General features: G+C 37.5%; 3 protein-coding genes and 2 pseudogenes across 3 annotated transcripts; 4 read left to right on the forward strand and 1 right to left on the reverse strand.

Moving 5' to 3' along the window:
* Positions 1-24,517: 24,517 nt before the first annotated feature.
* Positions 24,518-25,478, forward strand: LOC129679869 (taste receptor type 2 member 125-like; annotated as a pseudogene).
* Positions 25,479-26,746: 1,268 nt separating this feature from the next.
* Positions 26,747-35,662, forward strand: LOC129679876 (taste receptor type 2 member 140-like). Its single transcript, XM_055611367.1, has 3 exons — positions 26,747-26,798; positions 34,907-35,055; positions 35,540-35,662. Exons 1-3 carry the CDS (start codon positions 26,747-26,749, stop codon positions 35,660-35,662), a joined length of 324 nt encoding a protein of 107 aa, XP_055467342.1.
* A 4,971-nt stretch (positions 35,663-40,633) lies between these two features.
* On the forward strand, positions 40,634-41,317 carry LOC129679886 (taste receptor type 2 member 14-like; annotated as a pseudogene).
* A 13,963-nt stretch (positions 41,318-55,280) lies between these two features.
* On the forward strand, positions 55,281-56,198 carry Tas2r13 (taste 2 receptor member 13). The gene has a single exon (XM_055610129.1). The coding sequence runs from the start codon at positions 55,281-55,283 to the stop codon at positions 56,196-56,198; it is 918 nt and encodes a 305-aa protein (XP_055466104.1).
* Positions 56,199-68,070: 11,872 nt separating this feature from the next.
* LOC129679714 (taste receptor type 2 member 120-like) lies at positions 68,071-68,958 on the reverse strand. The gene has a single exon (XM_055611096.1). It carries the CDS (start codon positions 68,956-68,958, stop codon positions 68,071-68,073), a length of 888 nt encoding a protein of 295 aa, XP_055467071.1.
* Positions 68,959-72,089: the final 3,131 nt, after the last annotated feature.

A 72,089-nucleotide genomic window follows, 5' to 3' on the forward strand; every position in this document is an offset into this window, starting at 1 on the left:
TGTACAACAACAGATCATCTGGAGGTATCTCCATCCCCGATCTCAAGTTGTACTGCAAAGCAATAGTAATAAAAACTGCATGGTATTGGCATAAAAACAGAAAGGAGGATCAATGGAACCGCATAGAAGATCCAGAAATAAACCCACACACCTATGAATACTCGATATTTGACAAAGAAGCCAAAACCATTCAATGGAAAAAAGACAGCATCTTCAACAAATGGTGCTGGTCCAACTGGATGTCCACATGCAGAAAAATGAAAATAGATCTATAGTTATCACCCTGCACAAAACTAAAGTCCAAGTGGATCAAAGACTTCAACATAAAACCAGATACTCTAAATCTGTTAGAAGAAAAAGTGGGGAACAGCCTAGAACTCATTGGCACAGGAGACAACTTCCTGAACAGAACACCAACAGCACAGGCTCTAAGAGCAACAATCAATAAATTGGACCTCATGAAACTGAACAGCTTCTGTAAAGCAAAGGACACTATCATCAAAACAAAACGCCTGCCTACAGATTGGGAAAGAATCTTTACTAACCCTTTATCTGACAGAGGACTAATATCGAGTATATACAAAGAACTAAAGAAGCTGAAAAGCAGCAAACCAAGTAATCCAATTAAAAAATGGGGAACAGAGCTAAACAGAGAATTCTCGACAGAGGAATATCGAATGGCAGAGAAACACTTAAAGAAATGCTCATCCTCATTAGCCATCAGGGAAATGCAAATCAAAACGACCCTGAGATATCACCTTACACCCATCAGAATGGCCAAAATGAAAAACTCAAGGGACAACACATGCTGGAGAGGTTGTGGAGAAAGGGGAACCCTCCTCCACTGCTGGTGGGAATGTAAACTGATACAACCACTCTGGAAATCTATCTGGCGCTTTCTAAGACAATTAGGAATAGTGCTTCCTCAAGACCCAGCTATACCACTGCTAGGTATATACCCAAAGTTTGCTCAAGTACACAAAAGGGATATTTGCTCAACCATGTTTATAGCAGCTTTATTTGTAATAGCCAGAAGTTGGAAACAACCCAGATGTCCATCAACGGAGGAATGGATACAGAAATTGTGGTATTTTTACACAATGGAATACTACTCAGCAATCAAAAAGGAGGAAATCATGAAATTTGCAGGCAAATGGTGGGATCTAGAAAAGATTATCTTGAGTGAAGTATCCCAGAAGGAGAAAGACAAACACGGTATATATTCACTTATATAGACCTATAAGATATAATAAACATAATGAAATCTATACACCTAAAAAAGATAATCAAGAGAGCGGACATGGGGTAAGATGATCAATCCTCGTTTAGAAAGACAGATGGGATGTGCATTGAACATTGACAAGAGTTTACTGAGCGCATTGGAAAGACTCTAACTAGCAGTGTTTTCAAAGCAAAGACTCATGACCAAACCTCTGGCAGAGTACAGGGAATCATAAGAAAGAAGGGGAGTTAGACTGATGAGGAAAGGATAGGAGCTCCACAAGGACCAAAGATATCTGGGCACAGGGTCTTTTCTGAGACTGACATGCAACCAAGGACCATGTATGAATGTAACCTAGAACCTCTGCTCAGATGTAGCCTGTGGTAGCTCAGTAACCAATTGGTTTCCCATAGTGAGGGGAACAAGGACTATTTCTAACAGGAACTCAATGGTTGGCTCTTTGGCCTCCACACCCCCCAAGGGAGGAGCAGTCCTGTTAGGCCACAGAGGAGAGCTTTGCAGCCAGTCCTGAAGATACCTGATAAAACAGGATCAGATGAATGCGGAGGAGTTCCCCCTTATCAGTGGACTTGGCAAGGGGCAGGGTGGAGATGAGGGAGGGAGGGAGGGACTGGGAGGGAATGAGGGATCGGGACACGGCTGGGATACAGAGTTAATAAAATGTAACTGATAAGAAAAAAATAAAATACAAAAAAAATTATTTTTGTAAAACCAATGCAATAATTCAAAAAATGATCCAAGTTTTTCAATTATGAAGCTAGGCACAGCTAACATAAATGGTTAATAATCATATTAAGTTTAAGACCCATTTTATGTACTTTCTTAAACTGTTATCTTTATAAATTATATATGTGTGTGTGTGTGTGTGTATGTGTGTCTTACAATGTATTCACTTTATATCCCTGCTGCAGCCTCCTCCCTCATTTCTTCTCTGTCCCACACATCCTTCCTCTTCTCCCCCTATGCCCTTTCCCTAGTCCCCTGATAGGGGAGGACCACCTCCCCTTCTATCTGACCCCTGTTTATCATGTCTCATCAATGCTGGCTGCACTATCTTCCTCTGTGGTCTGGGAAGGTGCACCCCCCAGGGGGAGGTGATCTAAGAGCCAGCCACTGAGTTCATGTCAAAGACAGCCCCTGTACACCTTACAAGAAAACCCACTTGGGAACTGAGCAGCCTGTGAGCTCCCTTTGAACAAGGGGTCTAGTTCCTTACCATGCATGGTCCTTGATTGGAGTATTGGTCCCTGCAGGCCCCCATGGGCCCTGGTATTTTGGTTCTTTTGTTCTCCTTTTGGAGTTCCTGATTCCTCCACGTCTTTCTCTCTCCCTTTTCTTCTATAAGTATTCCAGAATTGTCTCAACAAATCACTGCTCTTCCCATTGTTTTTTTGTATCCATACATGTACTTGATATGGATGTCTCAAATCTTTTTAGTTTTTTGATAATTTATCAAATACTGTTCAGCCCTAAAAATGTGCGTAAAACTAAATGGACTCAGTATGTTATTTTGGGTGAGTGTATGTGAGTATGTGTCTTGAATTTATGAATGAGTGAGAGGAGGAATTAGAAAAACAGACAGAGGGCGAAAATGTTATAAATACAGTACTCATGTATAGAATTCTTAAAAACAATGAAATAGTTAAATGTAAAAACCATATTTATTATGCTGGTATGCTTGGTTTAAAAGTGGTAAATTTAAGGACATTTTATCAGAAAATATCCAATATCATTTTATGAATGAAAATAGAAAATGTTGTTAAATATTCTAAATAAACTTATCTGTTATGCAATATTATGACAGTTTTCCATTCATGCTGTCTTAATACTCTAAAGAAACGATCATTAGTATTCATAAAGTATGTTATAATACTTGCTTCTTGTCACTTCTGACCCACAATAGCTCTTTTTTATCTAGAAGACCAGATTGAATATGAAAAGAGAGGGTGGGAATACTGGGGAGAAAAATCTAAGTAGATAAATAATGAGCAGACGGAGAAGTAGAGGAGTAAGGAATGTATAAGCCAAACTAAGCATATGGAGATTTCAGTGATGGATCACCTCCTCTTTGGGATGTCATGTAAATTCAATTTTAAATCACATATTGAAGATTTATTTAAGGGAGACTTTATTATTCAGGAAATATTTTTTGAATATTCTTATTTATTCCAAGAATAAACAGAATTGTTATTAGAAAAGTGCACACAATATATTCCTGCACAAAATTACCTGTAATAAATTTACCATATTGCTGCTATAAGAAGTGCAGATGAGTTTCAGAGTGAGCACAGAGAGTGGTAAGTTTAGAAACATACTTAAGTTGTAACTATGGCTTGAACTCAGTGCTGATGAATCTTTCCAGACACAGCTAAGAAAACCATTTATTGCACTTCCTGAAACAACAAAGACCAATTTGGAAGTTGAAATGAGAGTTTAAATTTTTTTTCAGGGTTTTCCTGACCAATGCATGGTTTCTAAGTAGACAGTCATTTCCTTTACTTTTCATTCTTAAATGGCATTTGTAATTTAGTATATAAAAACATAGTATAGCATAAACATACTAAAATCTGTGCACCTCATGAAGCTAAGTAAGAAGGAGGACTTTGGGTAGAATGATCAGTCCTCATTCAGAAAGGAAAATGGGATGGACATAAGAAGAGGGAGAAAACAGGGAACAGGACTAGAGCCTACTACAGAGGGTCTCTGAAAGACTCTACCCAGTAGGGTATCAAAGCAGATACTGAGACTAGCCAAACTTTGGACAGAGTACAGGGAATATTATGAAAGAAGGAGGAGCTAGAAAGACCTGGAGGGGACAGGAGCTCCACAAAGAGAACAACAGAACCAAAAAATCGGTTCACAGGCTTCTTTTCTGAGACTGATACTCCATCCAAGGACCATGCATGAAGATAACCTAGAACCCCTGCATAGATGTAGCCCTTGGCAACTCAGTCTCCAAGTGGGTGTCCTAGTAAGGGGAATAGGGACTGTCTCTGACATGAAGTCAGTGGCTGGCTCTTTGATCACCACACCCTGATGGGGGAGCAACCTCACCAGGCCACAGAGGATAACAATGCATCCAGTCCTGATGAGACTTGATAGGCTAGGGCCAGATCGAAGAGGAGGAGAATCTCCCCTATCATTGGAATGGGGAAGGGGCATGGGAGGAGAAAAGGGAGGAAAGGGTGGGAAGGCACAGAAGGGGAGCTATACCTGGGATACAAAGTTTTAAATTGTAATAAATAAAATTTAACTAAAAAATAAAAATAAAAATACCATACATTAAATACATTCACACTATGACAGGAAAACATACATATTAATCTATGAATCTCCTTGCACCTATGAAAATGGACTGAGTTATACATAGTACACAGGGAATGATCAGAGCTTTTGCAAGGATCTGGTAGCTGTGTGTAAAATGTGGAAATGAGAGATAATGTGCTGATATAATCATTGAAGAAACTTCAGTTGGAAAAAGAAAATATACAAACCTATGCAATAGCTAAATTCTATATAACTGTGCTTGACTTGACATTGTGGAACTTTAGCACTGCTAACCAAAAGCTCCCCCCCCCCAAAAAAAAAGATATACAGCTGACTTTATTAATCACTCATCTCCCTCAGGAGCATTTATCTATTTTTTTTTTAAATGAAAATAGACTTTTTATATAAAGCAGAATTCCTCCAAGATCCCTACTTCTAGTCCATTCACAATCCATACCGTTTCTGTCGACAGCTGAAGAACATTAATAAAATAAAATAAGAGAAAAACAAACTGGAATACAAACAAATAAACAAGATAACAGAAGAAAGGGCCAAAGAAATTGCATCAGGAACACCTGTAGACACAGAGAAACACACGTTCATTCACACATAAATATCATAAAAATCCCAAAACCAGAAACCAAAATATATGCCTAAGATGGAATAGTAATTTTTATTCACCTGTTTCAGCAATCTTTTCTAATTTTCTGGGTCCTGTGTCTAACCTCTCTCTGTAAAACTCTTCTGGTAAAATGGCCCCATCTCTCTGCGTTGGCCCTTAAGTAGCTTCCCTTACCTGTCTCTTCTCATGAGAGTTGGATGTATGCTGTTCTGTCAAATCTTTTTCTGTCATCTTTTTTTCTGTGCTTAAATATCATTTTCAAACATGGGTGTTTCCTTCTACAAAACTAAACTAACATTCATTGTTTGGGATTATAGACATGTACCATCAAGCCTGGACTTAAGCTTTTCTTTACCTAAAACTTGCTCAATACCAAGCTGACCTTGAACTCATATCTAGTTACATCTGCCTCCTAGATTAAAGGCTGGCTTATATTCTAGCTGGATCACACAGACCTAGCCGGTCTTTTGATATGATCTTTTGCCAGATTAGCTATATTCTAAATTAAAATTATTCTACATAACAAAACTGTAAATTTTTTTTTAAACAACTTGGCAAAAGCAGGTGCTTCCTTTTTCATGAACTCCATTGCCTGTTCTTTGGTCACTTGTCTCTGGTAAATTGCCCTAGCCTGGCCACAGAGGAAGAGGATCCAGGAATTCCTGATGAAACTGGAGAAGCTATGGGTAGATGACAAAGGAGGAGAACTCCCTCTTTCAGTGGATTATGGGAAGAGGATAGGCAGGAAGAGAAAGGGAGGGTAGGACTTGGAGGAACTGAGGGAGGGGGATTTAATCAGGTTATATAATAAATAAATTGTGAAATAAATAAAAATTTAATTAAAAAAGTACTGAAAAACATTATGAAACAAAGAACCGATGCACAAATTTTCTATAGAGTTTGTTTTACTTTGGCCTTCTTTGTTGGTCATGGAGACTGCCTGCCCTTAAGAGTGGTTTGTATCTGTAATGAGACTTGATTTCAGATTTATTTTGACCCTATAATAATGTAAGAAAGCAATATAAAATGTTACAAATAAATCTTTTTCATTAATACATTCAGTATTACATAAGTAACTAAAAAAACAACCAACCGAATTGGGATCCAAGATGGTGACGCCGGAAGGACACTCTTTCTGACCATCAGCACAGCAGGATCTGCACAGTGATCAGCAGATAGAACTATGGACCCTAAAACAATACTTATTGTGTTTCCCAAGTGAAAAGAAACCACACAGTGTGGGATTCAATTGGCATCAGATCACCCAGCTAAACGGCAGAACAGTTCTAGGGTCTTGCCAGGTGCTCAGGCACCAGCCCAGAGCCATATACCACCAGCATGCTCTGATCACTGTCCCAGACTGAAAAGTAGGCCCCACAAAACCAGAGACTGGGATTTCTAGTCGAGCGAAAACCCACAGTGCAGGAAGAAATCAGGACCAACCTTAGGTCACCCAGACAATCTCTGGAAAAAGACCTGGCACTTTGCAGCAACTCATGGAACCTTCTCCAAAATAGACCATATAGTTGGTCACAAAGAATTGACCTTCTTCGCAGCAACTCACGGAACCTTCTCCAAAATAGACCATATAGTTGGTCACAAAGCCAACCTCAACAGATACAAAATGATTGAAATAATCCCTTATATCCTATCTGAACAACATGGACTAAAGCTGGACCTCAAAAACAACAGAAAGAGCAAAAAGCCTACACACACATGAAAACTGAGCAACTCACTACTCAATGACAGCTGGGTTAAGGAAGAAGTAAAGAAAGAAATAAAAGTCTTCCTAAAATTCAATGAAAATGAAGGCACAACATAGCCAAATTTATGGGACACAATGAAAGCAGTGCTAAGAGGAAAGTTCATAGCACTAAGTGCCTTCAAGGGACAACACATGCTGGAGAGGTTGTGGAGAAAGGGGAACCCTTCTCCACTGCTGGTGGGAATGTAAACTTGTGCAACCACTCTGGAAATCAATCTGGTGCTTTCTCAGACAACTAGGAATAGCGCTTCCTCAAGATCCAGCCATACCACTCCTAGGCATATACCCAAAAGAGGCACAAGTACACAAAAAGGACATTTGCTCAACCATGTTTGTAGCAGCTTTATTTGTAATAGCCAGAAACTGGAAACAGCCCAGATGCCCCTCAACTGAAGAATGGATGCAGAAACTGTGGTACATCTATACAATGGAGTATTACTCAGCAATGAAAAATAAGAAAATCATGAAATTTTCAGGTAAATGGTGGGACCTGGAAAGGATCATCCTGAGTGAGTTGTCCCAGAAAAAAAGACACGCATGGTATATACTCATTCATATAAACATACAACATAGAATAAACCCACTAAAATCTGTACATCTAAACAAACTAAGCAAAGGAGAGGACCCTAACTAAAATGTTCAATCCCCATCCTGAAAGGCAAAGAGGATGGACATCAGAAGAAAAAGAAAATAGGAAACAACCTCAGAACCTGCTACAGAGGGCCTCTGAAAGCCAGAAGAAAACAGGAAACAACCTTGGAACCTGCCACAGAGGGCCTCTGAAAGCCTCTGCAGTATAGACTGTCAAAGCAGATGCTGAGCCTGATGGACAACTGATGGGCAGAGTGAATGGAATTTTATGTAAGAAGTGGGGAATAGTAAGAGCTGGAGGGGACAGGAACTCCACAAGGAGAGCAACAGAACAAGAAAATTTGAACACAGGGAACTTCCCAGAGACTCATACTCCAACCAAGGACTATTTGTGGAGATAACCTAGAACCCCTGCACAGATGTAGCCCATGGCAGTTCAGTGTCCAAGTGGGTTACCTAGTAATGGGAAGAGGGACTGTCTCTGATATAATCTGATTGGCCTGCTCTTTGATCACCTCCCCCTGAGGGAGGAGCAGCCTTACCAGGCCACAGTAGAGGACAATGCATCCACTTTTGATGAGAACTGATAGACTAAGATCAGAAAGGATAGGAGAACCTCCCCTATCAGTGGACTTGGGGAGTGGCATGCATGCAGAAAGGGGAGGGAGGGTGGGATCTGGAGGGGAGGAGGGAGGGGCTTATGGGGGGATACAAAATGAATAAAGTGTAATTAATAAAAAATTTAAAAAAGAAATATTCGAAACATCTCATTCAAGCAAATGAATAGCTTAACTAAAAACCTTAGAGAAAAGAGAAGCAGACAGACCAACGAGGAGTAGACAGCTAGAAATAATCAAACTCAGGGCTGAAATCATAAATAAATTAGAAACAAATAAAAAAATTCAAAGACTCAATGAAACCAAGAGCTGGTTCTTTGAGAAAATCAACAAGATAGGCAAACCCTTAGCCAAACTAAAAGGCAGAGAGACTATCCAAATTAACAAAATCAGAAATGAAAAAGGGGATATAACAACAGATACTGAGGCAATCCAAACAATCGTTAGGACTTCTTCAAAAGTCTATATGCCACAAAATTTGAAAATCTAAATGAAATAGACAATTTTCTTGATCAATTCCACTTACCAAAGCTGAATCAAGACCACGTAAATCAATTAAATAGTCCTATATCTCCTAAGGAAATAGAAGCTGTCATCAAAAATCTTCCATCCAAATAAAGCGCAGGGCCAAATGATTTCAGTGCAGAATTCTATCAGACCCTCAAAGAAGAGTTAACTCCAATTCTTTTCAAACTATTCCACAAAATAGAAACAAAAGGAAAACTACCAAACTCATTCTATGAAGCCACAGTCACCTTGGTACCTAAACCTCATATAGACCCAACAAAGAAAGAGAATTTCAGGCCAATCTGCCTTATGAATGTTGATGCAAAAACACTCAACAAAATTCTTGCAAACCAAATACAAGAACACATCAAAGATATCATCCACTATGACCAAGTAGGCTTCATCCCCGGTATGCACGGGTGTACAATATACAGAAATCCATCAATGTGATCCACCATATAAACAAACTGAAAGAAAAAAACCACATGATATTCTCCTTAGATGCTGAAAACGTATTTGACAAAATCCAACATCTATTCATGTTTAAAGTTTTGGAGAGATCAGGGATACAAGGCACATACTTGAACATTGTAAAGGCAATATACAGCAAGCCTATAGGCAACATCAAACTAAATGGAGAGAAACTTAAAGCAATCCCACTGAAATCAGGGACAAGGCAAGGTTGCCCACTCTCTCCATATCTTTTCAACATAGTTCTGGAAGTCCTTGCTAGAGCAATACGACAAATGAAGGAGATCAGGGGATAGAAATCGGAAAGGAAGAGGTCAAAATATCACTATTTGCAGATGATATGATAGTATACGTGAGTGACTCCATAAATTCTACCGGGAAACTCCTACAGCTGATAAACACCTTCACCAAAGTGGCTGGATACAAAATTAACTCAAAAAATCAGTAGCCTTCCTGTATACAAAAGACAAAAGGGCTGAGAAAGAAATTAGGGAAACAACACCCTTCACAATAGCCATAAAGTACCTTGGTGTGACCCTAACCAAGGAAGTCAAAGACTTATATGAAAAAAATTTCAAGTTTCTGCTGAAAGAATTAGAAGAAGATATCAGAAGATGAAAGACCTCCCATGCTCATGGCTTGGCAGGATTAACATAGCAAAAATGGCCATCTTACCAAAAGCAATCTACAGATTCGATGCAATTCCCATCAAATTAACAACACAATTCTTTACAGACCTTGAAAGAAAAATTCGCAACTTCATATGGAATAACAAGAAACTCAGAATCGTTAAAACAAACCTGTACAATAAAAGATCCTCTGGAGGTATCTCCATCTCTGATCTCAAGCTGTACTATAGAGCAACAATATTAAAAACTGCATGGTACTGGCATAGAAAAAAAAAAACTGGTGGATCAATGGAATTGAATAGAAGACCCAGAAATAAACCCGCACACTTATGGACACCTGCCAAAACCATACAATGGAAAAAAGACAGCATCTTTAACAAATGGTCCTGGTCTAACTTGATGTCTACAATGTAGAAAAATGCAAATAGGTCCATATTTATCACCCTTCAGAAAACTAAAGTCCAAGTGGATCAAAAACTGCAATATAAAACCAGACATACTAAACCTGTTAAAAGAAAAATTGGGGAAGAGCCTTTAACTCATTGGCACAGGAGACAACTTCCTGAACAGAACGCCAACAGCACAGGCTCTAAGAGCAACAATCAATAAATGGGACCTCATGAAACTGAAAAGCTTCTGTAAAGCAAAGGACACTGTCATCAGAACAAAACAACAGCCTACAGATTGGGAAAGGATCTTCACCAACCCTATATCTGACAGAGGGTTAATGTCCAGTATATATAAAGAACTCAAGAAGTTAAACAGCAACATATCAAATAATCTAATTAAAAAATGGGGTACAGAGCTAAACAAGAATTCTCAACAGAGGAATACTGAATGGCTGAAAAACACTTAAAGAAATGCTCAACATCCTTAGTCATCAGGGAAATGCAAATCAAAATGACCCTGAGATTTCACCTGACACCCATCAGAATGGCTAAGATCAAACACTTCAGTGACAACACATGCTGGAGAGGATGTGGAGAAAGGGGAACCCTCCTCCACTGCTGGTGGGAATGTAAACTTGTACAACCACTTTGGAAGTCAATCTGATGCTTTCTCAGACAATTAGGAAAACCGCTTCCTCAAGATCCATCTATAACACTCCTAGACATATATTTAAAAGACACTCAAGTATACAACAAGCACATTTACTCAACCACGTTTGTAGCAGCTTTATTTGTAATAGTCAGAAGCTGGAAACAACCCAGATGCTCCTCAGTTGAGGAATCGATACAGAAATTGTGGTACATTGACACAATGGAATATTACTCAGCAATAAAAAAACAAGGAAATCATGAAATTTGCAGGTAAATGGTGAGAACTGGAAAAGATTATTCTGAGTGACATATCCCAGAAGCAGAAAGACACACAGGGTATATAATCACTCATAAGTGGATATTAGACATATAATATAGGATAAACATACTAAAATCTGTACACCTAATGAAGGTAATCAGGAAGGAGTACTGTCATTAGGATGCGCAATCCCCATTCTAAAATGCAAAGAGGATGGACATTGGAGCAGGGAGAAAACAGGGAACAGGACATGAGCCTACTACATAGGGCCTCTGAAAGGCTCTAACCTAGCAAGGTACCAAGGCAGATGCTGAGACTCATAGCCAAACTTTGGGCAGAGAGCAGGGAATCTTTGAAAGAAGTGGGAGATAGTAAGACCTGGAGATGACAAGAGCTCCACAAGGAGAGCAACAAATCCAAAAAGTCTGGGCACAGGGGTCTTTTCTGAGACCAAAGACCACTCATAGAGGTGGCCTTGAACCCCTGCACAAAGGTAGCCCATGGCAGTTGAGAGTGTACAAGTGGGTTCCACAGTAATGGGGACAGGGACTGTCTCTGACATGAACTGATTGGCCTGCTCTTTGATCACCTCCTCCTGAGGGGAGAGCAGGCTTACCAGGCCACAAGGGAGGACAAAGCAGCCACTCCTGATGAGTCCTGATAGACTAGGATCAGAGGAAAGGGGAGGAGGACCTCCCTTATCAGTGGACTGTGGGAGGGGCACAGGTGAGGAAGAGGAATGGAGGGTAGGATTGGGAGGGGAGGAGGGCGGGAGATACAGGGGGTATACAAAGTGAATAAACTGTAATTAATAAAAATAAAAATAATTAAAAAAATACAACCAAACGAAAACTTCCTTGTGATGGACATGAATCACAGTTTCAGTGATCATCTGACATCAGAAGTTTCCACTCTTGTAATAAGACACAAAGCATCATTTGGTCCTCACACAATATGGTCAATGCCAATTGCATACATGAAAGTCCTTGGGAATGTGGTCTTGTGTCTTCTCCCAGACACATTTTGTTGTCAAATATCTACAAAATTTGGATAACCACATGGCTAATATCTTGAATTTTCGGGATATAGTATCAAGAAGGTCCTGAATCTCCCTAATTGCCTGGGATGTTTCTCCAAATTAGGTCCATGTTAAGAAACAAACATGTCAGGAAGTTGACATTCAATATTAATGAATAACTTCCAAAACATTTTTGAAGCTCTTCCATCATCTCTACAGACTATTTGGACTCTTTCATGAAAACCTCTTGTCCTTTTACCCCTCCTCTGATTTTACCAAGCCATCATGAGTAACGCGGAAAGGAGAATGCTTTATGTGATCACACACCTAGACATGGAACTACAAACAACTAATGACAGGTAGGAGAAGAACTAACCTCTTCCAGGTCTGAACCTTCATGTTGATTCTCTAATGAAGAGAGGTCAGCTCTGAAATTAAATTCAAACAACAAAAATAGACTCACAGGGTTGTATTTGTATATTTGTGCATACAAATATGTATTTATTTACATGCGTATTTATAATAGTAACAAAAAAAAGAGGCTTTAGAATGGGAAGTCATGGAAGGGATTGGAGGGAGGGTACCTAGCAAGTGCTGGGCGAAGAATAAAAATGGGAAAATGGTTTAATTCTATTTCAACTAAAAGTATTTGTATGTAAAAATATCATACTCTGACCTAGATGATTTCCTCTGAGAACTGTGTTTATATAGTCTTACCTTCAGTTACTTTCTACCCTTTATATATTCCCACATCTTACACAAGAACATAAAGAACTAAGAGTTTGAAGGGAACAATGGATCAAATCCCAAATGTTTCTCACAATTCTATCCTGTTCTCCTTATGCTGAGAATGACAAACAAGCCTATCGCCATCATCATGTACCTCAGAGGGTTGTATTATTGTGATGAAATCATTGTGTGGCTATGACATCAAGCATCTTGTAGTTCACCACAACAGCCATGAGAGCTATGGCTGGCAACTGCTTTACACCAAGGAAGACTAATTGTAAAGCACCCTGAGACAGTGTCTTCACTAGTATTACTGGTAAGAGATAACCTCAATAAACGTTTACAAAAGTGAAAAATCTGAATTATTGGGGAGAGGAAAAAATAGAACGGCTTTGATAAGTTTGTGTATAGGCCTTTATATGTATGTAAATACATCTCTGTGCAATGTAAAACGATAACTAAATATTATATACAGTGCCTGGCTCTGTTGTACCATTGATACTAATCACACCTGAGGTGAAGATTGTACCAGACTTTCTTATTGACTAGAACTTTATGATCGTAGAGAGTTGGAACGTTATGGACACAAAACCAAATTATCTTTGTCAATTATGAGTCTTCTTAGTAGCAATCTTCTGCCTACTGGGCATCTGACAACCTATCCCTTATTTATGAGTAAAAACCTTGGGAATTTACTAACAGACCACTTGCTTCCACCCAAAATCTGAGAATAACATCAGATCCAAAAACTTGAGCAGAATTTGACCTGCTTTTCTGTAACTCTCTTAGCTGCCGTCCATACCACTGTTATATATGTAAGAAAGGCCTTGAGTTATGGTTTGGTATTTTCTGTCACAGGAAAAATTTCATGAAACCACTTGGATGTTGACTTGCTTTCAGGTGCAACAAGAATTTGTGTTCCTGGGCCCAAACACTTGTTCAGACCAATTCTGATTAACCATTTTGAAGATTGCTTTCTGAAACGTTAGCACCTGACACTTAGACATTTCTTAGTGAATGTTCTGTAGGGCTGAGTTACTTCACTTGTTGGCCAAGTTGTTTGCTGATGTCTCCTTTTCCCATTTTTTCTGCTCTTCAGAATTCATGACTTTATTTGTGTCTCTGGCTCTTTTGTTCTTGAAGATTATACTTTTGAGCACACATGTTGATGTCTGGATTGAGAGATCTAAAAGAAACACTGCTAATGTAAGAAGCCACCCACAATTTTCCAAACTCTTTTTGTTTCCCAGTATAATGTTCACACTCATCTCCTTTACTGTGCATCTGGCCACTTCTGTCCTGCCCATCTTCTCTCTGTGGTGACATGTGCAGGACATGCACTATAGTGACCAAGGACGCAGAGACCTCAGCACCGTGGCCCACATTAAGGCAGATGGTGGTTGCCTTTCTCTTTTTGTAAGCAATTTTCCTTCTGTCAATTTTGATACAAGGTTGGCTGTTTAGATTTCTGTATAAAAACATGGTCATTCATTTTGAACAGGTCTCCATGCTAGCCTTTCTGTCTGTCCACTCATGCATGCTCATTGTAGGAGACAGGATGCCATGGTAGGCCATCCTCTCTATGCTCTTGTGGCTGAGATGCTAATTTCTTATGGATCACTTTGCATATTCTAAACGGAACTTATTTTACAAGATATTCTTATGTCTATAAATGTGTAATTTCTAATTATTTTGTATAAACTTTTTGAATTTTAAGAAAGTGTTTAAAATAGAAACAGTGTTAAACATGGGAAATCCTTTGGTTTTGTTTCTTAGGAAACTTCTTCCAAGAAAGACATCAATGTAGAACCCTGGAGTGTGAACTTTCATAGGAACTAACAGTGGTAAAATGTTAAATATTAGCCTGTTGCAAGTTTTAAAATAGGTAATTGGAAATGTATAAAATAAGTGTATTTCTAATTTTGTGAGACATAATTAATAAGAACACCTTGCAATTTATAATAAGTTAAATGTAGAAAAAACTTCTAAAGTAGATGAGGAACAAGCTAAATATTGACTATGTACTAAATTGATCACATAATAATGAATTGGAATTGGGGGTCATTGTGGACACAGCATAGAAACCCAGTGTTGTGGAAACTTCCTGGAATCTATGAGGGTGAACCTAGTGATGATTCTCAGTAATGAAGCAAATGCAACAGGCCATCTTTTGTAGACAGGCAAGGGTTCCAGTGGTGGGACTGCGTTGCATTCCCTTGAGTTGTTAGCCAAGAGGGTCTCAGAGGAATCCCTAAACAACTCACGCTTATACTAGGACAGAAAGATGTTCTCTGAAAAATGACAGCAGGCCACATTGCAGAGGACAACAATCACACAGCTCATTGAACTTAGGGAGGTTGAGCTGGTGCCTGTATGGAGCCTTCAAACATGTTCTACTTTCTTTGGCATAGGAACATACTATGTAGGCTACAGAAAGAGAAACACAGACATCAAAGAACCTACAAGACCCTTGACCTACAATGTGTCTTGCCTAAAAGATATCCTGGGACAATGTTGGTGTAGAACTTGGGGGAGTAGTCATCCAATGTCTGGTTTAACTTGAGGCCCATTCCATGAGAGGGAGCCAGTTCTACAGTGCCTGCATGGCAAGGAACCAGAGAACAGATAACACAGAAAATTTGGGGAGACTCAAACAGGACTTCTAAAAATTAATCAATCAGTGAACTAAGTCCTAATGATATTCTGTTATAATTATTAATGGAGCTTTTTACAGTCTTCATCAGAAAGGCTTCAGCAGGAAATTGGAGTGGGTGCAGAGACCGACAGCCAGGCATTATAGAGAGAGAATCTAAATTGGTGGTCTCAATCAGGTCTCTTCCTTCATTGTTTGACAAACCCTGCAAAAGTGGGGGAGGAAAGATTGAAGATGTCAGAGGAGATCAAGGACACCAGAAGAACATGGCCCACTCAGTCAACTAAACAGGCGAGACTGAAGTGTCTAGCACAGAGCCTGCATGGTTCTCCACCAGAGAGAGATGTTTGCTATAGCAGTTACCTTGGTGTATTTGTGGAACTTCTAACAAAAGGGAGTGAGTCTGACTCCTTTGCTTGCTCTTGGGCCGCTTCTTCATATTGGGTTTTTTTGTCCAGTCTCTATATAAGTTTTGTATTGTTGGACCTTGTTGTGTTATGTGTGCCTGTTGTCCTTTAGTGACCTGCTTTGCTCTGAAGAGGAAAGAGGAGAGTGGATCTGAGGGAGATGGTAGGTAAGGGAGAGTTGGAAATAGTAGAGGTGGAGAAAACAGTAGTCAGAACATATTGCATGATAGAAAAAAAATCTATTTTCAATATAAAAGGAGACCCAATACTAATTCAAAAATCATCACACGTGAGTGTACCATTGTCATTTATAATTTTAATGCTTTTCACTTGAATGTTCATTTTATGTGAAGTTCTCAAATGTACACAAGAGTCCATTTATTTTAATGTAAAAGGACACAAAACCATTCCTATTATTATTTTTTTTTAGAGGAAATAGAACTTGAAGTTAAAGGGTAAGGAGATTGGAAAGATCTTGGAGGAGTTTGGAAGAGGAAAAATATAATAAAAATACATTCTGAGAAAAATACTCTTAATAAAATATATGTAAAACTCAGTGATGCATATTTAACATTCACTTTTTTGTCATGTGTACTGGGTATAAGTTTTAGCATAAAAAAGAAAATATAACATCATGTAATAAACGTAGAAAAAGAATTTGAACATGTAATGCTGTACACAATAAAGAACTCGGAGGCTTGGAGTGATTCAGTCTCAGAGAGCTAGCCCAACAGAGATGAGGCATTACATTTCATAGCAAAATAAACAAAAATTAAACTATGCAGAAACAATGTAAAGCAGAAGCAAATCTCAACAAAGAAATAATATAGACAACAATGTAGCCAAATAGTCAACAAATGAAAAACCAACTGAATTTCTTCAGGAATCAGGAAACAAGGCACCATCCCTCATCTGCTTATTATTTAAATATTTAACCACGTCTATTGACATGATGAAGAAACAGTAAAAGGTATAAAAGGAAGAAATCAAATACCCTGCTTTGCAAGTCTGATTCTATTTTCAGAAGACTCTAAATGCCTTCTCAGGAGACACTCAGATATGATTAGTTAATTCCTCACACCTGCAGTATACAAAGCAGTTTACCAAAAAAAGAAAAAGAAGGCAGCTTTCCATATCCAAAACCACACTCACCTAGAGCTTCAGCAAGGCAATTCCATTTACACAGGTCTCAAAACTAAAACATCTATACATAGAATTATCTAATAGGTGAGAAGAAGTCCACAGTAAAAATTGTGAAACACCAAAGAAAGAAATTAAAGAAAACCATAAAGGATCAAAGGCATCATGATCACTGGTGAAACAGAAATTTCTTTGTGGGAATAGATATCTTTTCAAGTGCTGGCTATAGACTGAGTGTGCTCACATCTGAATGCTAATGACTTTTTCCCCCTGAACTGGAAAGGGAAGCTTAAAACTCTTGTTAATGAACAAAATATTGCATCCATTCCTCAACTGAGGGGCATCTGGGCTGTTTCCAACTTCTGGCTATTACAAATAAAGCTGCTACAAATATGGTTGAGCAAATGTCCTTATTGTGTACTTGAGCAAATTTTGGGTATATGCCTAGCAGTGGTATAGCTGGGTCTTGAGGAAGCACTATTCCTAATTGTCTGAGAAAGTGCCATATTGATTTCCAAAGTGGTTGTATAAGTTTACATTCCCATCAGCAGTGGAGGAGGATTCCCCTTTCTTCACAACCTCTCCAGCATGTTTCCTCCCTTGAGTTTTTGCTCTTAGTCATTCTGATGGGTATAAGGCGAAATCTCAGGGCCATTTTGATTTGCATTTTCCAGATGACTAATGATACACCAAGATACTTTTCTAAAACAGATAAAGGAGATACAAATAAGAACAGAAGAAGTCAAAGTGTCACTATTTGCAGATGATATGATAGTATACATAAGTGACCCCTAAAATTCTACCAGAGAACTCCTTCAGCTGATAAAAACCTCCAGCAAAGTGGCTGGATACAAAATTATCTCAAAAAAAAAAATCTTAAGTCCTCCTGTATACAAAAGACAAACAGGCTGAGGAAAAATTAGGGCGACAATACCTTTCACAGTAACTAAAAATAACATAAAGTACCTTGGTGTGACCCTAACCAAACAAGTGAAAGACCTGTTCCAAAAAAACTTCAAGTCTCTGAAGAAAGAATTTGAAGAAGATAGCAGAAGATGGCAAGATCTCCCATGCTCGTGGATCGGTAGGATTAACAGTGAAAATTGCCATCCTACGAAAAGCAATCTACAGATTCAATGCAATTGCCATCAAAATACCAACACAATTCGTAATTACTATTTAAAATAAGCATTAATTATTAAATGAAACTATGTAACCATTCATCAGTCTGTAACCAATCATTTTGATATTGTTGGTGATTTCAAAAGCTCTTTATGAAAAATATACCTACATGATTTCGCAGGTGTTATTCAGGTTGGTAATTTAAATATACCTTTTAACCTCTTGGTCTCCCATTGGAAAACATATTATTTAAACTATTGAAATATAAGTAATTGTATTAAACATTTTTTTAAAAAAGCTAGTGTTTACAATGATTTTGTTTGCATTTCTATTGAGTCTTAGTAAGAGTGACCCAAACATTTGCCTGCTTTTATTTAAAATAAATGTAGACATTGCTAGAGCAATAGGCAGAAGATTGTCATCACGTGTTAAGTGATCTAAATAGAAGTGTGGGAAACTGTTGATTCTACATTTGAATTCTCCATGAACTCATCTTTTCTAATTGGTGTAAGTTACTTCTAGGGGAACTTCATTCCACAACATTCTGTTTGTGCTTCCAATCTTGGGAATTTTCCATTAAAACTCCCTTGTTATTATTAGTTACATTTTATTAACTTTGTATCCCAACTATATCCCACTCCCTCATTCCCACCCAATTCCACCCTCCCTTCCTCATCTCTTCCCTGCCGGTTTCCAAGTCCACTGATAGCGGAGGACCTCCTCCCCTTTCATCTGACCTTGTTTTATCAGGTATCTTCAGGACTGGCTGCAAAGTCCTCCTCTGTGGCCTAGCAGGGCTGCTCCTCCTTCAGGGGAGAGGGGGCCAAAGAGTCCACCATTGAGTTCATGTCAGAAACAGTCCCTGTTCCCCTTACTAGGGTACCCACTTGGATACCGAGCTACCGTGGGCTACATCCGAGCAGGGGTTCTAGGTTATATCCATACATTTTTCTTGGTCAGAGAAACAGTTTCATAGAAGACCCCTGTGCCCAGATGCACTTCATCCTTGTGGGGCTCCTGTCTTCTCCAGGTCATATTAACTCCCCCTTCTTTGATATGATTCCCTGCACTCTGCTGAAGGTTTGGTGATTAGTCTCAGTATCTGCTTTGATACACTGCTAGGTAAATGTAACTAATAATAATAATAAAATAATAAAAAAGAAAAAAAAACTATAGAAAGTGAGGATTTTCTAAGTGTCTGGACTGGGTTGGCATTCAGAAATCTGAGATCCTCCTCCCTTTCCCACAAAAATTAGTAGGTATTTACTGTGGTATGTAATATTTTTATAATTCTTTTTTTTTTTTCAAATCTCTCTCTGTCAGGCTTAAGTTCAAATTGGTTTCCAAGAACTTGCCTAACCTCTGCTGTTTGTGTGTGATTGTGAAATAATATGAAACTTTAACCTAATTATTTTCCTTTTTTTTCTAAAGAACTCCCCATTGACCAAGTGTTCTCAGGTTTTATAAGCTTACCATGAGTTAGAATTATCTGGGAAGTTTTACCAGTTCATCCTATCTGGTCTCAGCCCCAAATGGAACCCATCAGTGTTTCTGGGTCTTGGGCTTGGCCGAGCATCTTGTTTGTGCGCAATTCTTGTGCAAAGGAATAAAAAAAAAAGTCAAAGAATAATTTAAAAAAAAAAAAAACTCCCTTCTACTGCCCTGTGAAACTTCTGTATGTAAAGAGAGCTATGGTGATAACTTTCAAGATACATTGTGTTTATTTCCTTTGGTCAGAATTATTTCAGGTAACTGAGAGTAAAACAGCAATTTACCTGGAATACTCTGTGTCTTCCTGTTCAGTGTCTAAAGTTTCTGGTACATCCACTTAGGCCTTCTTTCGTAGCTACTATTGTATTCCTTTTATTGGAAAAGGAACTTTAGTGTTTTGCTCTTCCTTTGCCATCATGACTCAATAGCATATTATCATTCACCTTGCTATCTGCGACGACTGTCCTGGAGCAGAGGTTTCTGACAAATGAGGAGAGGATAACTCTGAGTATCTTTCATGCTGAGAGGAGAAGGTATCTTCTGGCAATATGGTGGAAGAGTGACAAGGATGCTTACAGCATGATGAACTCATCCACTTCAGTTTTTGTTTCTTCCTGCTTTCATGGCACAGATAAAAATAACTCAAGTTCTTTTATTTATTATTCTATAATATGTATCTCCATGCACTTTAAAACTAACAAATCATTAACCATAAAGTAAATGTATAATAAGAGTTGAATAAGAGACTAACTTGAATCAATAAGAGCACAATAGGGAAACATGATTCAAACAAAAGGACATTTAAAGGTGATTGTGGGCATAAGCACCTCTTTGTCTTTATTTTTGTGTGAGATGCATGTCTTCATACACATTAAAATCCAAAACATGAATCATTTATATTATTAAGAATTTGGGAAACAACACAATATTATTAGGTGACACAGTTTGTTGGAATGACATTGAGTGACATATGCACACTCAACATTATAAACCTAGCTTTCAAGTATTAAAAGAACTTCCAAGATTAGAAAAGACCACATTAAACAAAAAATTATCTTATACACAATTCATTTAATAATGTTTTATGCAAGAAGAAAAGAGATTATTTAGACAAGGGAAAATTCCAAATGAAGTAGGGTTTATTTGCATGCCAGGGCATTAAAACTCAATGTTTACTTCCTTTATGACTGCAGACGCATAACACCTCTGCATGCAGTACACCTTGTGAATGAGGTTCAGCCAAGTGGTGAGGGAAGATACACGATTTTCATGACAGAACTGAGAAGTAAATTAAAAGCAAATGTTGGTTTTGCTAGCTTGATATTGCACGGGTTAGTTTTCAGTTTGGAGAAAGTAACCGGGTTTTGAAGAATCAGATTCAATTCACATTTAGATGAATTCATTAAGAAATATTCGTCTGGGATGACTGATGTAGAGACAGTGTCCTATGGAGAGTGAGCACCATCTTTCAGGGCATACTCATAGTCATTTTCATTTTGGAATTCAGAACTGGAAGTTTGGCAAATGGATTCATAGCATTTATGAACTGCATAACATAGGCGAAAGGAGAAAACTCTGTTGGGTGGATCAGCTGCTCATTGCTCTGGCCATCTCCAGAACCACTGACCTATGGGTACTACTTCTAAATTGTTGGCTGTACATAATCAACACAACTTTATTGATGAGTAAAATTATTTTCAAAATGGCATTTTTTTTTTGCTTGGATTGTGATCAATCATTTTAGTATTTAGCTAGCTACCAGCCTCACATCTTTTATTTTCTCATAACTATATTCTCCAACCTCCTTTTCCTTTACCTGAAGTGGAGATTTAAAAGCGTGATTACCGGTACATTGCTTCTACATCTGGTTTTCTTGTTTTTAAATATCTTGACAGCATGGATCCTGATTGATGTCTGGATTAATGGATCCAAAAGAAATATGTCTTACCATTTTAAGTCAAGTGATTTTGAAGTCTTTCCCAGGATCCTTTCATTACAAAATGTTATCTTCACACTCATACCTTTTACCGTGTCCTTAGCAACTTTCCTTCTGCTCATTTTCTCACTCTGGAAGCATCTGAAAAAAATACAGCACAGTGCTTGAGAATCCAGAGAGACCAGCACCATAGCCCACATAAAGGCCCTGAAAACTATAGTCAGCTTCCTGATATTCTATGTCAATTTTATTTGTTCCCTATTTTTGCAAGTGTGGATATTTGAAGAAGAGATGCCTCTGATTATTTTCACTGCTAAGACTATTTTGGCATTTTTTTCTTTTGTCCATTCATTTTTCCTGATTCTGGGAAATAGTAAATTAATTCAGGCTTTGCCTTCTGTAATACAGAGGTTGAGGTTCTGATCTAGAAAGGGTGAGCCCCATGGTTCAAGAACACTCTAAGAAACATCTTACACCTCCTAGGGAAAAAAAAAACAACTCAAGTGATAACACATGCTGCAGAGGTTGTGGAGAAAGGGGAACCCTCCTCCATTGCTGGTGGGAGTGCAAACTTGTACAACCACTTTGGAAATCAATGTGGCACTTTCTCAGAAAACTGGGAATAGCCATATCTCAGGATTCAGCTATACTACTCCTGGGAATACACTCAAAAGATGCTCCACCATACAACAAGGACATTTGCTCAACTATGTTCATAGCAGCTTTATTTGTAATAGCCAGAAACTGGAAATAACCTAGATGTCCCTTAACCGAAGAATGGATAAATAAACTTTGGTACATTTACACAATGGAATACTACTAGGTCATTAAAAACAAGGAAGTCATGAAATTTGAAGGCAAATGATAGAACTAGAAAAGTGATGTAATACAGACCCAGAAAGACACACATGGTATATACTCACTTATAAATGTTTTTTTTTTTTGTCATATAATACAGGATAGACATACTACAATGCACAAAGCCAAAGAAGATAAGCCCAATGGGCATCTTAGATGTCATGTGGCTCCACTTGAGTGTGGGGGATATCTCTGATATGGACTATGCTGCTTACTTTTTGATCAATTCCCCCTGATGGGACTTACTAACCAGGTCACAGGGGAGGAAGATGAAATTCATATATTTGTTTCTTTATTACCTATCTATTCTAACACAGCACAGACACCATGAAAACAGAGATGTCTGGAATTTTCAGTGTGGACGTCTGGTACATACAACAGCTCATATGACAGTTGACCAAAATGACATTTTTAAATGAATAAATGACTAAATAGTTATTAGCCTGTGAAGAAGCTCATCTTATCAAAAGAAATAATGCAGCTAACAGACAGAGACCATTTAAGCCTATGTCTACTCAGACAACAGATAGAACACTTCAGAGAATGGTTAGAGTGCGCTGACCCGAGTAGACCTTGCAAAGCATTGTGTACTTTGTACTGGAATCTTTAGAAGATTTGAGATCAATATGAGATAAATAGACATGAATCAGGATAAACTTCTCTGACCTCCAGATTATAGTGCACTGTATCTCCCTTTCAGCATTTGTTTCCATTTTCCTCTTGAAAAGCCCTAAAAGGGAATCAAGCAGTAAAGGATGTTACAATACCTCATGTCATTTGAGAACACAGACCTTTCTTTAGTGTATGTATTTGGTAGTTGAAAAAGTTTCTCAGCACTTAGACCCTTTTTTTGTGTGTGTGTGTGGGGGGGCGGAAGAGCTAACCAAAACTTCTGGAATATGTAACCACAACCTAACATTCTAGCTGTCATGGGACAGAGCGACCAACTGTTTTACTTGCATATCAGGTTTCATTTGGGTTGATATAAAAAATCTCCACAGCTTCCAGTTCTGTGTTTAAACACTATCTGTTTTCATTAGATGTTTAGTTGCTCTAAAACGTAAGAAGAAAAACAATTATGTCATGGTATAAGATCCAGCCCATAGTTAACTGACTCCATTTCTGTGGACTTAAAATAATGATGAATTTATGAAAGGAAATGTGTTGGTGACAAACAGCTCACTTCATGAAGGACAGAGAGTAGGAACAGAAATGAAAAGTGTTGGGAAGCAAGATAAGTGCTCCCTCAGGTATAGCATCAGTGATCTTTGTCCTCCCGTACAGCCCAAGCTCTCAAAATTTCTACCTCTTCCCAAAATAATGACTGGCACAGTATTTAAAACACATGAACTGTAAGGTGCATATTCAAGATATAATTTTCTACAGATAAACAAAAGTCTCACCACCATCTCCTTCCCTGAAAAAGCATTTCTTCCATCTTCAAGAACCTTCATTAAAGACTGTAGCATATATCTAAATGTTTTTTATGCAATCACTTAATCAGTGCTAAGAAAGAGGCCAAAGCATGTGTGTTGAAAAGCACAATTAGCAGAATTAGCAAAATCAGGGACTTTGTTCAAAGTAAGCTATGGTTAGTAAGCAGTGTGTGTGTGTGTGTGTGTATGACTGTATGTGTGTGACTGTGTGTGTTTGGAATTGTAAACTGAATATGCATATCTTTTATACACATGAAAATCGAATATATATAGATATTTCCCATTATTCAGTATTTGTAAATAATTTGATATTATTATACAGCATAGTTTGTAGGAAAAGTTCCAAATAATTATGATTTTCTAATGCCGATTTCCTAAAATCAAGTAAGTGATTTACCTTCAGGGACAAAGGAAGAGATGGCAAAATTTACAAATGAGCAATTCTTTATTTGCATATCAGTACATTGAAATTCAGTATTTCCTTCATCACTTATGGAATGATGTGTTATGCCACAGAACTAGGAAGAATTTAAGCCAAGCTGGAGGGAAAATGCAAGATTTTCATGCTAACACTGAGAGGTAAGTCACAAGTAATCTTTTTTTTTTCTATTTTAACATTGTACGTATACATTTTTTAATGCAGAATATTTCTGAGTTTTAGAAAAATCCACTAAGAAATATTCATCAATGGAAACCGACTTTGAGATCACCTAAGAATGCATGCTGCTCTACAGAACATACTGACAATCATTTTCATTGTGGAGTTCTCCATTGGAAACCTGGGAAATGGATTCATAGCTCTGGTAAATTGCATGGATTTTGTTAAGAGAAAAAAGGTCCCTTCAGTGGATCAGATCCTCACTGCGCTGGCCATCTCCAGACTCACCCTGGTGTGGATTTTATTTCTAGATTCATTTGTTTTTACACAGTCTTCCCCCGTTCTGATGACCTGAAATACATTAAGACTGATCCAGATTGCTTGGAATATATGCAATCATTTCAGCATGTGGTTTGCTACTAGCCTCAGTATCTTTTATTTTCTCAAAATAGCAATGTTTTTATAGTCTCTTTTCCTCTACCTAAAGTGGAGAGCTAATAGGGTGGTTTTGGTGGCACTGGTGCTGTCACTGGTCCTTTTGTTTGTTTTAATATTCTTCTAGTAACCAAACATATTGATGCTTGGGTGGATGGAGCCAAAAGAAACACATCTAACAATCTGAGTTCAAGCAGTTTTGGAGAGTTTTCCAAGCTTCTTTTATTGCCAAGTTTAATGTTCATATTGGTACCCTTTGGCGTATCCTTGATACTTTCCTCCTCCTCATCTTCTCCCTTTGGAAACATGTCAAGAAGGTGCAATATTACAAAAAAGGATGCAGAGATGTCTGGACTATGGCCCACATCACAGCCTTGCAGACTGTGGTCGCCTTCCTATTTTACATTACTTTCTTTCTGTCTCTAGTTGTGGAAGTTTTGACATCTGATATGTCTGAAAGTCTGACCCTCATGTTTGCCAAGATTCCTTTGACAATTTACCCTTCTGTTCACTCCTGTGTCTTCATTTTGGGACACAGAAAGCTGCGACAGGACTTGCTTTCAGGACCGCAGTGGCTGAGGTACTGGTGCAAACACGTGAAAACCCTGAGTCTAGGCCTCTCTATGTGTCACTCTGCATATTAGAGAGGAAAATAGGTTCACAAGAAATTACTGAATTTCTAAATTTGTGCCTTTTGTATATTCTTTATTCTTTACTTTCTGAATATTCCACAAAAATTTTCACATGGCCCTGTCCAAATATACATCAACCATAGTGGTAAATACCCAGGTTTATTATTAGTAAATAATCCTGTAAATATTTTGTCATGTGTCCTGTTTCAAAATTTACCAGTCTGCATTAGATAACAGACATATCAGACATTTCTGCAGTGTTTTACAGTTAATGAATAGGAGCAAAATCCTCAAGTGTATCTTTCTGTACTTTGTTTTTTACATCAGTCTTGTCTTTTGGAAGTAGGACAACATCATGTCATTTGCATATAACTATTTATAATGTTTTAAATAATTTATTTTCTTTCTTTATTATTATTATTTGTTATTATTTTAGACAAGTCGGTCGAATAATAAAATGGCTCAAAAATTCAAAACATAAAGTAATTGTCATAAGCATTTTCTCTGTTGGTATGTTAAAAGTCTCTTCCTGTCTTCCCAGTAAGTGTAAGACTGACTCTCACTTTGAGACAAACACTTGCTCAATTTATATGCTTGTCTTTTCTAATAAAATATCTGCTAATGGTTACCAACAGTGTATTCCTATTTATTAGGATGACTGTGTAGTTATCTCTCCTTTGATCAAATATAGTAATGTTAACAGTTGTACACAAACACATTTCCTTAATGTATACAGTCCATATTAGTCCAATAATGTCACATAAATGTTCACCTGTGGTTTATATTAGAATAAATTTGATACTATCAGAGGTAAATTGAAATTCAGAAATTAGAAGCAAAATAATAACAAGTAAGAATAGCAGGGAAAAGTAATCAAACTTAATTGCTTGAGAAATATTTTCCCTTCATTGTTCCAATAGTGAAAAAGAACTGATCCATATTTTAAAATTGCTTAAAATGTAACAGTAACTGATCACACTTAAACTGTGTTTTAGGCAAATAAATACATATCTTTTTAGCATAAAAAAGAAGTCATGAACTGGGAAATGTGGTTTAGTTGATACAGTACTACCTAAGAAAGAATGAAGCCCTGAGTTTGATCCCCACATTGTCTTAGTTAGGGTTTCTATTGCTGTGATAAAACACCATGACCAAAGCAACTTAGGGAGGAAAACAGTTTGTGTGGCTTATATTTCCAAGTCACTGTTTATCAATGAAGGAATTCGAGGAAGGAACTCAAGCAGGGCAGGAACCTAGAAGCAGGAGCTGATGCAGAGGCAATGGATGCCTTTGCTTGCCATGGCTTGCTCAACCATGAAACCAGTCCTACAGGTAATGCCATCAAGTTCTACTACTACTTCATAATGGATCCCAGCCACCATTGACCCAAGTTGTACAATGTTTTGTGTGTTAGTTCTGGGTAATACTTTAGTGGTTTATTTCTAAGAGTAAATAATCCCTTTCAGTTTTAAGCTCCCTTCTTTCTAATGAATTTGCATTTTCACAATTTGCATTTTCCCAGCCTCTGGTGAGTCTTTTTTTTTAAATTAAATTTTTATTTTTTAAATTAATTACAGTTTATTCATTTTGTATCCCAGCTGTAGCCTCTTCCTTCCTTCATTCTCAATACCACCCTCCCTCCTTCATCTACTCGCAAGCCCCTCTCCAAGTCCACTGATAGGGGAGGTCCTCTTCCCCTTACACCTCACCCTAGCTTATCAGGTCTCCTTAGGACTGGCTGCATTGTCCTCCTCTATGGGCCTGGTAAGGCTGCTCACCTCTCAGGGGGAGGTGATCAAAGAGCCAGCCACTGAGTTCATGTCAGAGACAGTCCTTGTTCCCCTTACTAAGAAACTCACTTGGAGACTGAGCTGCCATGGGCTACATTTGTGCAGAGGTTCTAGATCATTTCGTTAATCTCCATGAATGGTCCTTCATTGGAGTATCATCCTCAGAAAAGACCCCTGTGCCAGATTTTTTGGTTCTGTTGCTCTCCTTGAGGAGCTCCTATTCTCTCTAGGTCTTCCTATCTCCCTGTTCTTTCATAAGATTCCCTGCACGCTGCCCAAAATTTGGATTTGAGTCTCAGCATCTGCTTTGATACACTGCTGGGTAGAGTCTTTCAGAGGCCCTCTGTGGTAGGCTCCTGCCCTGTTTCCTGTTTTCTCTTTCTTCCAATGTCCATCCCATCTGACATTCTGACTGAGGATTGATCATCTTTGTTTAGCTCTGTATCCAATTTTTTTTATGTTTTTTTAAACTTTTTTTATTTTTTATTAATTACACTTTATTCATTTTGTATCCCCCATAAGCCCCTCCCTCCTCCCCTCCCGATCCCACCCTCCCTCCCCTTTCTGCATGCATGCCCCTCCCCAAGTCCACTGATAGGGGAGATTCTCCTCTCCTTTCTGATCTTAGTCTATCAGTTCTCATCAAAAGTGGCTGCATTGTCCTTTTCTGTGGCCTGGTAAGGCTGCTCCCCCCTCAGGGGGAAGTGATCAACAAGCAGGCCAATCAGATTATGTCAGAGGCAGTCCTTCTTCCCATTACTAGGTAACCCACTTGGACACTGAACTGCCATGGGCTACATCTGTGAAGGGGTTCTAGGTTATCTCCGTGAATAGTCCTTGGTTGGAGTATGAGTCTCTGGGAAGTTCCCTGTGTTCAAATTTTCTTGTTCTGTTGCTCTCCTTGTGGAGTTCCTGTCCTCTCCAGCTCTTACTATTTCCCACTTCTTACGTAGAATTCCATTCACTCTGCCCGACAGTTGGCCATTAGGCTCAGCATCTACTTTGATAGTCTGCAGGGCAGAGCCTTTCAGAGGCCCTCTGTGGTAGATTCCTAGTTTGTTTCCTGTTTTCTTCTTCTGGCTTTCAGAGGCTGTATCCTATTTTTTAATTGGATTGCTTGATTTGTTGCTTTTTAACTTCTTTAATTCTTTATATATTCTGGATATTAACCCTCTGTCATATAAAGGGTTTGTGAAGATCCTTTCCCAATCTGTAGGCTGTCATTTTGTTCTGTCGAGGGTGTTCTTTGCTTTACAGAAGCTTTCCAGTTTCATGAGGTCCCATTTATTGATTGTTGATCTTAGAGCCTGTGCTGTTCGTGTTCTGCTCAGGAAGTTGTCTCCTGTGTCAATGAGTTCTAGGCTCTTCCCTACTTTTTCTTCCAACCGATTTAGTGTGTCTGTTTTTATGTTGAGGTCTTTGATCCACTTGGACTTTAGTTTTATGTAGGGTGATAAATATGGATCTATTTGCATTTTTCTGCATGTAGACCTATACCATTTGTTGAAGATGCTGTCTTTTTTCCATTGTATAGTTTTGGCTTCTTTGGAGTAAGCATGGCTAAAGTTCCAGGTTTTTCAGTTCCATGAGGTCTCATTTATTGATTGTTGATCTTAGAGCCTGTGCTGTTGGTGTTCTGTTCAGGAAGTTGTCTCCTGTGCCAATGAGTTCTAGGCTCTTCTGGATAGGGTCTTTTCTATAAGGCTTCTTTCCTACTATACCAATACAGAGAAATGATAGATATTAATTATCTTATGCAACTATTGGTAGGGATGATATGTTAACCAGATGGAAATAATTAGAAAACTCTCTAAATATAACTCTAAAGTTGATATAACCTAGTAATAAATACATAGTGAAAAATAAATCATCACAGTAGCAATGGTGATAGTTTCTTGCAAATGCATGTCATATTTATTAAATTGTGTTGAATAAACTGAGAAAACAAATAAAAACATATATATGTATTTAAAATGTGTGTACTCTTGAGCATTAACAAGAAAAATAGATAATGCAGCCAAGAATTTTTTTTGTCTAATACAATTCTAATGAAATGCTATAGTAGATATCAGAATGTCTAGAGTTAACCTGAATATTTTAACTAAACAGAAATTTTAAACATCAGTAAGAAGGATGCTTTTTTAATACACATATTGTTTAGTTTCCTTGTCTTTTTATTTTATTTTTTTTCCTATTAAGGTTTCTAATTTTGTGTTTCTATGGTGTGAATTTGCCTGTGTGTGTGTCCATGTGCATATGTGTGAGTATTCACATATGTATTCCTCATGTTTTTTTTCTTTTTCTTTGTTTGTCTATGTGATTGGTTTTATTCTTGTTGGTTTGTTTGTTTATTGGCCTGTTTGTCTTCTAAAGAGAGAGAGAGAAAGAAGATAAGAAAATGGATAAGTGGGGAGCTGGGAAACACCTGTAAGAGGCAAGAGAAAGAAACCATTGATGAGAATTATATAAAAACTATTTTCAATAAAAATGAAATTAGCTCAGTATCCAAGTGGATGCCCTAGTAAGGAGAGCAGGGACTGTCTCTGACATGAACTCAGTGGCAGGCTCTTTGACCTCCCCCCCCCCAGGCTCCCTGAGGGAGGAGCAGCCTTACTAGGCCACAGAGGAGGACTTTGCAGCCAGTCATGAAGATACCTGATAAACTAGGCATATATCCAAAAGATGCTCAAGTATACAACGAGGACATTTGCTCAACCATGTTTGTAGCAGCTTTATTTGTAATAGCTAGAACCTGGAAACACCCCAGATGCCCCTCAACTGAAGAATGGATACAGAAATTGTGGTATAGCTACACAATGGAATATTACTCAGCAATTAAAAAACAAAACAAAACAAAACAAGGAAATCATGAAATTTGCAGGTAAATGGTGGGATCTAGAAAAGATCATCCTGAGTGAGCTATCCCAGAAGCAGAAAGACACACACGGTATATACTCACTCATATAGACATATAATATAGGATAAACCTACTAAAATCTGTACACCTAAAGAAACTAATCAAGAGGGAGGACACTGGCTAAAATGCTCAATCCCTATCCAGAAAGGGAAAGAGGATGGATATCAGAAGAAGGAGAAAAGAGGGAACAAGTCAGGAGCCTGACACAGAGGACCTCTGAAAGGCTCTGCCCTGCAGACTATCAATGTAGATGCTGAGACAAATGGGCAACCTTTGGGCAGAGTGCATGGAGTCTTAGGAAAGAAGTGGGAAACAGTAAGATCTGAAGAGGACAGGAACCCCAGAAGGAGAGCAAAAGAACCAAAAAATCTGAGCACAGTCTCTTTCCTGAGACTGATATTCAAACCAAGAACCATGCATGGAGATAACCTAAGACCCCTGCACAGATGTAGCCTATGGCAGTTCAGTATCCAAGTGGGTTCTGTTGTAATAAGAACAGGGACTGTCTCTCACATGAACTGATTGGCCTGCTCTTTAATCACCTCCCCTTGAGGGGGGAGCAGCATTACCAGGCCACAAAGGAAGACAATGCAGCCACTTCTGATGATACCTAATAGACTAGGATCAGAAGGAAGGAAAAGAAGACCTCCCTTATCAGTGGACTTGGGGTGAGGCATACTTTCAGAGAAGGGAGGAAGGGATTGGGAAGGGAAGAGGGAGGGAACTACAGGGGGGATACAAAGTGAATAAAGTGTATTTAATAAATATTTTTTTAAAGAAGAAACAACTTACTTTATTTTCTGGAATTACAGTTCAATCAAAATGATATAACTTTATATGATGCTGTGGACCTGGTTATCACTCCCCATAAATGATTATGTTACATTTAAACATTTTACTAGCTGTCATGCAAACTTGATAAAACCAAATCCTGTGGAACATAAGCAAGTCAAAGATGTGTAAAATCTGCAAGAGAATACAACTTCATTTACATACTAGCAAATAAGAATCTAGCATTGCTTCCACCTGTATCTGAAGGATTTCTTCCAGTGAAAAGGCAATGCAATATATTATTGCTTATTTTGTACTGTTCAGGGAATAACTGTATTTTTTTCATTAAAAATGTCATGACATTTCTCCTTTAGCAGACCGCATTGCGTTTTTGATTAGCACTGGTCACAGGAAGTAAAAGGAAATGATAACCTCAGTGTACACAGACACATCTAAAATCCAAACACTGGTAAAAATTTCAGCCACAAAATATGTCATAACCAGGGAATTAAGCTTGGTGACTTTTCTTTCTGCCTAAATTAACTCATCACTGTAATTCTAGCAGTGCACAAATTACTTGTGGAATTTTGACAGTGAGTTCATGGTATTAGAGAACTACATTAATGGCTAGAACAACATGACTTCATCAAGTTTTGTCTTCCTCAATTTCTACAGATTTTTCTTATAGTATGAGAAGCTTAATATACTCATAGAATATTATGATTAATTCAGGCTTATGTAGAGGAAAATAAGAACTACTGTGCTTGTTGTTTGAGCAGCGATTAACTATATTGGTGCATATTATTCTCAGCAATGTATGTTCAAGATAGTCACCTTTATTTTTCTCCACTGAGAGATAAGATTGAGTCACTTAGCTATTCTGACACTCTTCAGATTGTTGGAGCTGTTCTTGCTTTTCACTTTTCAACCTATGGATCACGACCCCCTTGAGGGATCACATATCATACATTCTGCATATCAGATATTTACATCACAATTTCTAAGAACAGCAAAATTACAGTTATAAAGTAGCAGCAAAATAATTTTATGGTTGTGGGGGCTATCAGAACAGGAAGATTTGTATTAAAAGGTCACAGCATTCGGAAGGTTGATAACCACTGGTTTATTTGCTCTTCTGGCAGAAAATACAGTCACTCCCTTGAAAGATGGGACATGAAAACAGCTGGCAGTTGGCTAGCCCAGTCTCTCTGTCTGAAATCACATCAGTTTATGGGAAAAAATGTCACTAAAAAGTTCCTCTTATTCTGCTCAGCAAACTTCATGTGTTATCTTATAAGACAACTACTTGTTCTTGTTTGGGTAAGCAAGAATCTAAAACAAACTCTGCTTTGAATTCCTTGGCAGTTAATGTGATGGCTAAGAATGTGAACCTTTAATTCTAAAAACCTATAAACAAGCTTATGATAGATATGAGCTGAGCAATTACAATAGTAAATACATTCCAAAGGAAACCAAGGAAAGACAGTAGGGCTGTCTTTCAACCCTAGAGAAGGAACTACAGGCAACCAATGAATGCTGAGGATGGGAGAAATAGTCTTCTCCAAAGAGGAGCACATCAACTGGTTATTTAATGGCAAATAGTCAGCCTTGCAGACATCTATACATGTAACATTATGCAATTAATAAAAAAAGAGTCAATGAATTTGAAAAAGAGCAAGGAAAAGTATATGGGAGGTTTTTAGAAGGAGGAAAGAGAGGGTGAAATGGTGTGGTTATGGCTATAAAAATATAAAATAAATATTTTTAAAATGAGTGTTTTCTACATCAATAACAAAATCACTGAGAGAAAAATATCAGAAATAGTCTCAAAAATATACTGAAGAATAAAACAGGTCAAAATAAGGAAAGTTTTTTATAATAAAATGCTAAAATATTGAAGAAACAAATAAAATAAAATGCCAGATCACATGACCCCATAGAACTACAAATTTAAAAAAATCATTGCAATTAACATTAAAACATAAAATACTATAAATATCTTAATAAATTTCATGCAAAAATACCAATTCTTGAGGCATTTTAATGTATTGGGAATCCAGAGTAACAAAAAGAATAAAAGTATTTATGTACAAGTAGAATGTAGATGATTATAATATAATTATATCATAATGTGAATGTGATATAATTATATGAATGATAATTCAGTCACATTATAATGTAGTTCAATACTTAACATATGCAGTGACTGCCACATTCATGACCAAGGTGCCTAAAATACATACTGGTGACAGGACAGATGAGTCAGAAACTGGAGTTTCCCTACTATTTTGTAAGCTAATTAAATATAAGAAAAAAATAAAACAATAGAAATTAGGTATCCTGCATGGTTGTATAATAACAACCTTAGAAGCCATTGTTTACCTTACAAAAATTTCAGTGACAAGTATGGCATATATCCTATGAGCCCAAAGCCCCTCCAAACAATGCAATCTCTTTCCATTCCTCTTTGTTGCCTGCTAGAACTACAAAATAAAGCCCTATTTGTAAAGACACTATGCAGGTTGGCTATAAGACTAGCTAAGTCAATATCCAATTGAACTAGAAGCTTCTTACTGATAAGTAGGTCTCAGGATGATGGAATGTACCATCCAGGTTGCTGGGAAATAATGTTTCTGTTTGTTTGTTTTTTAGCTATCAACCCTATGAACTACAGTGCAAACCCACTGAGCAAGATATGCCCACTGGTGACAGCGTTTCAAGACACACTGCATTAAGGCTTTGGTCAGGATTGAGTCAGGTGGCTGAAGTTGGTTCAGCACTGTCCAACACAGAACAGATTATCTTTGCTGCATAGGTCTCTGACTCATGTGGCTTAGCCTGCTGCGGATACTGCTGCTGCTTTCCCTTTAGGTATCCTTTGAAGAGGATCAGTTGTACATTACATTATAACATAGCTCTAAACCTGATCAGACAGCCTACTCTTTTATACCTGCCTTGCTCTCTATTGCAGAGTTATGGAATGGGGGAGAGAAGGATGAAATCTAAACACTGTTCATTCTGGGCAAGGAGAAGGTAGAGAATGAGAAATATTCTTTCTTGCAGGGTTGATGAGTTAATCCACATAAATGTATGTTCCACTTGACAGTAGAGTTGTCTTCCTGCTTTCACAGGTTTAGACAACAATGTTCAAGTTGACTAAATGCCTCCATATAATACCTTACAACATAAACATGAAACCATTGTTAAAAAATTTCCTGACCACTAACATAACTTTCAGTAAGATATAGATGAATCAGAGAATAACCCAAATTATTAAAGTGATAAAGAAGCAATTTTGGTTCAAATGAATATTTATTCATGGGTGTGGGTGTTTTTGTGTGAGATGGATACATACATACATTCCTACATACATACATACACACACAGACATGTTCATGTGCGCAAAGCATATGAGAAATAATTCAAAGTATTGGATAAAGAACATATATTGAACAGAAGAAGAACATTAAGTAACATGCACACATTTGATGTTATAAACCCAATTCTCAACCATTCAAAGAAACGCCATGCACAGAAACATAAACCAGAGGCATCTGATTTGCTGTCATATTTATGAGGACTTTTGAAATGTCAAAACACAAAACTCAGAAAGAAAAAAAGCCACAAAATGTAAATGTAAATGATTGTTTTGTTTTGTTTTACTTGAATGTTAGGGAAGTGGAGGTCAGGGTGCCTTTCAGTATCTGACAAGAGGATTATGGGTTACTGCATGTTAGGCATAACAAATCTGGGTGAAGTTCAGGTGGCTTCTGTGAGAAAATGGAACATTTTCACGACCAATTAAAAAATGACTAACTAGATAATACTGATTTTTGGTTGGTTTGATATTGTGTATGTCAGCTTTAACATGGATGACTTTTTAAAAAAAAAATCAGTAATTTAGACAAATTAAGTAACAAATGTTAAGTAGTTATAAATGACATTAGGGCATTGTTTTAAAGAGAATCAGTGTGTCCAAAAGAGTGTACTAGTAATCATTTTAATTATGCAATTCATGACTGGATGTTTTGGGAATGCATTCATAGCTCTGGTAAATATAACGGACTGGGTCAAGAGAAGAGGGATCTCTGCAGCAGATCAGAGCCCCATAGCCTTGGATTTCTTCAGAATCACTTCCCTATGAGTGTTAACTTTTAGATTGTTTGCTAGCTATAATTTATCCAGATGTATTGTTGGATAAACACAATAAAAAAACTTAAAAATAATTTATGCTGTCTGGATCACAACCAATCATGTTAGTAACTGGCTGGCTACCAGCGTCAGCATCTTTTATTTTCTAAAAATAGGAACTTTTTTGAACTGTCTTCTTCTCTACCAAAAGTAGAGGTTTATTTAGGAGTTCTTTTCAGTGACATTGTTATTGCCCACAGTCCTCTTGGTTTTAAATATCATACTGTTATGCACTCGTATTGACTGAGTGGATAGACCAGAAAGCCATGTCTTCCACTTTTAATTTGAATCAACTTCTAAAATTCTGCAGGATTGTTTTATTCACCACCCTTATCTTCAAATTCATCCCCTTTATTGTGTTCCTGATCACTTTTCTTTGCTCACCAATCCCTGTCTCCCTTCAGAGATGTCTGAAGAGCACGAGGCACTGTGCCAAAGGATGCAGAGACATCAGCACTGCAACCCACATCAAAGCTTTGCAACCCATCACCAGCTTCCTTCCACTTTATTGTATTTTCTTTCTCTAACAATTTGCACTTCAGTATTGAAAGGGATAGCAATCTGATGACTTCTTTTGTGACAGCTACATTTCTTTCCGTCCTTTAATGTGTCCTGACCTCTGGAGAATAATACTATAAGACAAGCCTTGCTTACTGTGCTGTGGTGCCTGAGCTGCAGGTCCAAAGGTTAGGAACTCTAAATTTCATAGAAAACTCCAGGAAGCAGCTTGCACAACATAAAGAAAAATCACACGTAATACTAATACATATAAAGTTGTGCTTTTGATATATTCTATGTATTTTGCTTTGTGATATTGCAAAAGTATTCTTAGAATAAGGAATAACTCTTTTTGTTCCTTTGTATTCTTGTTAGAAGTCAGCTGACCTACCCAATTGTCCTTATTACTTTATATTTTAATCATGTTCTCTTGTCATTTGCAGCTAGAAAAGTCTATCACCTACATATAAAAATTTATTTCATTCATTTCTAATACCTAACTATTTATCATCTTTCCTGATTTACTGGTTTATTAGAATGGTAGATAATAGTAGTATTAATGGAGCAAGGCTAATTTTCCTAGTGTGTGCAGTCTCTACTAGTCAATGCCACCTAAATGCTCTTATGTGTAGGTATTAAAGGAAATCTGAAAATATCAAACATAAGTAGAGGAATTTTAATCCAGCAACATGTCTGCTCTGGCAAGTGATCTCATATCCAGCTGTAATTCAGAAATGGCACACATCTTTAGTCCTTCTGGCTGGAATACAGACATACCCTTAATATACATCTTTGATCTCTCTGGCTAGAGTACATCTATGCCTTTAGCACATACCTTTAATCCCAAAGAATGATGTCTAATCAAAGGGAAGACAATGTGATGAATCAGAGAAAGATTTGACAGAATGAGTCAGAGATAGGATATGTCCAGCTTTCCTAAGAACAGATGGGAGGGAGAGGCTTCTTAAAGGGGAGCAAGGCAGAATTTAATTCAGTCATGCTCAGCTCTGTTCAGAGCTGAACCAATTCAGACAGTGCAGTTCAGCCAGTACAGCTGAGTTACATTGAATTCCTTTGTGAATTTAGTTCAATTTGTGCAGTTCTTGCAGGGAGGGTCAGTTGAAGCAGTTGAAACCACAGAATAAGAATTCAGATGACTGGAACAAACTGCCAGAGTTAGTTTGAAGCCAAGCATAGCAATTCAGTGAGAAACCAATTGAGGCCAGTTTAAATCAGTCAGCTTGGAGAGGAGTTTGAGCCAGAACAGTTAAGTTGAACAAGCTAGTCAGAGTTCAGAAAGAACTAGAAAAGTGTGTTTTGGAACAAGGACTGTCTCTGACACGAACTGATTGGCCTGCTCTTTAATTACCTCCCCCTGAGGGGGAAGCAGCATTACCAAGCCACAGAAGAAGATACTGAAGCCATTCCTGATGAGACCTAATTGACTAGGATCAGAAGGAAGGAAAAGAAGACCTCCCCTATCAGTGGCCTTGGGGAGGGGCATGCATGCAGAGAGTGGAGGAAGGGAGGGATTGGAATGGGAGGAGGGAGGGAACCACATGGGGGATACAAAGTGAATAAAGTGTAATTAATAAAGAATTAAAAAAGAAAAAAAAAAAGAAAAGTGTGTTTATTCAGCAATAAATCTTAGAGGCTGAACCTTTCTAGGCCTAGGTTAGCAGACAAAGACTGGAAGCTGAAGACTTCAAGATTCAGGTTTGTGGAATATTAGCTTGTACGAAGGCTAGAATGTTCCAGACCTAGGCCTAGGACTAGTTTAGAACAGGGAAAGAAATGCTCTGGGCTCAGCTCAAGCCATGTATTCTTATATGGCTCTAATCTCATCCTTTCATCTAAGGAAATAAAAGCAAAATTCACAAACATCAATTGAAACTTAGAAACTATCTATACTGTAATAATAACTAATATCCAAAGTAGTAACTAACTGAATTAAGTGACTTCAAAAATAACTTCAGCAATAATTCACATTTGTCAAAGAAGTGATCTCTGTTTTCAAAGCATTGAAGACTACAAAAACACTAAATTATTGTATCCTTAGAATTTAAATAATTAATACATTTTCAATAGCATGAATGGGGGTTATTTCTTATACACTAATGCTTAGTAATTATTAGTATTGTAAATACAACAGATGTAACTACATCTGTTATTAAATTAGTTGCTTTACTTCAAAATCTTTTAAGTTATCATTTAAACACTAAGGTAGGGCCTTGATGATGATAATTAATATTTGATGGGAACATACAGGTGAGGCTTTAAACCGATAGCAGTGCTATTCTTTTGAAGTGAGGACAGAACTCAGGAGTCCAGGCATAGGTGATCATCATAGAAGGGCCTGCAGAAAGGTGGCTTCTGGCCAAGCCTGAAGCAGAGGCCTCAGCAGAATTCAGTACTGCTGGCCTTGGTATTAGACTACAAAAGCATAAGCAAACTTATTATGCATAAACTGATTTAATATGCAGATACAAGGTATTTAAAGACATGAAAAACATTTTCTTGGGATTAAAGAAAATAGATTTAATACAAGATTGGGGAAAGAGAAATAATATGTTACATATTATGTGTATATAAATAATAAATATTAACAAGTATATAATAATTAACTCAAAAACCAAAATTTGTTGATGAGTAGATGATTTTGAAAAAATAATTCATTAATCTAATTAAGAAAATTTAAAGGAGAAATAAAAATGTGAATAACAGCTACAAGTAGGTCTTTAAAGTATACAATTATCAGAAACGCTCAGCTCAATAATCTTCTAATTACCTTTAATTACCTTTTATTCCACATGTGGAGACATGGAATATATAAGATCATACATATATATATATATATATATATATATATGGATTGTATTAAATTTTAATATTAGATGTACTTAGTATATTTGATCCAATTCCTATATCATTTTATGCAAGTGAATTTTACATTCACTGGTGCTCTTAAGGAGGCCTGGCGGGGGGTGAACTCTGTGTTTTTGTTTAAAGTTGTTATTTCCTATCGTGAGCAAATCTATTCCTGTGAATAAAGGATAATCAAGTTTCTCATTATATAAATATGTGTAGAATAAAATGGCTTTGAGAGAAGAATAGGAAGTACTGAATGTTATTAAAATGACATATGAGAACGCACAGAGGAGTAGATAAAATCAGAATATCTCTTATCCTGATAGGAGAAAGTGTCATCCGGGCAAGGAGGATCCAGAGGTTAATGATTCTTACTGTGTGGATGAACTCATTCCTTTCAATATCTGCTTCCTGAGACAATGGACATGTTCCCTCCTGCATTCACAGGCACAGATGAAGAACTTCAAGTTTATTGACTTCCTGTATTTAATGATATGTTAAGGAAAGTGTATTAACCAAATTCTTTTTTTTTAATTTTATTATTATTATTATTAATTACACTTTATTCATTTTGTATCCCCCCATAAGCCCCTCCCTCCTCCCCTCCCGATCCCACCATCCCTCCCCTTCCTGCATGCATGCCCCTCCCCAAGTCCACTGATAGGGGAGGTCTTCCTCTCCTTCTTTCTGATCTTAGACTATCAGTTCTCATCAGAAGTGGGGTGCATTGTCCTCTTCTGTGGCCTGGTAAGGCTGCTCCCCCCTCAGGGGGAGGTGATCAAAGAGCAGGCCAATCAGTTCATGTCAGAGGCAGTCCCTCTTCCCATTACTAGGTAACCCACTTGGACACTGAACTGCCATGGGCTACATCTGTGCAGGGGTTCTAGGTTATCTTCATGCATGGTACTTGGTTGGAGTATGAGTCTCTGCGAAGTTCCCTGTGTTCAAATTTTCTTGTTCTGTTGCTCATCATCCACACGATTCAAACATGATGCGCATATTTGCTATGTGTGCTATTAATACAGATTATTTAATTTTAATAATAATTAATTTTAATACAAATAATATATGTTACTGGAAAATTCTTTTGTGTATATGTGCGTGTGTGTGTGTGTGTGTGTGTGTGTGTGTATGAAAGAGGAGAGAGAGAAAAGAAAGAAAGGGAAAGAATATGTTTTTATAAACAGTAAAATGTTAAAATGTTGTTTTTCATTACTGAGTTTATAAGAAATAATGCATTAAATAGCTTGTAACTTTTTGAGTGTTGAGTGTGTATTTATATCTGATCTTTCGGTCTGTTTTCAAGCTCTAACAGAAGATCAGTGCTCAAAAAGTAGTATATTGTTAGTACTGTTAATGCCCCAAAGAGGAGAGGACAAGTTAGCTACGATGCCAATGGGAATAAGCACTTCGGCTTGCAAATGTGCTCAGATTTATTTACTTGCAGCAGGTTAGAATGTAGTGTCATCATTGGTGACAAAAGACTGAGCTGTTATTGTTAGGACAGAGAATGTGGATAAAGTCAGGTGACCTGTGAAAATAATGTACAAAGTATATCCTTGGCTGCTTTGCAGAATCCCTTTTAAACTTTGAGAATATTGTTGAATTTTTGTAAATCAGATATTTGCAGCATTTTAGATAAATTCAAAGGAATCATTAAAGAAAACTGGTATTGGGACATTGTCTTAAGGAGAATGGGTATGGAGCTGATGATCACACTTACAATCATTTTCATTATGGAATTCATAGTTTGGGGAATGGATTTATAGCTGTGGTGAGCATCATGGATTGGGTCAAGAGAAGAAAGATCTCTTCAGTGGATCAGATCCTTACTGCCCTGGTCACCTCTAGAATCTCTATGCGCTGGATAATATTTTTAGACTGGTGGATTTCTATAGTATATCCAGTTTCTTAGATTACAAGAATGTATGGTAAGAATTATATTATCTTCATGCATGCCCCTCCCCAAGTCCACTGATAGGGGAGGTCCTCCTCTACTTCTTTCTGATCTTAGTCATGCAGAAAGGGGGGGAGAGGGTGGGACCGGGAGGGGAGGAGAGAGGGGCTTATGGAGTGATACAAAATGAATAAAGTGTAATTAATAAAAGTTAAATAAAAAATAAAAAAATAATAATTATATTATCTGAACTGTGACCAGTCATTTCAACGCCTGGCTGGCTACTTACCTCAGCATCTTTTATATTCTCAAGATGGCTATTTTCTCTAACAGTATGTTTGTCTACCTAAAGTGGAGATGTAAAAATGTGGTTTCAGGGCCACTGTTACTGTCGCTGCTCCTTTTGTTTGTAAATACCCTAATGATAAATGCCAGCATCGATATCAAGATTGATGAATCTAGAAGAAATACATCTTGCATTTCCATAGCAAGAACATTCCCACAGTTCTTTAGGTTTCTTTATTACAAAACTTTTATATTTATGTTCATCTCCTTCTCTGTGTCCCTGACAGCTTTTCTCCTGCTCATCTTCGCCCTGTGCAGACATCTGAATAACGTGCAGCACAATGCCAAAGGATATAGAGACGTCAGTCAGTACCAGGCGCACACATCGGCCCTGCGCAGTGTGGTCTCCTTTCTCATGCTCTCTGTCTGTTTCTCTCCTTCTGTCATTGCAGTACTTTGGACATCTGAAGTAGATACGAATCAAACCATCTTGTTTTCAAAGGCTACGCTACCAACCTTTCCTACTGCTCACTCCTGTGTCCTAATTCAGGGAAATAATAAACTGAGACGGGCTGGGTATTCCATGCTGCAGCGGATGAGGCCGAGGTCCAACGAGGGGCCTTCAGCTCCCTAGACTCTAACCCTTCAGAGATCGGCTCACATATTCTGCAGAAAACTCAGCTTACAAGAGAGGCTTGTGTTTTCTATGGAGATTTTTATATTAAGCTTCATAAATCTTGACGAAAGAGTGTTTAGAAAACTCACTTTCTAAACCATAAAACTTTGTAGTATGCGTAAGGTTTTGTGTCTTAGTATAGTTTTATACATAAGAATATTAACAAAGCAAACTTAAATGTGGGAAATCTTTTAATATTGTTGTATATATACCTAAATATTCTTTAAATCAGGCAGAAAAGTTTGATGATTTATATTACAGCTATGCTAGCTTATAAATTACACTTCCATGAAATAAAAATTGCTTTTTCCATCAAAGTACTGACATGTTCCATTTTAATAAAGATGAAAATTGCATTTTGCTTTTTAATTAATTTCTTGGATATCAACATTTTCAGAACTATATTGACTCATGTCTATTCCTCTGTGTTGCTTTTAAGAGATGCATAATATAATGGAGGATGGCCAGTTTATAGAATTTCTGTTATCTTTGTAGAGCTCAACTTGTTTTCAAATGCATCACTAATTTTATTTAATATTATCACCTTTTTATTTTCCTGGGAGAGGAAAAAAAAAAACTCAAATGTGTCATCTGTTCTCCGTTATAGGTCACAGTCTACCAAATGCATTTTGACTTCTCAATTTGTCAGCTACCATGACCTATTTTCTTACTTACCATCAAATTTTTAAGCAAAAGTTAATTTCAACAACATCCAATTCACGATGTTAATCCCATACTTATCAAGATTGTGTACTTTAGGCTATGTATGCTAAGATCTCAATATGATGTCACACAGAAGAGTATAGTTTCTGCTTAGTTTCTCTTCTGTGTTCTTGTCATCATGGTGACCAGAGATGACAGATATGCTTTCTGAATGTTTCAACAAGAAAACGATAGCTACTCAGTGGTTTGCATCACTCAGCAACCTAGTAAAGAATGTTAAGCTCAAATGACATTGTATAACCTCAAGGAGAAGAAGGGGATTCTAAAAACAATGATTATTTTTATTCTTTTGGAATATGTTGGATTTTAGTGTGCATTCCCTCTTCCATTTTCATGATATCCATTTCATTCATACAAAACTATATCTGATAAAGTCAGCTATTCTGCAATAGAAATACCACAAAAGATAAAGACAGAGAAAGAGGAAGTAGTTTTATTTGAATATTAACAAAAGTGAGTTTGACTCCACTCCATGATCTTCTATGAAATACTTCAGGCGGTGTGAGTACTTAAGTCACTTGGTCTTCAACAGGGAAATCAGAAAATAAGAGGTTGGACAAGAATATTTTTAGCTAAGTCAACAAAAGTATAAAACTCACATTGATTTTAGGTTAGTTGCTACAGCAAAATCAGTAGTGGCATGAGAACTTGGCTGTACATCTCAGAATATGCAGGGCAACTCAGTCGAGGAAATAAAAGTCTTGAAGTTGAATCTTCTCTGTTTAATCATGGGAAATACCCTGCATAGCATCTCTTCAATCATCATATTTTAGAATCTAAGCAAAAGATTCCTTGACTGGATCAAGAAAAGAAATCTGTCTCCAGCCAATCAGATTTTTGCTCCTTTGGCAATTTCGAGAACTCCTCTGCTGTGGAGTGGATGGAATAGATTTAAGAATTTTTATTTTGACTTGGATAGTTAGCAATCATTTCAGTCTCTGGTTTGCTATTATCCTTGTTATCTTTTATTTGTTCAAAATATCCAGTTCTATTCATTCCCGTTTCTACTGGAGAGTCCTTTCATATCTGAAGTGGACAAAATAATCTTTCTTGGCTTGCAAGAAAGCTCATGTACTAAACCATGAGGCTGCTTCTCATCACCTAGTTATCATTGTCACAATGAAGAAACAAGCACTTTTACGTTTTATCTACACCACAAAGCATGCAGATTTTCTTCCTGAACATAGGCATAAACAAAAGGGAAATCTAAAAATACTAACAGAATTTTCTGACAGGAAGAGAAATCTACTGTGTCATTTACTTTACAAATAGGCCTTGAAATAAATGTTAACAATTTCTGGTTTAGTGCTGAGGAATCAACAGTCACTTGTTTCCAGTGTTTTGACAAGTTACAGAGTTTTGCCTTAACTATTGTCGTATATAAAATAAATTTTTCCATAAATATGGATGAAAGTTTATGGTTAGGGAGTTACAGACTTCAGGAGAATTTGCTACCGGTATGTTTATCAGAATAATAATATAAAACACACTAGGGACAGCTTAGATATGTAACTATTCCAAGGTAATGGAACATTTAAAGAATTAAATGGGGAGGATCCAAGATGGCTGTGCCAGGAGGACACTGTGTCTGAGAAGCAGGACAGCAATGACTGCACAGAGACCAACAGATTGAACTCTGGGCCCTAAAACACTAACAGTTGTGTTTCCCACGTGAGAGGAAACCCCATGGTGTGAGAAGTAATCGGGTCCATTCTCAGGTCACCCATCTAAACCCTAGAGAGTTCTGGTCCCGGCAGGCACTCTGTTGCCAGCACAGAGCCACATGACTGAGTGTTCTGATCACCATCCCAGACTGAACTGTGGGCCCCACAACACCAGAGACTGGGTTTCCCTGGCATGAGTGCTGTGCTCAGCTGTCACTAATTACTGCTTGGGTACTGGAGCACAATGCTCCAACCTCAAACCTAAAGGAGCCTGGATCCATGGATCAGCCCCAGATGCTGCTCCAAGGAACAACCGGTACCTCCATCTAAACTGACCAAACAGCAGGGCTCCCTGGTTCATCAAAAGAGCTATACCCAGAAAGCACAGTGTAAGAGCAGCAGCAGCAGCTCACTAAATTTATAACAAGAAACCCAGTGGCAGGGCAGCTGTCTCCAGGATTTCTCCTGGGGGGAAGACAACCACCCTCCCCAGCCCTGACTACCAACTGCCACAGTCACCACACAGGTCCATATGCCGGAGGTGAGCTGTGGCAATTCTTGAGAAACACCAACCAATCAGTGACCATACCAAAAAAGCTGAGGAGACCTCCATGTGGAAAACTATCATCCTGCCAAGGGGGTCCTCCCCACACCAGGATTCCAGCAGGCACCAGGCACAAGAAACTAACCGCCAACACCTGAGACAGCCAGGTGGCTAGAGGCCAGAGTGAAAGCAAAATCAACAAAAGCCAAAGCAATATGGCACCTCCAGAACCCAGTTATCCAGAGGCAAGCAGCTCTGGACACCCTATCATTACTGAAATTGAAGAAGATGACCTTACATATATGCTTATGAAGAGGATAATGGAGGAAACAAATAAAATGTGTAAAGAAATGGAGGAAGATAAAGTCAAACAGGTTAGGACCATTTGTAAAGAAATACAGGAAGACCCAGACAAACAGTTTGCAGCCTTCAGAGAAGAAATAATTAAATAACTGAAAGAAATAAGAGAAACGGAGAAATATTCAAACAAAGGAAAAACATGAAAATACAGTCACACAGGTGAAGGAAATCAACAAAACCTTTCAAGATAGAATTGGAAAAATTAAAGTAAACAAAAATGGAGTAAATCATGGAGAAGAACTTAGGAAAGAAAACAGGAACTACAGAGGTAAGCATAACCAACAGACTATAAGAGATGGAAGAAAGTGCCAGATAGATTTCCAAAGTGGTTGTACCAGTTTACATTCCCACCAGCAGTGGAGGAGGGTTCCCCTTTCTCCACAACCTCTCCAGCATGTGTTATCACTTGAGTTTTTCATCTTGGCCATTCTGATGGGTGTGAGGTGAAATCTCAGGGTCGTTTTGATTTGCATTTCCCTGATGACTAATGAGGTTGAGCATTTCTTTAAGTGTTTCTCTGCCATTCGATATTCCTCTACAGAGAATTCTCTCTTTAGCTCTGTTCCCCATTTTTTAATTGGATTACTTGGTTTGCTGCTTTTCAGCTTCTTTAGTTCTTTGTATATACTGGATATTAGTCCTCTGTCAGATAAAGGGTTAGTGAAGATCCTTTCCCAATCTGTAGGCAGTCGTTTTGTTTTGATGACGGTGTCCTTTGCTTTACAGAAGCTTTTCAATTTCATGAGGTCCCATTTATTGATTGTTGCTCTTAGAGCCTGTGCTGTTGGTGTTCTGTTCAGGAAGTTGTCTCCTGTGCCAATGAGTTCTAGGCTGTTCCCCACTTTTTCTTCTAACAGATTTAGCGTATCTGGTTTTATGTTGAGGTCTTTGATCCACTTGGACTTTAGTTTTGTGCAGGGTGATAAATATGCATCTATTTTCATTTTTCTGCATGTAGACATCCAGTTGGACCAGCACCATTTGTTGAAGATGCTGTCTTTTTTCCATTGAATGGTTTTGGCTTCTTTGTCAAAAATCGAGTATTCATAGGTGTGTGGGTTTATTTCTGGGTCTTCTATTTGTTTCCATTGATCCTCCTTTCGGTTTTTATGCCAATACCATGCAGTTTTTATTACTATTGCTCTGTAGTACAGCTTGAGATCAGGGATGGAGATACCTCAGACAATTAGGAATAGTGCTTCCTCAAGGCAAATGGTGGGATCTAGAAAAGATCATTCTGAGTGAAATGTCTCAGAAGGAGAAAGACAAACACAGTATATACTCACTTATATAGACCTATAAGATATGATAAACATAATGAAATCTATACACCTAAAAAAGATAATCAAGAGAGCGGACATGGGGTAAGATGATCAATCCTCATTTAGAAAGACAGATGGGATGTGCATTGAACGTATGACAGGAGTCTACTGAAGGCATCTGAAAGACTCTAACTAGCAGTGTTTTCAAAGCAGATACAAAGACATAACCAAACCTTCGGCAGAGTACAGGGAATCATATGAAAGAAGGGGAGTTAGTATGATGGGGAAAAGATAGGAGCTCCACAAGGACCAAATATATCTGGGCACAGGGTCTTTCCTGAGACTGACATTCAACCAAGGACCATGTATGGATATAACCTAGAACCTCTGCTCAGATGTAGCCCGTGGTAGCTCAGTAACCAATTGTTTTCCAATAGTGAGGGGAACAAGGACTATTTCTAATAGGAACTCAATGGCTGGCTCTTTGACCTCTTCACCCCCCAAGAGAGGAGCAGTCCTGTTAGGCCACAGAGGAGGACTTTGCAGCCAGTCCTGAAGATACCTGATAAAACAGAATCAGATAAATGGGGAGGAGCCCCCCCATCAGTGGACTTGGAAAGGGGCAGGGTAGAGATGAGGGAGGGAGGATGGGATTGGGAGAGAATGAGGGAGCGGGATACAGCTGGGATACAGAGTTAATAAAATGTAACTGATAAGAAAAAATAAAATTAAAAAAAAGAGATCGAAGAAAGAATCTCAGATGTGAAAGATACAATGGAAGAAATCGATATATCTGTCAAAGAAAATGTTAAATCTAAAAAATCCGTGACACAAACCATCTAAGAAATCCAAGACAACATAAAAAGACAAAACCTAAGAATAATAGGAATAGAGGAGAAAGAAGATTCATGTCTCAAAGGTCCAGAAAATATTTTCAACAAGGTCATAGAAGAAAATTTTCCCAATTTAAAGGAGGTGGCCTATAAGCATACAAGAGGCCTACAGAGCACGTAATAGATTACACCAGAAAAGAAAATCCTCCTGCCACATAATAATCGAAACAGTAAGTATACAGAACAAATAAAAAATACTAAAAGCTACAAGGGAAAAAGGTCAAGTAACATATAATAGCAAACTCATCAGACTCACACCTGACTTCTCAACAGAGACTATGAAAGCTAGATGGGCCTAAATGCATATCATGCAGACCCTAAGAGAACACAGATGGTAGCCCAGGCTACTATACCCAGCAAACTCCAACTCTCAGTCCTTATAGATGGAGAAAACAAGATTTTCAACAACAACAACAAAAAAATTTAAACAATACCTACCCACAAATCCAGCATTACAGAAGATACTAGAAGGAAAAATAGAACCCAGGAAAACTAACTACATTCAGGAAAACACAGAAAACAATTAACCTCATTACAGCAAAACTAAAAGTAGCCAAGTACACAAACACACTGCCACAAGCAACAGCAAAATCAAAGTATCTAATAGCCACTGTTCATTAATCTCCCTCAACATCAACGGACTCTACTCTTCAATAAAAAGACACAGACTAACAGAATAGATATGTGAACAAGAGCCAACAATCTGTTGCATACAAGAAACACACCTAAGTCACAAAGATAGACATTACCTGAGAGTAAAGGGCTGGAAGACAGTTTTCCAAGCAAATGGACCAAATAAGCAAGCAGGAATAGCCATTTTAATATCTAATGAAATAGACTTTCAATCAAAATTAATCAAAAGATATGGGGAAGGTTATTTCATATCCATCAAAAGAAAACTCCAGCAAGAAGACATCATAGTTCTGACATCTATGCCACAGATACAAGGGTACTATATTTGTAAAAGAAATATTAATAATACTTAAACCACACGTAGATCCCCACACATTAATAGTGAGAGACTTCAATACTCCACTCTCAACAAAGGACAGGTCAACAAAACAGAAATTAAACAAAGAAACAATGACTCTAACAGAGGTCATGAATCAAATGGACCTAAAGAGATCTACAGAACTTTTCATTTAAAAAACTACCTTTTTCTCAGCACCTCTTGGAACCTTCTCCAAAATAGACCATATACTCAAAGCAAACCTCAACAGATACAAGAAGATTGCAATAATCCCTTGTATCCTATCTGACCATCATGGACTAAAGCTGGACCTCAACAACAACAGAAATAGCAAGATGCCTACACACATGGAAACTGAACAACTCGCTACTCAGTAACATCTGGGTTAAGGAAGAAATAAAGAAAGAAATTAAAGCCTTACTAGAATACAATGAAAATGAAGTCACAGCATACCAAAACTTATTGGACACAATAAAAGCAGTGCTAAGAAGAAAGTTCATAGTATTAAGGGCTTTCCAGAAGAAATTAGAATAATCTCATTCAAGCAACGTAAGAAGCAGACATACCCAAGAGGAGTAGATGGCTGGAAATAATCAAACTCAGGACTGAACTCAATAAATTAGAAACAAATAAAACAATTCAAAGACTCAATGAAACCAAGAGCTGGTTCTTTGGGAAAATCAAAAAGATAGGCAAACCCTTAGCCAAACTAAAAGGCAGAGAGACTCTATCCAAATTAACAAAATCAGAAATGAAAAGGGGGACATAACAACAGACACTGAGGAAATTCAAACAACCATTAGATCTTACTTCAAAAGCCTGTATGCCACAAAATTTGAAAATCTAAATGAAATGGAGAAGTTTCTTGATCGATTCCACTTACTAAAGCTGAATTAAAACCAGGTAAATAAAATTAAATAGTCCTATATTCACTAAGGAAATAGAAGCTGTCATCAAAAGTCTCCCTTCCAAAAAAATGCCCAGGACCAGATGGTTTCAGTGTAGAATTCTAATTCTTCAAAGAAGAGCTAACACCTATACTCTTCAAAGTATTCCACAAAATTGAAACAGAAGGAACATTAACAAACTCATTCTATGAAGCCATAGTCACCTTGATACTTACACCTCACAAAGACCCAACAAAGAAAGATAATTTCAGGCCAATCATCCTTATGAACACTAATGCAAAAATAACTCAACAAAATACTTGCAAACCATATACAATAACACATCATAGAAATAATCTACATGACCAAGTCGGCTTCATCTCAGGTGTGGAGGGGTGATCAATATATGAAAATCCATCAATGGAATTCACCATATAAACAAACTGAAAGAAAAAAAAAACACATGATAATCTCCTTAGATTCTGAAAAAGCATTTGACAAAATCCAACATTCGTTTATGTTTAAAGTCCTGGAGAGATCAAGGATACAAAGCACATACCTAAACATAGTGAAAACAATATACAGCAAGCCTATAGCCAACATCAAACTGAACGGAGAGAAACTTAAAGCAATCCCACTGAAATCAGGGACAAGACAAGGCTGCCACTCTCTCCATATCTCTTCAACATAGTTCTTGAAGTCCTTGATAGAGCAGTAAGACAAAGGAGAACAAGAGAATTCAGTTCAGAAAGGAAGAGGTCAAAGTATCACAATTTGCAGATGATAGGATAGCATACATGAGTGACCCCAAAAACTCTACCAGGGAACTCCTACAGCTGATAAACACCTTCAGCAAAGTGGTTAAAAACAAAATTAAGTCAAAGAGAGAGAGAGAGAGAGAGAGAGAGAGAGAGAGAGAGAGAGAGAGAAAACAAAATCAGTAGCCCTTCTGTAAACGAAAGACAAATGGGCTGAGAAAGAAATTAGGTAAACAACACCCTTCACAATAGCCATAAAGGATATAAAGTTCCTTCATGTGACTCTAACCAAGCAAGTCAAAGACATGTATGAAAAAAACTTTAAGTCTTTGAAGAAAGAAATAGAAAATATCAGAAGATAGAAAGATTTCCCATTCTCATGGGTCAGTAGGATTAACATAGTAAAAATGGCCATCTTACCAAAATTACAGATTCAATGCAAATTACCAACAAAATTCTTTACAAAACTTGAAAGAAAAATTCTCAACTTCATATGGAATAATAAGAAAGCAAGAATCGCTAAAACCATCCTCTACAATAAAAGATCTTCTGGACGTATCTCCATCCTTGATCTCAAGCTATATTATAGAACAATAGTAATTAAAAACTGCCTGGTACAGGCATAGAAACAGAATGGTGGATCAATGGAATCAAATAGAAGACCCAGAAATAAATCCATACAATTATGGACAACTGATTTTTGACAAAGATGACAATACCATACAATGGAAAAAAGATAGCATCTTCAACAAATGATTCTGGTCTAACTGGATATCTACATGTAGAAATATACAAATAAATCAATACTTATCACCCTGCACAAAACTAAAGTCCAAGTGGATCAAAGACTTCAATATAAAACCAGACACACTAAATCTGTTAGAAGAAAAAGTGAGGAAGTGCCTTGAATTTGTTGGCACAGGAGACAACTTCCTGAACAGAATACCAACAGCACAGCCTCTAAGATCAACAATCAACAAATGGGCCCTTGTGAAACTGAAAAGCTTCTGTAAAGCAAAGGACACTGTCTTCAGAACAAAACAACAGCATACAGATTGGGAAAGGATCTTCACCAACCCTGTATCTGACAGAGAGCTAATGTCCAGAATATATAAATAACTCAAGAAGTTAAATAGCAACAAATCAAGTAATTCAATTAAAAAATGGAGTACAGAGATAAACAGAGAATTCTCAATAGAAGGTTAGCAAATGGCAGAAAAACACTTAAAGAAATGCTCAACATTCTTAGCCATCAGGGAAATGAAAATCAAAATGACCCTGAGATTTCACCTTATACCCATCAGAATGGCTAAGATCAAAAATTCAAGTGACAACATGCTGGAGAGGTTGTGGAGAAAGGGGAATCCTCCTCCATTTTTGGTGAGAATGTAAACTTGTAAAACCTCTTTGGAAAACAATCTGGCACTTTCTCAGAAAATTAGGAATAGTGCTTCCTCAATATAGAGCTATACCATTCATAGGTGTATATCCAAAAGATGCTCAAGTATACAACAAGGACATTTGTACAACCATGTTTGTAGCAGCTTTATTTGTAATAGCCAGAATCTGAAAACAACCCAGATGTCCCTCAGTTGAGGAACAGATACAGAATAATGGTACATTTACACAATGGAATACTACTCAGCAATTAAAAACAAGGAATGAAATCTGCAGGCAAATGTTGGGAATTAGAAAAAAAAAATCATCCTGAGTGAGGTATCCCAGAAGCAGAAAGACACGCATGGTATACACTCACTCATAAGTAGATATCAGACATATAATATAGGATAAACGTACTAAAATCTGTACACCTAAAGAAGCTAAGCAAGAAGGAGGACTGTAGGTAAGATGCTCAAACCTCATTCAGAAAGACAAATGGGATAGACATTATAAGAGGGAGACAACAGGGAATGAGACAGGAGCCTATAACAGACGGCCTCTGAAAGACTCTACCCAGCATGGTATTAATGCAGATGCTGAGACTCATAGCCAAACTTTAAGTAGAGTGCAGTAAATTTTATGGAAGAATGATAAGATAGAAACACCATGAGGGTACAGGACTTCCACAAAAAGAGCAATGGAATCAATAAGTCTGGGCCCAGGGATATTTTCTGAGACTGATACTCCAACCAAGGACCATGCATGAAGATAACCTAGAACCCCTACACAGATGTAGCCCGTGGCAGCTCAGTCTCCAAGTGGGTCTCCTAGTAAGGGGAACAGGGACTGTCTCTGACATGAATTCAGTAGTGGGCTCTTTGACCCCCACCCCCTAGGTAGAAGCAGCCTTGCTAGGCCACAGAGGAGGACATTGCAACCAGTCCTGATGAGACCTGATAGGCTAAGGTCAGATGGAAGGGGAGGAGGGTTGCCCCTATGTGGACTAGGGAAGGGGCAAGGGAATATAAGATGGAGGGCAGGAGTGAGATGGGAAGAGGGAGGGAACTATATCTGGGATACAAAGTAATTAATTGTAATAAATAAAAAGTGGAAAAATAAGGATCAAGTGTTTAACATGAATAATTGACACATAAACCCATGATCTTCGATTTTAGCCGTTATATATGCATGCACAAATATTTTATTTTATATTATTTAAAGTTCATCATTAGTTTTAATTTATAATAATAAAATACAAATATTTTTGTTCATTCTAGATTATATGAAAACTTACACTTTATCCTAACTACCTCTTGCATTCCCTCCTGCCCCTGTCCATTGCTTCCACACAGAAAAATCCTTGTCTATATTTGATAACTGAAAAGAATTTTTTTTTAATTTCTGAAATACCCTCCATTAGCTGTCATTTGACGTGCAATGTTACTTGCAGGTACTCTCAAACAGTTCATAATATTCTTGCAGTACGTTGGCTTTGCAGTCTGCATTAACAATGTGCAACAGATCAGGGGTCCTGACTGGCATTACTGAGTAGTATTGAACAATCTGTAGGAAAGAACGGTTCTACTGGTAAACACAGAATAGCTATTATGAATGAATTTGATGTCTGTTTTCATGGATATGTCAATTATTGATGCATTATTTCATTGTACTTTGGGTAAAAGTCAAATCATACTGTAAATATACTTTCTTTTATTTTAAAATATTTATTTACTTTTATTTTATTCATATGAAAGTTTTGCCTGCATGTATGTATGTGCAGTGATTAGGAGCACTTCCAGATCCCTTGAGTTATGGATACCTGGAGTTACAGATGCTGTGAGCTAGGATGTGTGCTAGGAACTAAACCACTCTCCTCTTCAGAGCAGAACATTTTATAGTCTATGGAGTCATTTTTCCTTCCATCCATCCTTGTATTTAACACACACACACACACACATATATGTTAAATACATTTTCTTAATTGTAATACATTCTTATTCATGATTGATGTGTGCACATGTAGGCAGAGGTATATGCCTTTCATGCATACAGATGTTAACATACAACTTCATGGAGCCATTTCTTTCCTTCGTCCATGTAGGAGTCATCTCCACTGCACTCCAGAGGTGACACTGTGTGTCTTTTTTAAGTAACTTGCAACAATACAATTTTAAAGAAGTATGTCTCCCTAAACTTGGAGCTAGGAGATCCAGACAGCCTGGGCCAGCATGGCCAAAAAATCTTCTGTTTCCGTGTCCAAAACACTGGGGTTACAGACAAGGGCCACAGTGCTGGGCTACTTAAAATGCGTTATAAGAGACTAAGTTCACGTCTCCAGGTATCCACAGGAAGCAATTTTACCCAGGGACTCATTTCCTTAGCATTTTCACCACAGAGAATAATGATGACTATTTCTTTTGGTGTTTGGTCTTCAAATATAGTTTTCAGTGGACTTGCCTGCTCTTTCATTTGACATTTTTCTTTTGTTTTAAGTGGTCTTTATACATTTGTTTTCTAAGATTCATTTTCTCCCAGCCTGTGGCTCACTCTTCCATTTTATTTAGCTTGTCTTTCGAAGAGCCCAGTAATGAATTCTTACACAACTTTACGTTCCATAAAATTTTATGGACAATCTATATTAAGAAGACAATCTCAGACAGACCTTTCAGATATTTGTTTTTAGGTTTTATATTTAAGTTGACAACCAACATTCTATTTGCAGTATAAAAAGAAGACTAGTATTTGTTTTTTAAATACAAGATAACATTAATTTTTTTAAATACTGATATCAAATTTTCCCACTATAATTTGCTACAAACATTCTCTTTTACTAGTGTTTCTACTTACACTTCATTGAAAAGAAATCAATGATATTTAGGTCTATTTATAACACTGAATCTTTGTATTCTGTTCCCAATATTTGTAGGTCTATATTTCAATCCCTTACCTTTCTAGAGTTTGTTTTTGTTCATTGATTGTTTATCTTACTATGTAACCCAGGCTGATTTTGAAGTCACCATCTTCACTTAGAGTCCAAAGTTGTGAAATAATTACTATATATCACTATGATCAACTACTATTGTCTCTTGATGCAGAAGACTAATACTATGCACTAAAAAAGTAACAATAAACTTTCCCTGATTGTTCTTATTTTATTTTAAGTTTTGATAATATCATATACGAATCTTCTTTTAAATAAAGTAGTTGTAGAACCTAGCCATTGAGAATATAGTACTTGTAAATTGCACATCAGAGCACATGAGCCATGCTTTCCATGAGGAAGCCATACTATAGAAACAGCAAGGAGCAAAGGTGCTAATATTGGAATTAACTAACTGTGTAGAACATCAAGATGATTTAGGCAGAGGCACAGAGAGAAACCCTGGGAGATGAGACCATAGGAGAGAGACAGAGATTGCATTATTTAAGACTGCGAGAGCTGTCAAGCAGAAAAGTGCCATAATTAAATATTTAAGTGGAGATTTTTATTTATTTTTATCTTAAATATGTTCAGTGTTTTCCTAAATAGAAGTTTGCTCACGACATGCATGTAGTGAATGTAGTGCCTACGGAGGCCAAAAGAAGTCACTGGTTTCTCTGGGACCCCTGCTACAGATGGTTGTGAGCCACCAAGTGGGTGCAGGAAATTGAACCTTGATCCTCTGCAAGACCATCAAGTGATATTAATCTCTACACCATCTCACCTGTCCCCAGGATCTAGTCCGAACTAAAAATCCTCCTTTTGTGACAATAGTCTGCAGTCTTATGCTGTGCTATTAGCTATTGAAAATATGTTTACATTTGTCTTTTTTCATTTATGTTCAAAAAGAAAAGTATATGCTATGGCAAGTGTATAAAATGGGAAAGCATGCGACTCCTAGGAATGGCGAGCATCACTGGGTGGTAACAGGGGGCAAAAGAAGCCTGGGGTTTTGTACACGAGCTTCTTGCATCTCGAATGCCGAAAAGTTGGAGCTACAGCTCTATATAAAACTGAGGAGTCACGAAATACCACAGAGCACTAGCTGCACGTCTCTAAGTCATCAGCAGTGATGCTGATCGACTAAAAATAGATCACCTAGCTAAATTTCTGATGATTCATACGACTGTCATCTTTGTTCCTCAGAATTTAAGCTGCTAGAATCAAATTTTCTTCAGCAGAGACAATGCAAAATGACAAAATAGTGAAAGAGAATATACCTTTATTTGCATGTTAGCAAATGCCAGTTGGATGCACTTCGTGATCTTCTGCACATTTCACCCTCTAGAAGGATATAAATATTTTAGCCTTGATAGAGATCAGAGAGAAGGATTTCACAAGAACATACAGAATCAAGGGCAAAGTTTAAATACTTTCATTAATACTAGGTCAGTCATTACAAAAGAAGCAGTGAGTTGAGTGAAAGCTTAGGCATGCGTTTTTGAGAATACAGGGTCATTTCAGCTTGGCAAATGACCAGTGAATCTTCTTTGTCTGGACATGGAAAGCACCCTGATCAGCATCTTCACTATTCTCATGGTTGTGGAGTTTATATTCGGAAACGTGAGCAATGGATTCATAGTGCTGACAAACTGCATTGACTGGGTCAGGAAAAGAACCCTTTCCTTGGTTAGTTGGATCCTGCTCTTCTTGGCCATTTTCAGAATGATTTTGATTTGGGAAATGCTGTTTGCGTGGCTGACATATCTGCAGAATTCATTTTTATTTGTGGCTGGAATAGAAATAAGGGTTATTATGTTGACCTGGGTAGTTTCCAACCACTTTACTCTGTGGCTTGCCACCATCCTCGGCATTTTTTATTTGCTAAAAATAGCCAGCTTTTCCACGCCTGCTTTTCTCTATCTGAAGTGGAGAGTAAGGAAAGTGCTTCTGATGATACTTCTGGGAAATTTGGTCTTCTTGCTGTTCAACATACTACAAATAAGCAAACATTTAGACAATTGGATGTATCAATATGAAAGAAATATGACCTGGAGTTCCAGAACGAATGAGTTTGTGAGGTTTTCAAAGCTGGTTTTATTCGAGATGATTGTGTTCTCTGTAATACCATTCATGGTGGCCCTAGTCTCTTTCATCCTGCTAATCTTTTCTTTGTGGAAACATCTCCAGAAGATGCATCTTAGTTCCAGAGGAGAACAAGATTCCAGCACCAAAGCCCATGTGAATGCCTTGAGAATTATCGTCTCCTTCCTTTTACTCTATGCCACTTACTTCATATCCTTTTTTATATCACTCATTCCTATGATGCATCAAAATGGAATAGATCATATGTTTAGCCTAACTGTTGGACTTTTCTACCCTTCAGGTCACTCATTCATCTTGATTCTGGGACATCCTAATTTAAGACAAGCCTGTCTTTTGGTGGTGACACGACTGAGGTATGGGCAAAAACATTAGAAACTCACTGTTCAATCAGGCAGCCAAACAACATGCTATTAGTCACATGGCAGCCACTCAGTGGTAGAGCCCTGGGCAAGCATTAACGTTAAAAAAACATGCTTTTGAGATTTTTCCATACATGATAAAACCCTCAGAAATTTAGAATAAGGCTAAAACAATGTGTTCTTGAATACAGATGTCAGAATCAGATTTTATGAATGTAGCCTAGGCATGATAACATATGCCTCGTAGCTAAAAAGTAAGTAGGCTGCAACGTTCATAGTTGGATCCAGGCTGAGGTGCATAGTGAGACACAGGTAATGGCAATACAATACAGATTTTAACTTTTATCCACTTGTGAGTTATCTCAAATCGTCGTTATAGGCATAAGCAAGATTTTCACACACTGAAACAATTCCTTATACTTTCTCATATTGTTTTGAAAGTCAATTAAAAAATCTAAATAAGCTTAATATAAGCAATGAAACTACAAAAGCTATACACACATGTATTTTAAAAACTAGGCTCTAGTACCTGGCAAGATGAATCAGTAAAGTGGTTTACTGATTCAAACATGAGGATCTGATTTTGACTCCCCAGATTCAACTAAAAGCCTGATGTCAAATGTCAACATAAAATTTGTGTATAATATACATACATATATGTACAAATGCCAAGAGCACCAGGAAAAAAATTTGCCCTGAAAGTCATAAATTAATATTCTTTAAATATCAGGTATAGATTTTACTGTTTAAATAAGATTTCATTTGGAACATGTTTCCTGGACTTTCTGAATACCATGACAAAAGGGAAGGAAAACATTCATCCCATATCTCAGGTTTGGATAGCCCTGTCTACACTCCTGGAGTTGGGACATGACAGTCAGTGATGAAGGAAGGCATAGATTATGGTCAGCATGCCAACTATTCCAGAGGTTTGCTAATAGTGGTTTCAGTTGTAGAAAACACAATGGGGACTTTTGCAAATGTATTCATGTAGTGCTGAACAGCAATCCCTGGGATGGCTTCCACAAGATTTCCCCGGTTGGCTGTATTCTCACCTGCTTGGCTTTCTGAACATAGGATTTCTATGGACAATAACTGTGTGCATCTCTCTTGATGCAAGCTAAGGAAAAGCCTTTCAGTCTGAGTGTTCTTAAATTGTAAATCCTCTGGACAGAATCCAACTTTTGCTGCAGAGCTTGCATAACCTGCCTCAGTGTCTTCTGTTGCCTCAATATAGGCAATGTATTGAATCTCTCTTTTCTGTGGATGAGACAAAGAATCAACAAGGTGCTTCCTGTTACTGTCTCAATAGCAATACTATATCTCTGATTTTCATGGGAACATTGGCTAATAACTTTAAGCAAGAATGGTCAGAAGTTTAAAAAAAAATCTTAATGCTTGATTTTATGGAGACTCTAAATGTTTTCTTAGCATATCATGTTTTTATTAACTTTATTCTTATCATTTCCTGGTGTGTCTGATTTTGCTTTTTTCTTCTAATACTCTTGCTATCGAGCTGCAAAAGGAGAATGAAACTACAGGACATTTATCCTAAGGATTTGAGCACTAGAGTCAATGTGAAAACAGTGAAAATTATGGTGTCATTTCTATTCTTTTTTTAGTAAGTATTGCATAAGTAACATTCTGACAGTGGTCTTGTCCTACACCTTTGTAGACAGTGTGGTGGCAAAGACTTTTACTCATGCTCTGGTATTTTTATACCCATCCGTATTTACTGGAACAAAAATTTGAGGAAGGATTTGTTCTGCATGCTGAAGAAGCTGATGTGGGCCAAGAAGTAGGCATTCTCTCTGTGTGACTGATGATGTTCTCAGGGAGAAAGAGGAAGAAGAAGAAAAAATTTACATCCATCCTACATACACCCCTTTTGAGATAATGGCTGTCTCTGTAGACCTGAATATCTTGGAACCCACTCTGTAAACCTGCCTTTTCCCTGAGTGCTGGAATTAAAGACATGTGCCACCACACTGGGTAAATCCATCCCTTCTTCCTATCTGCTTTTCTCTCATTCTATCCTGTTGTATACTATTTTTACTTATTTTAAATCAAAAAGAAAATAGTTCTTTATTATTTGCATTAGATATAGAAATTGTCATTTGCAAATAAAATTGTAAATCAGTGAGAATTTGTTTTAGCATATGCATGACAAAACAAGATTACTCTTTGTAAAACTTCATTGATCAGTTGAATAAATGTCAGAGTAGAAGAAAATTAAAATATGTGAAATATTATGGTATAAACTGTGTGTGTTTATATAAAAATGAACAGTTCTACATTTAAAAAATTAAAACATTGTTTTTGTCTTCCTCAGACAAAATGCGCATGATTGGATTTTCTTCTATTGTATCCATTTAATTTTTTTGGCAACTGGCATGTATTTTTCTTCCTTGTACTTGAAAACATTCCATTGTGAATACGTTTCATTCCTTTTATACACATCACTGTTGATGAACACTTAGTATATACAAGTTACATATTGTGAATATTATAATGAGTCTTAATGCTTACACATCTCTGAAATTTTGAAAGATGTCAGTGGACATGTAACCTGGGTCATATGGTTGATCTACTTTTATCTTTATTTTGGAGGAATCACCATGCTGATCTCCAAAGAGGCTGGGATGATTTACATTACAACAAGCAAGTCCCCCTTGAGGCCATAAGATCATTAAGATTATAAAAGTCAGATACTTTTCCACCAGTACTTGAGTTCTTAGGATCCTTTCTGATTTTGAAATTGTTTGGTTTTTTTTGTTTTGTTTTGTTTTTTTTTTTTTTTTAGTTGTATAGTTTTAGATTTCTCTGGTTTTGGTATAAAGATATCTCTAACATAATATAAATGATTAGAGAGCAGTTCTTAAATCTCAGAATTCAGAAGGAAAAAGCAAGTGAATGAATCTCTTTGAAATTCAAGACAGCACAGTTAAATATTGAGGCACTATATATATAAATATATATACATTCCAGCATAGGTAACGTGATACTGTTTTATTTTATGCAAAATATATGTAAACTTTACACTTTAATTATTTTGTTGAAATCTGATTTCCATGGATTATGCAGAGTCAATTAAATAAGAGTTTAAAATAGAGGGAATGAGGGAGCGGGATACAGCTGGGACACAGAGTTAACAAAATGTAACTAAAAAGAAAAATAAAAGAAAAAAAAGAGTTTAAAATATAGGAACAATGTGAAGTTAAGTATTTAAATTTTCCTTTTTTTAAAGTTTTTAAAGTTTTTTCAAGTTTTTCTTTTGCCTATTTCAGTAACCTCTACCTTAGTTATTGTTCTATTGCTAAGAAAAGCATGACCACGGCAGCCTATAAAAGGAAGCATTTAACTTCAGAACATGCTTATTGTTTTAGAGGGTTGGTCCTTGATCATCATGGCAAGAAGAAGACAGACATGGTGCTGGAGCAGTATCTGAGAGCTTCACATCCTGATCCACATGACAAGGAGAAACGTTGGGCCTTGCAGGGGTTTGAAAACCTCCATGCTTACCGCCAGTGACACACCCCCTCCAATAAGGGCATACTTCCTCCAACAAGGCCAGGCCTCATATGCTTCCTAAACAGTTCAGCACCTGGGGACTAATCATGTACATTATGAGCCTATGGCGGCCATTCTCAAACTGCCACATTCCACTCCATGGCCACATAGACTTATCATAATGCAAAATGCATTCTGTCCAACTCCAAAAGTCCCCAAAGTCTTTCGGTCTTTAGTCTGTTTGAAAATCTAGAAATTCAAAGTCTCTTCTGAGACTCCTGGCAATGTTTTAATTGTAACTCTTCTAAAATAAAAACAAAAAAGCAGATCACATATTTACAACATTCAATGGCACAGAATATACATTATCATTCTAAAAGGGAAGACAAAGAGCATAATCAGAAAATACCAAACCAAACTAATATCGAAACTCAACAGGGCAAACTCCAAATTCTGTTTCCATGTCTGATGTTAAAGGACTTATGAGATGGGCCTTCCTTTCCAGCCTTGGTCATTTCCAGCCTTGGTCATCTGTCTTGGGCTGTTTCCACTCTTGTTAGCAGCTGTCCTTGACAAACGCCCTATAGCTCTGGAATCTCCAACATCTTGGGGTCTTCAATTCAATTCAGGTTTTACCTCCGCAACTTTATACAATGTTCCTTCTGGCTCTACAGGAAGGCAATTCCTCTCCCCTATGCCTTGCCTCAGTGGCTTTCCTTAACCTTGGAGGAAGAGTCCACAACCCTTTTTTATGTATCCTTCTTGACTCTAAAGCTATAACCACATGACCATAGTTGCCAAGATCTGCTGTTTGTTGGAACTTTAATTATATTTATTATAATTATATTATTGTATAATATAACTATATTATATTGTATAACTTATATTTGCTTTATGCTTATATTTATATTTGCTTAAAGTTGTTTCTTAAGCCTAGCAAAGCTCATCAGGCATTTTCTTGTCACAGGTTGTAAGATTAGAGAGGTGGGATCTTGTCCAAAGGATATGGTTCCTCTATTCCATTTATCATGAGGCTTTTCTTTAAATTTGTCATCTCTTTCAGCACACAACTTGCCTCCAACATCCCCCTGCTTACAAGGTAATGTCCAGCAGCATCTGGAATTCCTTCTTATACAAATAAGGCATCCCCAGTTCCTTAGCTCTGGCCAATGATGTACACTTTCCACAAAAGCCCCTACCCATCCCCAGAAAGATTTAAGTAGCATTTGTTCTCCCATTAACTGAGCGTCTCACTGAGGCTGCCTGTCAGGAGTCTGTTCTCATCCTTCTCAGAGCTGCTTGAGGTCTCTTCCGCCCCAGGCAGTTCCTGCTCCACTTGCACTCTCAGAATTCTCCAGTCGTGACTGCTAGCCAATCACACTTCCAGAATAGGCTGGGAGCTCGAATCTGAATGGCAGGAATCAGCGCTGGCATGGTGGCACAGACCTTTAATCCCAGCACTTGGGAAGCAGAGGCAGGTGGAGTTCAAGGCCTGCCTGGTGTACAGAGCGAGGACAGGACAGAGAAACCTTGTGTTAAAAAATCATTAAAATAATAACTGAAAATAGACTCATGTAATCAACCATCACTTGCATGTTTCCAGCTGCGTGTAGAAGTGACATCCTACAGGTGATATAATATGAACTGACTGCCCTCCTGGGGCACACCTATCATGGTTGCGCTAACCACTGGGTCGCTGTCCACGAATTCTAAAGCTGTTTGCCGTTCTCAATTGGCCTGCAGCAGGTTTCAGTTCTAGAATTCGTAGTGGGGATTTTTGGAAATGGATTCATCGCACTGATAAAGAGCGTTGACTGGGTTAGGAGCTGGAAGATTTCCCTGGTTGACTTTTATTTCATCTGCTTGCCTTTCTCTAGGATATGCTTTCTGTGGACAGTAATTTTACCTATCGTTTTTAAGTAAACCATGACACAACTTCCCTCTAATAATCTGGTGAGGACCCCGCACCACCTGCCTCAGTGTTGCTATTTAAAACAGGCAACTTCTCTAATTCCCTCTCCTGTCAATGAAATGCAGCACTCACAAGGTACTTTTGATACTGGCTCTGAGGACAATCTTCCGCGTTTTGACATTTCTCATTTCTACTCAAGCATTAACTTATGACAAGAATAGGTAAAACTTAGCACTTAATTTTATCGAATCTCTGCTTTCTTCCGATATCACATCCCCATTAACATGATTCTTATCATCTTGCATGTGCGTGCATGTGTGTATTTGTCTGTGTGTGTGTCTGTGTGTGTGTGTCTCCTCAGATCTCATTCCTTTTCCTAATCCTCTTGTTATGGAACCACACACCAGAAGCTACATGTAATTCCTTCTAGGTATTTGAGCAGAGAGGCCCATGTAAGCGCTATGAAAATCATATTTTTATTCCTCCTCTTCTCTGCGATGTTTTATGCCGGCCCCACTGTGGTGCTGCTCACCACCATAGACAGTATCTTAGCAAGGACTTTGGCTCATGGCCTGGTGTTTTTGTATACAACTGGAGCTGGACATTTTTTTTTTAATCCTTGAAGGGTAAATTGAAGCATGCCCTGTTCTGTATGCCGAGGAAGCTGAAGTGTGTCAGGGGGGAGGCACTCTCTCAGTCCTATGATTATGCCAGGTGGGACTGATGATGTCCTAAGGGTGAAAGGGCAAAGGAAGGAAAGAACCCACTTTTATATTTTTGGCTTTGAGCCTAGCCTGAGTAGACGAGGGAGGGAGCCACAGCCAGGATACAAAGTGAATAAATTGTAATAAAAAAATAAATTAAAATTTTTTAATGTTAAAATTGCAAAAATGAATCCACTTTTATACATATAAAAGGCACCTGCCTGTATTTTGCATTCTTACTCTTTTTAAATTTTTTATGTTTTTTACAACTTATTCATTGTATATTCCAACTGTAGCCCCTTCCCTAAACTCCTCCCAGTCCCACCCTCCCTCCGCCTTTCCCCTATCCCCTTCTCCTAGTCCACTGAAAAGGAGAGTTCTCCTCCCCTGCCATCTGCCCATAGCTTATCAAGTCTCATCAGGGCTGCCTTGATCCTCTTCCTCTGTGGTAAGGGGAACAAAAGTGCCTCTGTCATGACCTCGGTTGCCTCCTCTTTGATCACTTGTCCCTGGCTGTGTGGTTTTGGCACCTGCTTATTTTAAATTATAGGGAAGCATTTATACTTTATCTTCATTGCATATGTGCATGGGTAGTTATTACTATATTGTACTGTATTGAGAATTTGTTTTACAGTAAGAACTATAAAATACTGAATTTTGTTAAGCGTTTTGATATGTGTGAGCAGTGTATGAAGCTTAGAGTAAATGTGTACTTTAAACACGGACACCGATATGACAAGGACTCTGATGCCTCAGACTCATGGGAACTGGTAAGGCCCACCATGGGTCAGACTCATGCCAATGCCATTTGCTGGTCCAAGTATCAGTGTTCACACACACACACACACAAAATGGCCCTGTGAGAAAGGGAACAACCACAGCTTCCTCCTCTTTTATGACTGCAACCTGAAACTACTTCCCTACAGAGATATTTCACTGAGACTAACTGATCCCTCCCCCTTGTGCTATGTACAAAAATATGCTGCGTTTCTTGTTTCCTTAGTGGATACTGCTCTATCAAAGCGCGCACAGCCTACCCCATCCTAATTGCTCTTTATGTACCTGTCATTTCTTCCCTCCTGCATCACCTCTGTCAGGTTCCAAGGACAAATCCATACAGGGCACAGGAATATGTTAGGTAAACATAAGACTAGAGTGAAACAGCAATACATAAAGTCTTGAGATGCATATTCAGTAACCCATGTATATGAATAAACACATTTTCATGGACAATATTAGCAACTTAGTATTTAAAATGTTCTTTAAAATGATCAGTCTAATAATATGAACTAACTGGGTCAAAAGTCCAAATCAGAATTGTTTCTGTGTCTGCAACTTAACCACTCTTATACGGTATGAAAATAAATTGATTTGAATGCACACATTATTAAGAATTATGTATAAGTAATTTTTTTTTCAGAAAAAAGTAATTAACCATTACTATTTAAAAGCTATCATAACCAACAGATTTCATCTCTAGACCATGATTATTTGGAGCAAAATTTAAAATGCAACTAATAAGTGGTATTAAAAACACAAGAACATACATACTGCATAACATTTGGGATGAAGAGATAACGCAGGCTGTAAAGTGGTTGCCCCAGAAGCATGGTGGTGGAGAATTAAAACAGCCAACGCTGAGTAGCAATGCATTGGAAAGGCCAATTCCCATGACTTTCTAACCTTGCCAGATAGGCAAGTTTGAGGCATGTGAAAGACTCTGTCTCAAAAATTAAAGTAGATGGCATCCTAAGGAATGCTGTCTGAGGTTGCCCTCTGGTTTCCACACATATATCAAACACATTCTTCACCCATGAACACACTCAGAGAATGACTCTGATTCCATGAAAGGGCTATCACAAATACAGCAGATCTATAATGAAAATGACTGGAAAGAAATGTTCTAAAGGAAATACAAAAGAGAAAATGTAAAAATTACAGAATTAAATTTAATGTCTAAGAAATACAATTAGCATGGGGAAATACATTTGAGTATTTGAGCTCTTGCTTAGCATCTATTTTGTTTTGTTCTGAGCTGTGTGAGTCTCTCTCCTGACTCCAGCAAGGAATGTTGAGTATGGAAGACATGACTAAACAACACTTCATACCTCTTTCTAGATTTTACATTCTTTCTACGTCATTTTCTAAAATGCCCGCTGAGCCCTGGAGGGAATGATGTAGATACTGGCTATATTCCTCATCCTGGGACTGAACTTTAGACCACTGTGTCACCACAGTTGTCAGTAGTTCTTAGGATCCTGACCAGCTACAAATCTTTTCTTCCATAACTGAGGCTGATAGCAATCAAATCCATGACCAACACACAAGTATTAAAAGAAACTTTGACAGGTATGTCACACCCACTTAATAAAACAGGATCAGCTGCCTCCCCATTGGGACCTGTAAGTGCTAAAGCCACATGCTTTTTTAGATTAAAATTATTATTATTATTAATTATTTTTATTATTTACAACTTATTCATTTTATATCCCTGTGGTAGTCCCCTCCCCATCTCCTCCTCTTCCCACCCTCCATACCTCTTCCTTCCCCCCCATCGCTCTTCCCTAGTCCACTGATAAGCAAAGTCCTCCTCTCCTACCACTTGACCCTTGCCTATCAGGTCCCATCAGGACTGCCTGGATTCTCTTCCTCTGTGGGCTGGAAAGGAGGTCCCACCAGGAAGAAGGGATCAAGGAGCAGGCAACCTAGTTTATGACAGAGAATGTCTGTTCTCTCTTTTTTTATATCTATACTTATATTTTTTAATTTAATTTTATTTTTTATTAATTACAGTTTATTTACTTTGTATCCCAGATGTATCTCCAATCCTACCCTCCTTCCCTCTTCTTCTATGCCCCTCCCACAGTCCAATAATAGGTGAGGTACTCCTTCCCTTCCATCTGACCTTAGCTGTCAGGCCTCATCAGGACTGGCTAGGAAACCAAATGGAGACTGAGCTGTCTTTGAGCTTCATCTGAGCAGGGGGTCTAGGTCCTTTCTATGTATGGTCTTTCGTTGATGCATCAATCTCTGCAGTATCCCCTGGGCCCTGCTCTTTTTGGCTTTGTTATTCTTGTGTGGCTCTCTATATTCTGTCCAAAGTTTGGCTGTAAGTCTCTACATCTGTTTCCATCTCCTGCTGGTTGGGATCTTTTAGAGAACATCTGTGGTAGGATCCAGTCATATTCCTTCTCTTCTACTACTTCCAGAGTCTATCCTGTTTTCCATTTTGAATAAGATGTAAGCATCTTTCCTAGGATCCCCCTCATCATTTAGCTTCTTTACATTTGTACATTTTATTATGTTTATCCTATGTAATATGGTTAATATTCACTTATAAGTGAGTATATACCATGCGTGTCTCTGATTCTGGGATATGTCGCTCAGGATGATCTTTTCTAGTTCCATCCAATTGCCTGCAAATTCCACGATTTACTTGTTTTAACAGCTCAGTAGTATCACATTGTGTAAATGTACCACAATTTCTATATCCATTTAAACACCAACAAACCTAATAATCCAATTAAAAAATGGGGTACAGAGCTAACAGAAAATTCTCAACTGAGGAATATCGAATGGCTGAGAAACACTTAAAGAATTGTTCAATGTCCTTAGTCATCAGGGAAATGCAAATCAAAATGACTCTGAGATTCCATCTCACAATTAGAATACCTAAGATCAAAAACTCAAGTGACAATACATACTGGAGAGGATGTGGAGAAAGGGAACCCTCCTCCATTGCTGGAGAGAATGTAAACCTGTACAACTACTTGGGAAATCAATCTGGCACGTTCTCAGAAAGCTGGGACTAGTGCTTCTTCAAGATCCAGCTATACTACTTCTGGGAATATATCCAAAAAATGCTCAAGCATACAACAAGGATATTTGCTCAACTATGTTCATATGAGCTTTATTCGTAATAGCGAGAATCTGGAAACAACCTGGATGTCCCTCAAGCCACTGTGACAACAGAGGACTCATCTCACAGAGCACACAGATCCCATATCTGAGTACTGTCAGTAACAATTCTCCCCCAACAACCTGCACTGTAAAAAACAGTCAGAAAGGAGAGGAATTTCATTTTATTTTCAGCCTGGTTTGTCCATGTTTTACAGCGAAAGCATACAGTGCCTTTGGCAATGGGACTTTTCATTGAATCTAGTTGTGAAAGCAAAGCCATGGTAACAGCCTTTAAGGTTTCTGTAGTCTTGGGAATCTTTCTGGACAGCAAATCACAGTAACGTTTTCCCATTTACACTAGGCTCTTTCATTAACTCTTGTCCTTCATGTTCTATAGGAGTTTATAAATCTGTAAAACACACAAGGATTTGTATTTTTTGATGAAACCTTTTCTCAGAAAGTGGCCAGGATCTCTAAAGGCAAGTGAAGAGTGCTGACAGTTGGAGAAACAATCTTCAAGAGAAAAACAACACAGCTGGTTATCCAGAACCAAATTTTCCACCCTTATTATATGCATACAAGTAACATTATATAAACTTTTCAGGTTCTAATATATATTTATTAATATCTATGTCTACATACATATAAATATATTATGCAACAACAATTAGTAAAAAAGGAGGCCATGAATTAGAAAAAGAGCACGGAGGAGTATATAGGAGTATTTAGAGGGAGGAAAAAAAAGAGAGAAATGATGTAATTATATTATAATCTAAAAAGATAAATAATTTAAGAAAAAAGTCACCACAAACTCTGGTAAGGAGTTTGGGAGAAAAAAGCATGTATACACTGTTGATGTGGATGTAAACTTGAGCAGTCCTTACAGAAATCTATATAAAAGTCCCCAAAATTAAAAAAAAAAAAACAACTGAACCGCTTTTATGATTCACTTATGAGCGTATGTCCAGAAATTAAGTCAACAAGCAAAGACACATCACTTGTATAATCATGTGTATTGCTTCACTATCTGTTAGAAATAAGAACTAGAATCAACAGATGAATGGATAAGGAAAATTAATACATATACAGAATAAAAAATTCACAACTTTTGCAGAAAAACTTAGGAAAAAAAAACATGTTACTCAAAACTGGACTAGATCCAGAAAGACAGATGTTGTATGCTTTCTCCCATAAGTTGACTGACATTTAATTTGCTCTTTCTCTTTCTCTCTTTCATGAGCACATGCATGCATGTTTGTAGGGAGAGCAAGGTATCAAGGGAAGGAGATGGAAGACAACTGAGCTGTAGATATTTGTAACATGAAGATGTAAAAGGAGACTCCGTGGAGTAGGAAGGGAACCAGGGACAACTATGAAGAATGGGCAGGTATGTTTTGTAAATAATTTAGAATTGAATGCTCCTGCCATCAACAAATGGTTAAAACATCAAAACCTGAATTCACTGTATACCTAAGATGATGAAAAAATGTGCTGGAAACACAGTCACACATAGACTTTAACCGAAATAGAAGGTAACACAGGACAAGTAGGGCAAATATACGTTATTCATACATATACTCTTTATAATTAGGTTGCCTGAAAGAAAGCAGTGATTGTGGGAATGCCATTTTCAATCTCTTTTATCTTTATGTTCTCACCAAAATGCATTCATATATCCTTTTGTTTAGCAGTTTGGAAAAGAGATTTTCCTAAAGATGGCTTTAGATATCCCTTAATAATATATATTCTGAAAATAATAGTGGAGGAAAAAACATTAATGCTTTCATCACTTCTATTGACCTAGAAACTACCCTGTCTGTGTTGCTCATCTAAAGACCTGAAGGCTTCTAGTTTTTTAGTCAGCATCTCATCTGCCTCAGAAACAACTGAAGGGCCTGTTTCAACTTCCGGTTCCCCCAAATCAGGATACAAGAATGACCTGCTGGGTAAAAGGTACCAATTACAATGCAAAGTAAGAAGATTTGTTCATTAAGCAAACTCCAACCTGATACAATTACACAGACAGAGTATGTGGCAAATAGCAAGAGAAAGGAGACCATGGTTTGCACGGCCTTTATGTGGGCCATGGCGCTGGGATCTTGACACCCTTTTCCATGGAATTTCATATTCCTGACATGTTTGCCTAGGGAGTAGATTAAGAGCAAAACACAAGTCAGCGATATAGAAAATGGAGTTATGTTTATCAGGCTGAAGAGAGGTATACTTGCAAAGCTTGAGATATTCTTTGGTTTGCTCTTCAAAGTCATATTTCCTTCATGAACACTCATCCAAGTAGTCTTGTTGATGTCCACCACTCCAAGATATGCAATCAGGAACAGAAAACTCCCCCAAAATATCACAAGAAGAACATTCTCGATTTTTCTTTTTAAGTGAAGAAATAGAAGGTTGGAAAAGTTGGCTATCTTAAACAAATAAAAAATGCTGAGAATGGTCCCAAGCCAATTGTTAAAATGGTTGCTTAAAACCCAGGTAATTCTACCCAAAACTCCTATCTGTGCACTGTAGGTATGTGCAATAAACACAGTTGAATACCAGTTCATTACTGTTGCCCACAACAAACCAATTCTGAAGATGGCAAGAGCAGTTATAATTCTATCAGCGGAGGAGATCTTTCTTCTCTTGATAGAGTTGATGGAGTTCACAAGAAGTATGAAGACATTGGCACAGTTTCCTAAGAGAAATTCTGTCAAAATTATGATGGTGACAATCCATTCTAGGAAATCCATTGTGTCTGAACAAACAGAAAAGAAAAAAGCAGGCCCAACTTCACTGATTATGATTCTTTTATATAGAGATGTAATAATGTTTGTCCTTAACTGAATGTATACTAGACTTCTTGCTTCTTTTTAATTCGGTATCCAGAAGTACAGTAGTGTGATGTGATAATGGATGAAGTCCATCTCATGTTTATGGAAATTTCGATTACCATAATGTCTCCAATTACATACTTTTGTATCTCTACCATAGACTAGTATATTTCAGTGCTGCTCTTGAAAGAAAGCTGCATTTCCTGTTTGCTAGCAGGCAAATAAAGACAAATTCTATTCCAATGTTAAAAAACTGTTCCTCCTTTAATCATGCATTATTTATGATAGTCAGCTTTGTTTGTTAGTAAAAGTTTAGAATTCAATACATAGTACATGTAGGGGGGAGCAGTCATTCTATGAAACTTGGCTCATCTAGAATTACCGCACACTATGGTCTCAAATATTTTAATATAAGATTCATGTATAAAGAGTTTCAGATTTCCACCTCAAAAGATCCAAGATTTTCTGAGTAGCATCAAAAGGACAAAATTCCTTGAAAACTATCCTGTGATAATACCTGTTTGTAGCTTGACTCTTGTATCTTGTAGGAGAGGGGGAGGGAAGAAGAGCAGGTCCAGGAGGAGCTGAGGAAGGAAGCTACAGCCAGGATACAAAGTGAATTGTATCCTGTAAAGTAAATTGTAATAAATAATAATGATAAAGAAAAATAAATAAAATAACTCCTATGTGAAGCTTCACAAATGCTACTCTTGAGTTCACTTAGCTTTCAAATATTAATTATTTGGTTAAAATTATTGGAAACTTTGTACCATTTCTTAGACAATTAAAGACTTTGTTTTCAATCTGCAGCCATCTAAGTAATGAAAATCAAAACTACACTGAGATTCCATCTCATCTCAATCAAAAAGTTTGTAATCAAGAAAAAAAGCAGGAACCTACAAAGCAGGAACATAATTCACACTGTGATCCCAGAACTGGGAAAGTGGGGGGGGGGGAGAGCAGGGAAAGTGCGAGAACAAACTTTTAGACACTCAGACATAAGTAAGTGGGCTCCTTGTCAGGAGAAATAGCTCAGGGGTATAAGTTTAGCATCCAGTCTCCTCATCAGCCAGGCTCTGAACGCCTGTAACTCCAGTTCCAGGGTCACTGGCACACTCATGTGGGCTTTTGCTCTCAGTGGCATTGTTATTATAGTCCATACTATTGTTTTAAATTGGCTAATATGCCTACAAATTGGTGTCTGGATTTATGAACCCACAAAAAAACAGAAACAGGTCTAACCGTTTTCTACAAAGGAACATTACTCCTTTATAGTTTGTATCAATCTAGACTATTTCTCTAAAATTTCAGGTAATAAATAAAAACTTAAAAAGGTTACTTGACACCAAATACAATAAACTCACTGTCTCACCAATGTTTAACAGTCTACATGGTTCTTAATTCCTAAGAATCAGTAAGACACTGTACGTCAATGACACCATCAAGGATAAGAGGTTCATATTCATAAGTTCTTCATGCATATTTATAATTAATAAGAATAAATAATTTACGTTATTGTATGCATGCATTACAATATTACATTATTGAATGCATGTACTCGTTAACTGGTGATATCCAATACATACCACAGTATATTCTATTTGCCATAGAATAAAAACTTTCCTTCATTATATTTTAATTGAATATATCTAAGAAAAGACATGTTTGTTATATTTTGTTTAACCATATGCCAATACTTAACTTAGCATAAAACACTACCAATTTTTATTTTTGTTTATTATTCGTATTATTATTATTATTATTATTATTATTTGTAATTTATCCACTTTGTATTCTGGTTGTAGACCCTCCCTCATCTCCTCCCAGCCCCACCTTCTCTCCCTCTTACTCCTATCCCTCTTCCCTAGTCCAGTGATAGTAGAATTACTCCCGTCCCATCTGGGTCCTTTTATAGCCCCCTTCTTTCATAAAGCTTCCTGAGCTCTGTCCAAAGTTTGGCTGTGAGTCTCTGCATCTGCTTCCATCCTCTGATGGTTGAACATCTGTGGTAGGCACCAGTCCTGTTTCCGTTCTTCTACCCCTTACAGCATCTGTCCTGTTTTCCCTTTTGAATGAGAATTAAGCATCTTCCCTAGGATCATCCATGTCATTTAGCTTCAATACTTCTCAGCTATAGAAAAACAAAGAAATCATGAAATTTTGCAGGAAATTCGATGGAACTAGAAAACATTATCCTGAGTGAGGTATACCAGAAGCAGAGAGGCATGCATGATATATACTTGCTTATAAGTGAATATTAGCTATATTACATAGTATTAAACAACCAATTTTTAGTAAGTATGAATAATTAGTGTTACTTTGAGTACTGGGCACTTCAACACATGTTGGCATATTTGTATTTGATATTAACATCAGTTAATGTCATAAGAAAATTTATAAAATATGTAAAAATTTTCAAACATATTAGGTTCAAAAGTAAAACGCAGAGGAAAACACATAGTTTGTGTTCCTTGTTGGTAAATTTTCAGTAAGTTAGAACCTTGTTTGTTTGGAGAAATGAAAAATTCCTTGTTCATAGATAAATTTGTTAAAACATTCATCAGACTGCCAAACCTGACTTGGAATATATTTTCTTCTTCTTAACATCCCAAATCCATCCAGATATTTGTTGAAAATACATGTTCCATATTTCATCTCCTTTTGTTTGGAGATCGGTAATAATCACTTTAAAAAGATGTTGCACACTTAGCAGTTCAGTGGTAGAACAGCCCAGTAACATGGACAAGAAGTTTGGAGCACGTCACAGGCACATAAAAGGTCTTTGTAATACTTATATGCTAGTCATTCATACATTTTTGGTAATATAGTAGATATCCTTAGTATACCCTTAAAATTACACACCCAAGTGTACAGCAATTATTTCCCTATGAAGCCCCGAGGTGCTGAGATTTTTTAAAGTTTTAACGAATAATTTTTGCAGATGTCAGCAAAGCTAAAGAAATTACCTTCAGAAGAGGGAGACACTGTCCTTGGCTCAGATGAAACACCAACAGCGGGAGGCTTCACACAGCCACAGCTGCCTGGATCCA

Source organism: Psammomys obesus, unplaced genomic scaffold (genome assembly GCF_907164565.1).
Source record: "Psammomys obesus unplaced genomic scaffold, mPsaObe1.curated_primary_1811, whole genome shotgun sequence".
NCBI lineage: Eukaryota > Metazoa > Chordata > Mammalia > Rodentia > Muridae > Psammomys > Psammomys obesus.

What these genes read in the sequence shown, in the direction of transcription:
- LOC129679876 (XM_055611367.1), top strand. Translation starts at nt 26,747, where the DNA reads ATGGATGCCTTTGCTTGCCATGGCTTGCTCAACCATGAAACCAGTCCT. An exon ending in CCATGAAACCAGTCCTACAG is followed by an intron (nt 26,799 to 34,906) that starts GTAATGCCATCA and finishes ATTGTTTTAAAG; the next exon opens with AGAATCAGTGTGTCCAAAAG. An exon ending in CAGCAGATCAGAGCCCCATA is followed by an intron (nt 35,056 to 35,539) that starts GCCTTGGATTTC and finishes GTCTCCCTTCAG; the next exon opens with AGATGTCTGAAGAGCACGAG.
- Tas2r13 (XM_055610129.1), top strand. Translation starts at nt 55,281, where the DNA reads ATGGAAAGCACCCTGATCAGCATCTTCACTATTCTCATGGTTGTGGAG.
- LOC129679714 (XM_055611096.1), bottom strand. Translation starts at nt 68,958, where the DNA reads ATGGATTTCCTAGAATGGATTGTCACCATCATAATTTTGACAGAATTT.